Source organism: Vicugna pacos, chromosome 11, assembly GCF_048564905.1.
Source record: "Vicugna pacos chromosome 11, VicPac4, whole genome shotgun sequence".
NCBI lineage: Eukaryota > Metazoa > Chordata > Mammalia > Artiodactyla > Camelidae > Vicugna > Vicugna pacos.
Genome location: NC_132997.1, coordinates 7,787,981 through 7,859,821, shown reverse-complemented (window position 1 = coordinate 7,859,821; position 71,841 = coordinate 7,787,981). Strand labels below are relative to the sequence as shown.

Here is a 71,841-nt window from a genome sequence, read left to right as displayed (position 1 = left end):
GCTTATCCTCCACCAGCCCCGAGGAATCACCTAAGACAGGGGTCAGCTGGCCCCGCCCTTAGCCACCTCTGGCCTACCCGCTGTTTTCAGTGGAGAATGATGTCTTCATTTTTAAATGTTTCAGGAAGAAAAGACAAACAATATTTTGTAATGTGTGAAAATTACATGAAATTCAAGTTTCAGTGTCCATAAATATGAGTTCTATCGGAGTGCTACCACACGTGTTCAATTATGTGTTGTCTGTGGCTGCCGTGATGGCAGGGTTGAGTAGCTGAGACAGACCATCTGGCCTGCAAAGCCTGAAATATTTTACTATCTGGCCCTTTATACAAAAAGCTGACCCCTGATCTAAGCTCACTCCCCATTTTACAGAGAAGATTCAGAGATGGAGGGGCTCACAGCTTTGCTGTGGGTTTGCATAAGCATATGGGAGAAAAGGAAGCAGGGCGGCTGGTGATGACCAGGGCCTGAGTCAGCAGAGCTGGGTCTGAATGCTGACTCTGCCACCAACTGGCTGTGTGGCTTTAGGCCAGCTGCTTGGCATCTGTGAGCTTTGGTTTCCTCTTCTGTAAAGTGGGGGCAATAATGCCTATGCCATAGCTGTCCGAAGGGTATCAATGGAATCAGGCACTCAGTACAGTGGAAACTGTTCTCGTTTTCAGCAAGCGTTGGTAGCAGAGTGGTGGGCAGGGTGTGTACACCCTTGTGCTCTTGGACAGTGAGGCTTGGGGCATGGGGTGGGGGAGCCGACCTCTGTCTAGGGGCCAGGTTTCCATGGGTGGTCTTTGGGCTCCTCCTCTGAAGCTGGGGAGGTAAAGAGCCAGCTTCCTCCCAGGGCCCAGGACACTTGTCCCTGTCTCTGAGACTACTTCCAGACTCCCTCAGTCTGGCCCCACGGGAAGCCACCTGCACTCCTGGTCACACAGACCCAGGCTTTGGGCTGCTCCGGCTCCTATCAGCTGACCGAGTGGGTGACGTTGGTCAAGCGACAACCTTTCTGAGCCTCAGTTTCTTCATCTGCAAAATGGGCGTGGCATCACCCTCCCGATAGGAAGCACCAAATGAAATGCACAATGCGAAAGTGACCAGAAAACACAAATGCAGAAGAAACAAAACCCATCCTCCTTCCACCCTAGGGAAGGGAAAGAGTGAGTCTAGCCGCAACATTTTTGGCACTACTGTGGGCCAGACCCCGTGCTGGTGACTCTACTGCTACATCTCCCTTTATCCAGGCGTGGCTTTGTGAGGAGGGGAAACTGAGGCTTGGGTGAGGGGCAGGGCTGGGATTTGAACCTCCCCTTCTTTGCATGCTGCCCCCCACCCCCACCCCCCATGCTGAGTCAGTCCCGCTGCCCTCTGGGCCTCAGTGTCCCCATCCAACACTGAGCTGGGTGGTTCCCAGCTGGTGGTTCTCAAATGGTATAAGCGGGCTGGGGGTGGGGCTGGGGCTGAGCACGGAGGAGCAACTCTTTGATGAGAGCCCGTGTGTTCACGCAAAAGGCTGAAATTACTCACTCTTGGGGAAATTCACCTGGGGGGCCCCCACTGTCTTTTTCTGACAAAACAAGGAATAGTCAGCCTTGGATTTTCCCCCGGGATGATTTCTGCCTGTTGGTGACATCCAGGGGTCGAGGGAGCCCTGTGGCAGACCTGGCCTTCCCCATGGGTCTGGGCTCTGGGACCCCCACCCCGGCCCTCTGCATTGACAGCCCTTCCTGTGGAAAAGTCAGTGCCCCCCCAGGTGCAGCTGGGCCCGCAGGTCCTGAAAGTGCTGGAGGGAGATGCTCTAGACCTGAACTGTGTGGCTGACTTGGACCAAGGATGGGGTGGACCTGTGGGACGGGGGGCCCTAGGGCTCCATCCACTTCCCAGCCATCCAAACCTCTGATGCCAGGACATACCACTGTGAGGCCTCCGGCAGTGCTGGGGTGGACGCCTGGGAGCTGGAGCTCAGGGTGCTGGGTGAGTCTCCTATACCCCTCTCCACCTCCCCTCAATAGCAGACTGGGTTTCTGAGCTGCTGGACACCTTCCCTCCTCCCAGCCCCCAGCCCTCAACCCCTGGGGGGCCGTCTGGTGTCAGGCAGCTTTCGCCAGCCCCTGGCGGACTCCGTCCTTGGTATGGGCTGCAGGCGCCTGGGCCCATGTCCAGCTTCTCCCACTTTCCAGCTGGACAACCACAGGCCAGTCGTTTACACTCTCTGACCCTACAAAATGTGTCCAGTGGTATGTGCGGGGTCAGTGAGAGCATGTGTGTAAAGTGCCTGGTGCACAGGAAGTTCTGGATCTGTGGTGCTAGCGTTTTCACCTTTAGGACTTTGAAACTCATGAGGGGAGTGCATGGAAGGACGATGCCCAAGCTCAGCCCCCCTAGCCCGTGGGGGTCGTGCGTGGCCCTGGTGGCTGCTCCATGGGCCACTATGCAGGAGGTGAGCTGGCGCAGCTGGGGTTCTAGAGGAGAATGCCCTGTCCACTGGCCCTGGGCTTCTGGGGGGAGCTTCAAGCTTGGGGCTCGGGGATGTGAGAGTGGCCATATCACCTCCTGCCAGAGCCGCCACACTGGGAGGCTGATGAGACCAGCAGGCTGCTGGAGATGGTAGCAGCAGAGAATGGCAGCCTCCGTGTCCTGCCAGAGGTGAGGTTGGGCCCCGGGGAGGCTGGGTGGGGCAGGAGATCCACCCACATTCCAGCACCTTGGGTCACACACTAGGGGCAGTGTGTATGGGTGTGAGGGTTCCTCACTCTCATCCAGGGCCACACCAGGTACTTCCCATCAATAACCCTATAGGATGGGTATTAGCATTAACATTGGTGTTTTTTTCATTAGGGGCAATTTAAGCCCAGAGGGGTTAAGCAGCTTGCCCGAGGTCACACAGCCAGAAGGTGACTCACAAAGGATGGTGTGCTTTGACCTCAGCCCTGAGTGCCCATTAAGCCCTGGGCCCCTCTGCGCCTGGAGAGGGGGCAGAGGAAGGCCCAAGTGTCCTAGGATCAATGCCTGGTGGCCCCGGCCTGTCCTCAAGCCCCAGACTTTCTCACAGAGGATGATTCACATGGTCCTGGGCAAACCAGCCTTTTGAGGCTTCAGCACAGTGTGGGGCTGAGAGAGCCACCCCTCGGTCTACTGCCCAGCACTGAAACCTGCTTCGATCCTCCCAGGCTGTGTACCTCGGGGCGGTTCCCATCTGTTTTCTGAGCCTCAGTTTTCCCAGCTGTACAGTGGGTCACACCCATCTCTCCACACAGGACTGCTGTGAGGGCCCAGTGGACAACAGGAGTTTTAGGTCCCGACATCATGCCTGGCACGTAGTAGGGGCTCAGGAAAGTGGGTTAACCGGATGATTCTACCTTTCTGTAAAACCTCCCGGCAGATCCCACTGCCTACCCGAGTTGGGCTCTTCTATGACTGGTGAGAGGATGCGCTGTGCCCCCCTCCCACCACCACCACCACCGCACGGGTGGCGCTTTCTAGCAGGGCAGGTGTCTGGGTGTCTAAGGGGCAAGTGGCCACTTACAGAAAAGACTGGCAGGAGTCAGGAGAGCTGGTTCTAGTCTCAGCTGCACTTCCTCATGCCACGGGGCCCAGGGAAGTCCCTAGAGCAGACTGAGGGAGAGGCAGGTGGGAGTAAGACACTGAGGTAGGAGCCAGGTGGGCTCCCTTATGCAGAGCTGCCCACCTGGAGGGGCAGTTGTCCCGCCTTTGACCAGTGCGCCACCTTGTGCCAGTCTCTGGTAACAGCAAGCAAGGCACTTGGGAGATGGGAGGTGGGAGGTGAGACCACCGGCCTGGGCCTCCTGCCCTGCTTGCCCCATGGCTGCCTACAACTCTGACGTCATGTCTGGTCAGCCAGGGGCCTGTCCTCTGGGCCAGACTTCAGCCAGGTCAGCATAACCCAAGTCCTCTGATAACACTGCCTCATCCCAGCCAGCGCCTACACCCCAGGCTGCCCCTGGCCTTTTCCCTTTCAAGTTGCTGGCTGCCTGGGGGGCAGTGTTGGGCGCTGGCAACCACCAACTGTGTGACCTTGGGCTCGGAGGGCTGTGAGTGCAAAAGGAGAAAGACCAGAGCCCAGGGCCTGGATGTGGGAGCCCTGGTACCTGCAGGGCATGGCACCACACTTGTGGTGGTGGGGCGGGACAGAGGTCAGGAGCCTGGCCACCAACTTGCTGGTTATTGGGGGCAATCATTGCTCCTCTCTTGGCCCCTGTAAAATGGGAGTGGGGTGGTGAGGTGAGTGATTTCCAGGGATAGCCCTCAGTCCCCTGGAGTCTTCCCATCTCAGAGCTTCGGGGCAGTTCTGTGTTACAGCTCCTTTAGGGGATAGATGTTTTAAATTGATTTAAAAATAAAAGTCCCAGCATTCAAAACTCAGTGCCCCTGTAGGCCAGCAGTCCTGATCCTTGGTGATGGGAGGATGGGCTGGGCCCTCTAGAGAAGCTGAGGAGCTGGGAGGGGCATGAGTGTGTTTGTGGGGTGTGTGTGTGTGTGTTCACCACCTGCGTGTCCCCGTGGTGGGGAGCAGGTCCCTGGCAGTGGAACACTTGGGCGGGCATCCTGGGCAGGCACAGAGGAAATGGCAGAGGAGTCTATGGGAAAACAGATACGGAGGACTAAGAAGCCTAGAGATCCCAGAGCTCTGGTGGCCACAGGCCTCCCTTCCCCTCACAGCCACCATGCAGCTTCCCCAGCACTTAGGGCGGAGCAGTCCACATGGTGGGTGGGGCAGGGGCCCTCCTGAACGAGACCATGCCCAGGATGCCTTGGATGTGCTGCATTGTAATCTTGCCCCACCCACAATGGGGTGGCCCACCCCTTCCCCCCACCGCCTTTCCCCCTCTGTGGCTGAACAGATAAAAGAGCAAGTGAGGCAAAGAGAGAGTGTGTGTTTACAAAGAGCACTTTGCTGCCAGGGGAGACGGCAGATAAAGGGGGGTGTTGTTAATGGTCATTGGTACTGGCAGTGATTGAGGGTCCCGCTGACTCATGGTGGCAGTGGACGTCGATGGGGTGATGGAGGAGCTGCAGGCTCCCCTCCCGCTTGGTGCCAGTGGGGGTAGGAAGGCAGGTATGGGCCTAGAAGGTGAAGCTGTGGGTAAGGGCGGCCCTTGTCCTGAGGTCACTCAGCAAGTCTGCAGAGCTGGGGCTTCCGGGACCCCGAGCCCTACTGTGGCCACTAGGCACCAGGCCTCATGGGCATGTGTGCCGCTTGGAAGCCTGGGTCATTTCTTCAGCACCGATCTGAGAACCTACTGTGTGCTCAGGCCCAGTGGGGCAGCTGTTCGTTGTGTACCCACTGTGCGCTAGGCCAGATGAGCTGACGGTCTGGTGGCAGAGCCAGATGCTGGACAGTCCAACATGAGGAGTGTCGGAGAAGGGGCTCCAGGAGGACTGTGGTGCTCACGGTGGGGCCGGGCATCTGTCGTCAGCGGTGCCAGACGTCGTGTCTATGCGTTGATTAGATGGGACAGTATGGGTGCTGAGCATGGCAGGTTTGTACATTCATGTGGCACCTACTGTATGCCAGGCGCTGGGCTTGCAGCTGGGCGTGCAGCAGGGAGCAAAGCAAAAGCCCTGCCCTTGTTGGGGAGCTAGACAATAGACCAAAAAAAAAAATGAAGAAGTACATCTTATGTATGTTAGAAAGTTGGTGGTGACGGATAAAAAAAAGAAGGCCCAGGGCTGGTGAGGGGATTGGGAGTGCTGGTGGGGGCAATTCCAGATGAGATGGGGCCCCTGAGAAGGGAACCAGGAAAGTCCCTGGCCCCATGCCTGTGACCCCCCAGGGCTCTGGGAGGCTGTGTGGACATGCAGTGCTGGGTGGGAAGGTGGCTGGTGTGTGGGCACCTGAAGCTCTGAGAGCCGCTCCTCCAGCCTGGGGGGCAAGAAGGTGCCTGGGACCCCCCTCCCCACCGTAGGGTCAGTGACATTTGTACAAGGAAGGGGGCAGTGTGCGAGTGGAGAGGGAAGCAGACAAGGTGTTTGTGCTGATGACTCTGTGCCCCGCCAGGGACACCCAAGCCGCAGGTCATGTGGCGGAAGGGCCCGTCCTCAGAGCCCCTGCGTGGCCGGCCGGGTCTGGCGGTGCTGGATGAAGGCTCTCTGTTCCTGGCCTCTGTCTCTCCCACCGACGGCAGAGACTATGAGTGCCAGGCCACCAGTGAGGCAGGCTCTGCATCCAGGGGAGCCAAGCTGGTGGTCCATGGTGAGCAGGGACCCTAGAGCCAGGGGACAGCCTGTACACACCTCCCAGTGGTACCCTGGAATGTCTAGGTGTGGCATTCCCGGCTCCTCGGCCTGAAGGCTCACTGCAGGGAGAGCTGCGGGTCCCTGCCCCCAGTGCCTGTCTGGGAGAGCCTGATGGTGTGGGGAGAGTGGCAGGTTGCATGGGCATCCCCTTCCCCAGAGAGACCCCCACGGAGACAGTGAAGGAGAACCTGGAACTCCTTAAATGGACTTTTGATGGTCTAGTAATGAATTCATTTTAGAATGAGCACTGATGGGGTGGGGAAGGGTAGAGCTTAGTGGTAGAGCATGTGCTTAGCACTTATGGGTTCAATCCCCAGTACCTCCATTAAAATAAAGAAAGAAACCTAATTACCTCCCCCCACCAAATAAAAAGAATGAGTGCTGATGACAGTGGAGGGTCCCGAAACCCATCTCCCATTAAAGCCTCTGAAGCCACCTGAGGCTCATATTCTGCCCATCCCCTGTGCTGTGTCCCAAAGGAGCGGACCACTTCCCCTTAACGTGGGCTCATGGAAGGGGTGAGAAGCAGTTTTAATGGTTCCTAATTGGGTGGCTTGCCATGTAATGACTTGCCTGAGAAGTTTGTTTCAAAGATCTACCTAGACCCCACTTTCTGAGATTCCAATCTGGGGAACCCTCCCAGTTGACCATGACAACAGTTTGGGTGTAGAACCAGCTGGATCTGGGGACTTCCACATCTTACAAAATGGAATGTCAGAGACAGAGAGGGGCACAGTTCCTGGTCACAACCAGGTCAAGTTCCCCTGTCTAGGCTGCTGAGGCCATTCCCGGGGCCACAGGCTCCTGATGGGCAGATCAGGGGCTGGGGCAGGCATCCTGGGACTCAGAATCTGGGGAAGGGCGGCAGTTGGGGTTGCCTCATCCCAACAGGGTCCTGGTGGCTGCAGCTGTCCTGAGGAAGGTGCAGTTTCTCTGCTTCTCCTGCTCCCAAGTGCCCCCCAACATCCTGGAGGACAGGCGCCAGGCTAACATATGAATTCACCACTGGGCAGTCCCTGATGCTGGAGTGTGATGCAAACGGGTTTCTGGTCCCTGAGATTGTGTAGCTCGAGGATGGGCAGCTGGTGGTTGTTCCCTGGGGTGGATGGGCTGTGGGTGGGACTTGGACAGGGTTCAGGCCTTCTGGATCGGTTCTTGTTTGTGCTGTGTGTGGCAGGAAGACTGACAGGTGATAGGTGTCTTTGGGGATGCACTGGGGCTCAGGGCCATGGGGGACTGTGGTCCCATGATGAAGCCCGGGGGGCTGCATGGTGGAGAGGACACAACATTATTTTGGGAATCAGAAGGCCTGGGTTCCAGAAACCAATCAGATCCCTGGGCCTCAGTTTCCTCATTGCTGGTGCTGGGGGATGGCCAGACCCCGCTCATCAGCTCCCTATGACCTCTTCTGCCCAGATCCCCGAGGTGGGCAGCCACCGCCTTCTGGATGGGGCCCAGGCACTCCACTTTCCCAGGATCCAGGAAGGCGATGCGGGCATCTACTCCTGATGGGCCAAGAACCAGGCCGGGACCGCCCAGAAGGACGTCGATCTCCTTGTGCTCAGTGAATGAGGTCTAAGCCCCTGCAGCTCCCAAGGCACTACCCTTCTAGGTGGGTCAGGGGAGAGGGGAGACTGCCTACTGGGAGCCGGAGGCACAGAGGGGCCCATGGCAGACCCGGGCCTGTGGTCACAGAGGCATGGGGACAGACATGAGACAGTAACACCATTAGCTAAGTAATTACTGTTGTGTTCTGTGCTATGGAAGAGTAGCGCAGGCCTCTGAGGATGCACAGAGCAGGGGCCCCTCCAGCCAGGAGCTTGGGGGAGCTTCCCAGGAGGGCTGAGTGGGTGGAGGAAAGGCTCACCAGGCAGGGGACCTGTACATGCAAAAGCCCTGCAGCAGGCAGGGCCTGTAGGGTTTGAGCATTTTCACTCCCTACCCCTTCTCTCCCACCGTCCCACCTTCCGTGCTTGGAGCTGGGGCCACCCAGGAGGTGCTGGGCCTGGCTGGTGCAGGGGCGGAGCTGGAGTGCTGGACCACGGGGTCCCCACGCCCCAGGTGGTTTGGGCCAAGGACGGGCAGTGAGTTGTTTCCCCCACCAGCAGTGGGTAGCGTCGGGGTGGAGCCCACGCTGGGACTGGATGGAGGGGTCTCTGGAGAGGTGGAACTCTGCAGGGTGGGGGCTTGTGCACGAGCCACCCAGGGCCCAGGCAGAGGGCAGCGTGAGGCACTCCCATCTGAGATCACCCAGGTGAGACCCTGCTTTCGCCAGGCAGCGTTTTCTCATCACTCAGCCCATCTTCCTCTTATTTTTATAACTTTTTAAAGGTATTTTTTATTTTAAGGTATTTAAGGTATTAATATGATATACACCATCCCAAAGGGCACAGTTCAGTGTATTTACCACATCCATAGTACTACACAACCATCACTTCTGTCTGGTTCCAGAACATTTCATCACCTCAAATAGAGACCCTGTACCCATTAGCCATCACTCCTCTGTTCTTCCCCTCCCCAAGCCCCTGGCAACCACAAATCTGCTTTCTGTCTCTATAGATTTCCCTATTTCACATACATTTCAAGCGGTCATACAGTATGTGGCCTTTTGTGTCTGGCTTAGCACAGTTTCCAGAGTTCATCCACATTGTAGCAGGTTTTGGTATTTCATCCCTTTTAATGACTGTATAATATTCCATTGTAGGGATTGACCCCATTTTGTTTATCGGTTTATCCATTGATGGGCGCATGGGCTGTTGGCATCTTTCAGTGGCTATGAATCTTTCAGTCTTCCTTTTCCCAAGCTGCAGGCTCCCCTCCGTGCAGCCTGCCCCTGCCAGCATCTTGGCTTTTATGGCAGTCTTCTCCACCATCTTTGCAGACCTGTTCTCCCAGGGTACCCTCACGTCCAGCTCCAGGAGGATGGCCAGATTCTCAGAATCACCAGCAGTCATCTGGGGGATGAAAGGCGGTACCAGTGTGTGACCTTCAGCCCAGCAAGCCAATAGGTGAAGGATTTGCAGCTCAGAATCCACTGTGAGCCTGGCCTCCTCCCAGCCCCTGCCATGGGCTGACCACTGCATGGAGGGTGGTGAGGGGAGAAATGGGAACTATGAGGAGTGAGACCCCAGTCCAGTAAAGCAGGGGTTTGTAGGGGAGAGGTGGGTGGAGGGGGTGAAAGGCAGAGAGAATCTGGCCCGTTTCCCAAATCCCATCCGAGCTTCACAAGTTTTGCTATTCCTGATTCCACTCAGGTTGATTGTTTCTTTAAATCAAGTCACTTTTCGTTACACTGAAACACATTCATTTAAAAGGATGTTTAATATCTCACAGGGAAGTAGGAACCAGGGCCATTTGGCCTTCAGGGGAGGAAGCTGGGGAAACAAATGCGACCAAAGAGGGATGTTGGAAATGCTCAGACGTGAGCTGCCTGCATGTGGTAGAAAGGGCAGAGTAGAAGGTGCTAGAACATTTAGGAACACAGTGGCACCAAACACACTAAATACCTTTCCTTTGTTGTAATCGGGCAGGAAGGAGATTTGGGGAGGGTGTAGCTGCTCTGTTACAAGATGCAGGCCTGTGTGCCCCGAGGATTGTCTTGGGTACCACTCGTGGGAACCCCGATCCAGTTCAGTCCCTCATTTGACAGATGGGGAAACTGAACTCAGGAGAGGGGAAGTGACCTATGCTGGTCAGACAGCAAGTTAGAGGCAAAGTGGGGTCCAGAGCCTGACCTGAGGCCCCTCCCCTAGCTTATGCGCCTCTTGCAATGGCTGAGCTTGCTTCCCTTGTCACCCAAGCTGGCCTCTCCCATCTGTCCCCAGACCCCACCCCCTGCGCCATCCCCCACACCTTCCCCACCCCTGCAGTAGAAGCCTGTGATGTGTATGGTGCTTGTGGCCCAGGGGCATGTGCATGTAGCCTTGAGGAATGGGACACCAGCAGCCTCAGTGTGGGCCAGGCTCCTTGTGACCACATCCCTCACCATTGTCCTCAGCACCTCCCACCATCTGGGGTTCCAACGAGACAAGTGAGATGGCCATCATGGAGGGCCACCCATGCAGTTCCTCTGTGAGGCCCGAGGCATACTTACTCCCAACATCACCTGGTTCAAGGACGAGGAACCCCTGCCTTCCGGTGCTGGGGTCATTTCCACCAGGGGTGGCCGGCAGCTGCAGCTGGAGAGGGCCCAGGGCTCAGACACGGGCATCTACACCTGCAAGGTCAGCAACCCTTTGGGGGACATGGAGAAGGCCACCAGGCTGGAGGTTTACAGTGAGCTGCCAGGGGCAGTGGTCAGTCAGCTGGGGTGGTAGGAAGGACTCGGGACCATAGCGGCCTCCAACTGTCTCCAAAGATGGGTGAGGGGAGCGGCCAGGGGCCCAGGATAAGGCGATTGAGGAGTTACCCAGGGAAAAGGGTCATCTCAGCTCGTCTCACATCAGACAGGCGAGGAGCAGGCCAGGAACTGGGGGGCCTGTTTCGGGGCCTGGGCAGAGCAAGTCAGGAATCCAGGTCTCCCCTCAGGGCTCTTCATGAAACAGCCCCCATGATCATTAATAACCAACTGCTCTTAATCACTTCCTGTGGTCAGACCTCCTAAAGCTCTTCACACAGAATCACGGGTTACAGGGACCAGGGCCCGTGTCTCCCCACTTGTGGGTGAGCCTGGTGGGCTCTGGGGCAGGTCACCCTGCTAGGAGGTGAGGGGACCTAGTTCATACCTAGAGGGTCTGACTGTGAATCGTGTGCTGCTACCCTCGGGGCTGGCCTGCCTTGAGGGGCTTGGCTCTCAGGACAGGCGAAGAACTCAGAGGAAGGGCTGTGTGTGGGCAGGGATGGGTCCAAGCAGGTGAAGCCTGAGAGGGCAGAATGCAGGCTGGTGGGGTCATCGTGGGCTCTTGTGAAGAGTCATCTCTGGAGGTCTGGTCCCCAAGATACAAGATGTAAAGGGCTTGGGTGCTGGAGCCCTGGAGACCCCAAAGGGCAGTTGGGATGTGGGGAGTCAAGGGCAACCTCTGAGGATGAGCCCAGCTGCCTGCTCAGGGATTCTTCTTCGGGGATCTGAAGTCCTCCAGGAAACGGAGTGAAAAATGCATATGTGTGTTTTCATTACGTTTTCAGCAGGGCTTGTGACCCAAACAGTTGAGAAGCCCACCCTGTTCCCTCATCTCCCCATGATGGCTCTGTGGGCTCAGCAACTTGGGGGCCCTCCCCAAGGGGGAGAGAGAAGCCTCCCTCTGGCTACCCCCTGGACCATTGCTGGCTGAGTTAGGAGCCCACATGGGCTGGGTCACCTGGGCCAGGGTCCGCCCGCTTCCTCAGGTCAGAAAGGGGCCTTTAGGAGCAGAGGCTCTGGTCTGGGGCTCAGGAGAACCCACCACTTTCAGTTCAGCGGATATCGAGACCTACTGTGTGCACATGCTGGAGACACACAGAGACAAGCGTTGTTATGCTCACAAAGAGCTCGCTGGGGTAGGAAGTCATGGAGAAAAGATGCAACAGTGAGTTGGGGGTGGGGGGTGGATACCACCAAGGGGCAGAGGAGGGAGAGATGGCTTCCAGCCAGGGGTCTGGGAGAGGCTCCCCGGAGGGGATGTTATCTGAACAGGGGTTTCAGCTAGCGGAGGGAGGAAGGAGGCATTTCACATGGGAGGAGGTCAAAGAGGGGCTTCATCAGGCTTCTGGTCCCTGAGCAGCCCCTGTGCCTCTTTCCTAGTCCCACCCACCATCGAGGGTGCTGGCGGAGGGCCTCATGTGGTGAAGGCTGTGGCCGGGAGGTCCTTGGCGCTGGAGTGTGTGACCAGAGGCCGCCCACCCCCACCTTCTCCTGGCACCATGAGGGGCTTCCCGTGGCAGAAAGCAACGGGACGTGGGTGAAGTAGGACGGCGATGTGCTGAGCCTAGAGAGCCGAGGGGGAGGCACACCCAGATGTCTGTACAGCTGCATGGCCAGCAGCCCCGCCGGGTTGGGGGGACTGTGCTGCAGGACTCGGTGGTGGTGCAAGGTGAGCACAGGCCTGTCCCACCCGAGTTACCTGGGCTGTGTGTGGAGGGGATGGAAGGTGGGGGAGAAGTGACCAGTGCTCCCTGAGTTGCATGAGACAGATGAGGACACTGAGACCTGGGCTGGGGGCCCCTTGGGGCTTGGAGGGGGCAGGGTTGGCTCTCGGGTTCAAGGGTCCCTGCTCCTGCCCAGGATGTTAGGTCAGGTCACCCAGGATAAAGGACATGGCTCTGCCTTCCACACGATGCTCTGGATCAGCGGGATGGACCTTTATGGAGAACTCCCTGAGGCCCAAAGCTGGGTGGTGGGCATGGGTTCCGGGGGCAGGTGGGCGGGTCCTTCTCCTGCTTCTTCCACTCCACAGACACTTCCCAGCCACTGGCTCTGAGCTAAGGCAGGGGAGAAGCAGGTGGGACTCCTGAGCCTTGGTCTGGTGGGAAGACAGAAGCTGAATAAACAGACCAAGCCTGTGGGGAGGTTGGGGACCACTCACCCGACCTTGGTAGTCGTGGAAGGCCTCCTGGAGGAGGGCCCATTTATGGGGGACTTGGAGGGTGATGTGGGGCTTGGCCTTGCTCTGGTGGCACTGGGACTGGAATTTTCCCAGCTCCAAACACCCAGTGGTGGCACCTGCCTGCAGCTCCTGGTGGCTGAAGGCTTGGGCCAAGTGACCACCCTCATGGGACAGCCCCTGGAACTTCCCTGCCAGACCTCAGGTTCCCAGTGCCTGCTATCCAGTGTGTGTTGGGCGATGGAGGCTAGAACTGGGGGCCTTAGGTGTGAGTAGAGAGGGCATACTTGTGGGGTGGATGGGGATGGGAAATGCTCCTTTTCCCAGGAGCAAAGAAAGAGGTCACGGAGCCAGAGACATGAGAGCAGGAGAGATGCTGCCAGGCCCCCTGGCTTGTCTTGTTGCCCCTGCCTTCCCTGGTCTCAAGCTGACCTGTCTCCCTCCCCACACACTTTAGGTGGCTTCAGAATGGCTGCCCAGCCGAGGAGCTGGCTGGTGTGCAGGTGGCCTCGCAAGGGACCACACTGCACATCGACCATGTGGAGCTGGACCACGCAGGCTTCTTTGCCTGCCAGGCTACCAACGAGGTGGGCACTGCTGCGGCCGAGGTGGAGTTGTCTGTGCACGGTGAGAGGGGCCTGGGGTTCTGGGGCAGTGGTAGCTGGAGATGCTGGAGGGGTGAAGGCAGAGGGCATGGTCTTCTGTGCCTTTGTCAGGCCTGGGGGATGTGGGAAGTTCATGGAGCCAGTCTTCTCTGGGCTGGGCTTCCAGCTTCCCAAAGAGACATAGGAGTGAGAGGGTGGTCTTAGCTGCTCACCACACTTGTCATCCACCCGGTCCAAAGACCCTCAATCCCCTCCTCAGCTTCCCCCACCTCCACCCTCTGTTCGCCGGCACTTGCTCTATGCTGAGCACACTGAACTTCATTCAACTCTTCACATACACTAGCTTCTTACCTTTATTTAAGCCTGCAAATGCTGTTCCCTCTGCCTCTTCCTCTTTGCCTGCTTAGCCCCTCCCTATCTTTCAGGTCTGTCCTAAAACATCCCTTCCTCCAGGAAGCCCTCCTTAATTCTACCATGGTTATAATCTGCACTGCCCAGCCTCTCATGGCCATAGGCCCCCACCCACTGTATTGGGATTGCTTATTTGGTTGTTCATATCTGTGGCCCAGTTTGGGAGCTCTGAGGGTGGTTCAGAGCTTTCTCTGATGTGTTCCTGTGCCTAGTACAGTGTGGGGCACAGAGTAGAAACTTAATTCCCATACGGATGTCTGGATGGATGATGGATGGGTGGATGATGGATGGATGATAATTGGATGATAGATGATGGATAGATGATGGTTGGATGATGGATGATGGATGATGGATGGATGATGGATAGGAGAATTTTAAAGGGAAAGACTTGCTCTACTGGCTCCCAGTCTGGTGCTCTTCCCCCAAGGCCAGGTGTCTGGAGAGCTGAGTGGAGAGAGGCTAGAGGACAGTCCTGGAAGGTCACTCCCTCACTCCCCAGGCATTGAGGAGGTTTCTGGGTGCCCACTGCACCCCTCCTGACCCTCACTAGGCCCTCCCTACATCTTCCTCTGCCCAGAGCTCCCATCAGTGGTCATCATGGGGGTGAGAACATCACAGCCCCTTTCCTGCAGCCTGTGACTCTCTGATGTGCAACGACTGGAGTGGCTACCCCAAGCCTCTGCTGGTGGGAGGATGGGGTGGCCCTGGTGGCCTCAGGGGGGAACCTGCAGGTACGTGCAAGGGCTCCAGAGCTGGCAGGCCAAACTGGCATAGGTGGAGGGGATGCTTTTTAGAGACCCTGTAGAGCCTGACCAGGGCCCTGGCAGCCTGGGGGCAGGATGAACAGAGTCCACTCCTCCCAGAAATGCTCACTGGGGTGCTGAGTCTGAGGAAAGAAGGGAACCCTTAGCCTAGTTGAGGTCCCTGGTGTTTCAGCTGTCAGAGGGAGAAAGTAGGGGGAGGGGAGTATCCCCAAGGTCAGAGGGATCCCCTGGAATCTGAATGCATGGCTCAGAGCTCCACCCCAGAGCCAAGCCTTTGCCCAAGACTCACTTCTCCTGCCCTGGGGTCAGCAGCAGCCTGGCCACTCGCCACGTCCCAGTGTAGCTCTGACAACCCTTGGGTTCCAGGCCCCTGGCCCGACCCACATTCTTGGCACACACTTGGCCCTCCTCCTCTGTGCCCTCCTCCCCGCCAGGATTGAGAAGGTGGACCTGAGGGACAAAGGCATCTACACTTGTGTCGCCACTAACCTGGCTGGGGAGACCAAGAGGGACGTGGTGCTCAAGGTGTTGGGTGAGGACACGGGCAAAGGCAGAGCCTGGGTCTGGGATGGTGGGTGACTGAGGGCTCGCAGGGCTGCCGTCAGGGGTTTGGGAGGGTTTGGGGTTCTAAAATCAATGTCATGTCCTTAACTTTAGAAGTAGAAAGTCATTTACTCTGTGGCCCTTTCTGGTTGTTTCCTGCAGGATGGGTTTTCAGTAGACAGCCTTGGTCTCATTCATACTTACCTTTGCTTGCTTTGTTCGTATGGGGTATTCATTTACGTCCTTGTGTGTCTGAGCAGATCCCCGTTCTTGTCACTCTTCATGGCTGCCTGGGATCCACCTCCCTGCTGTGCTGATGTCAGTTCCTGGGGGTCGGGCACCAGGGCCATCCCTGTAGTATGGCTGCCAAGCAGGTTGCCTCCCAGTGCCTTGCACTTGGGTCAGGAGCGAGGTTTCCTGGTCAGTGGACCTGAGCCATTTTGGAAACTTGTCCAGCCCCTTTGGGAAGGTGAGGGAGGGGCATCGGGGACGGCTGAGATGAGCCACCCAGAGCCTGCACCCACCAAGCCAGGGCTTTCCTTGTCTCCCCAGTGTTCCCCAACATCGAGCTGGACCCGGTCAACAAGGCAGTGCTGGGAATGCCTCCATAAACTTGGAGTGTCTGGATTCAGGCATGCCTTCTCCTGGTAAGACCCCTCCTCTGGGCTGCAAGCCGCCTCCAGCCAGCCCCAGTTCCCTGTCTAAAGAGGCCCACCAGTGCCCCAGGCACCGCTCTGGCTGTGCCCCAAACAGGATGGAACTAGTGGGCCCACCCCCTTGTTCCTCTCTTCCTTCTCACCAGCTGTTTATCCAGTGCCCATTAAGTGCCAGTCCCCACTTTGCACTGGTGCCTGGAACAAACCTGCAGGTTTCTACTGACTTTGCAGCTGCTTAGGGCTTCCCCGGGGCTGGTGAGAACCAGAAGCTCTGTCTGAGTTGCCATCTGTCTGGGCCTCTGCTCTGGACCAGCAGTTGAGGAAAGGGCTGGGAGATGGGGTGAGTGTTCAGCAGACAGAATGAGCCCAAGAAGAGGATCCATTTCCTGTCGCCCAAGTGAACCACGTCTACCCTGCTTTGTCTGGGGCATTGAGCCATGGAGGTACTTGCCCTCTCCCGTGGGGGAACCCTATTCTGGGACGAGTCCTGGCAGGATGTAAGGAGGTGAAGATACAATTGGTCCATACTTCTGAGGCTGCTGTCTTGGGTGCACTGTGTCCTCCTCTAAAGCTGGTGCTCAAGAGTGGTCTCCTGGCAGGGGGAGGAAATGAGGGGGTGGGGTTGGCTTTGACTCTCCTTGCTTCTGGCTACCCCAGGCTGCATCCCCCTCTGCCTTGGGTTCCATCTCATACAACACTGCCGATTTTGCCCCCGCCCCACTTCCTGGAGAACACTGGCTTCCTCCAGTGCTTGAAATAGTGGCACACCATGTGGCCACCCTGGAAGTCTCTCTCAGATGCCCATGACACCAGCACAGTCTGAAGGGCTGGCAGGGTCCCTAGCATCAATCCTCTCTTCTCCAGATATCTCCTGGTTCAAGGGCCGCCAGCCTGTCTCTGCCCAGAAGGAAGTGATGGTGTCAGCTGATGGAAGAGCTCTCCGTATTGAGCAAGCCCTATTTTCTGATGCTGGGAGCTACCGCTGTGTGGTATCCAATGTGGCAGGCAGCCCAGAACTGCAGTATGGCCTACGGGTCAATGGTGACCTGCCCTATAACTAAAAGGAGCCTTGTCTGAAAAGTTGTCTACCATCGATTTTTCCATTAGTCTATTCATCCATCTGTCATCCATCCTTTCTTTCTTCCACCCATCATCCGTCATCCATTCATCCATCCTTCTTTCATTTATCTTTCCTTCCTTCCATCCATCATATATCCACCCATCCTTCTATCCATTCTTCCATCTATGCATGGAAACACCTACCTGCCCATCCATTGATCCAACCATCCATCCAATCCCCTGCCTATCCATCCAGCCACCCATCTAACCATCCAGTTGTCCATCTACCCAACCATCCATCTATTCAAACATTCATTCCTCCCTCTATCCATCTTCCATCCAACCACATTTATTAAGCACAGGTGGACCCTGGAGACATTGCTTGTTCAGTTCCAGACCACCACAATAAAGCAAATAGTACAATTAAGAAAGTTACATGAATTTTTTTGGTTTCCCAGTGCATACGAAAGTTATACTTACATTGTACTGTAGTCTAGTAAGTGTGCTGTAGCATTATGTCTAAAAAAAAAAAAGTACATACCTTAATTTAAAATATTTTATTGCTAAAAAATGCTAACCATCATCTGAGCCTTTGGTGAGTTGTGGTAGTAAGAGCAGAGACCACTGATCACAGGTCACCATGACAAATATAACAATAATGAAAAAGTCTGAAATATTGTGAGAATTACCACAATGTGACACGGAGATCAGAAGTAAGCAAATGCTGTTAGAAAAATGGCACCAACAGACTTGCTCAGCGCAGGGTTGCCACAAACCTTCAGTTTGTAAAAAAAAAAAAAAAACAACTCAACATCTGCAAAGTGCAGTAGAGTGAAGCCCAGGAAGACGAGTTGTGCCCGTACGTGTCCTGGGCCGACCCTGGGGCTGCAGCCCTGAACCAGACAGACCTGGGAGCTGTCAGTCTAGTCAAGGATACAGTAACTGGACACTTACCCAAGTGCTGTTTCATGACTGCAGTGATAAGACCTAGGAAAGGTGAGTGCCTGGAACTGGGGCACTGACCTGGCCTGGGGAGTCCCGGGTGGCATCTGTGAGAGCTGGATAGCTAAATGGAGACCGCCTGCCAAGCCCTGAGGCTGTAGAGTATTTGAGAAACTGAAAGGAAGCCAGGCGCCTGGAGCTTACAGACCGTGAGAGGAGGGACCAGGTGTGCTGGTGTCCAGATGCAGCTGGAGAAATCGGGTCTGTATCCTAAGAGAAGAGGGTAGCTGGACACGAGGCTGGGCCCTGAGCATCATGGCTCAGGCCTCCCAGATGCAACTGAATCTTCTGGCCATTTTCTGCCCAAGACTGGGCACCTGTTGGCTGATACCTCTGAGGTGGGAAGCAAAACCTGCCCGGGGATCCCTAACCCTTGTTACCCTGCACCGTTCCCATGGTAATGACCTCATGCTGACCAGAGGCCCAAGATCAAGTGCTGCTTCTGCCAGCTCCTAGCTGGTCAACCTTGGGCAGGTGAATTGCACTCTCTGAGCCTTAGTTTTCCATCTGTGGAAGCCTTATGGAATTAGAAGGATGAAACGAGAACTGTGGAGTGGCGTGCCCTATGCTCTTGGGTGTGGCTGTGTGCTCCTGTGGTGGTGCCCAGCCAGGGGCCCTCCCTGCTTCACCCCTGGGGAGCTCAGCCTGTGCCCTGTTTCACCCTGGCTTTGCAGTGGCTCTGTGCATCACGCTACCGCCCAGCCTGCCATGCCCCCTGCTGCTCCACACCCCGGTTCGGCTGACCTGCAATGCCACCAGAGTCCGCAGCCCCATGCTGATGTGGCTGAAGGATGGAAACCCTGTGTCCACTGCAGGAATCTCCAGCCTCCAGGTCAGTAGGGCTGGGTGGTCCTGGCTCACCTCCCTGGTGCCCAAGCAGGTGCTGGGAGCAGAGGTCAGGTTCTAGGAGCGCCGAGATGTGAGGGAAGCAGTGATGGCCCAGGAGGGTTGGCTGGCTGGAGCTGCTAAACAGAGTCTAGAGTCAGATGGTCTCCAGAAACACAACGCTTGCCACAAACATGAGCCAAACGTGGAATTGTAAATTTCCTGGTAGTTGTGCTAAGATGCATAGAAAGAAACAGGCAAAACCAGTTTTAATCATACATTTTAGTTAACACAATATACCCAAAAAGCATGATTTCATCACATGATCATTAAAGAAAATTATCAACTAGACATGTCACATTCTTCTTTTTGTACAAAGTCTTTGAAATCTGTTGTGCCTCTTACACTCGGAGACAAGCCTGGTTTCAAAAGGTCCCCAGCCACAGCCCTGCTCCTGGGAACTCATTCTGAGATCCAATGCAATTGGCCATCAGTGGCAAAGGTCTTGAGGTCTGGGTACAGCTCCCAGCTCCCCTGCATTGTGGGGGACTCTGGGGGTCTGAGGCAGGCTGCCCAGTTGTGCTGTCCAGCAGGGCCAGCTTGTGAAGGTGCATGACCTCATGTGGGCTTCCTTCTGGGGCACAGGTCTTCCCTGGGGTCGGGTTCTCATGCTGGCCAGTGGCCAGGCCTCAGACTCAGGCAGCTACTCCTGCATGGCCATGAGTGCAGTGGGCGAGGATCACCGGGACATCATCCTAAATGTCCACAGTGAGTGTCAGGCCCTGGAGGATGCCAGGTCCAGGCCAGCAACTTAAGAACATGGATCTAGGGCATCCCCAGCCACATCCAAAGGGGGAGGGTGCAGCTGGATGTGGTATGTCTGGCCTGAGACTGTGGCTGCCTTCATGTGGGGGTCAGTTGGATCCCCGGAAGCCTGTCTTAGGGTGTGAACCCCCTCATCATGGACAGGTGGGCAGGTAGGCAGGTAGGCAGGTGCGTCACCCAGCTCTGCCAGAAGCTCTGTATCAGGGAGCAGGACGTAGCAGGAGGAGCACCAGGCCAAGAGTCAGGGGGCTGGGCGATCTCACTGTCCTGGGTCAAATGGGGGTAACCATCTGTTTGGGGAAAGGCAGTATGGGGTGGTGGTTAGGAACACTGGCTCTCTAGTGCCGCAGACCTGAATTCAAATCCTGCCTCGCAACTTTCTAGCTCCGTGACCTTGGGCGGGTTGCTTTGTTTCTCTGAGCCTCCATTTCCTCATCCATAACATGGGGATAAGATAGCACCCACCTCACAGGGTGTCATGGGATTCACTGAGCTCATGAAACACCCAGTTATAGTTGCTATTATTGAAAAATTTCCTTGTCGGGGATTTTCTGGGGAACTGTGGAGGAAAACGTGAGAATTCTGGCAAATGCAGAGCCTTGGGCAGGAGGGGTGAGGTAGTTTCTGGATCTAGTTCTTTCCCTTTGCTGGAGTCAAGATAATAGATATTCTGTGCTGGGCACTCACCTGCATCATTGTGTTTAATCTCATGTGGCCCCACAAGCTAGGCCCCATTTGACAGAAGAGGAAACTGAGGCCTAGAGAGGCTGAGTAAGGTCTCCAGGGCCTCACAGTGTGACCAAGGATAGCTTGCAGGGCTTCAACCCAGGAGCACTGACTCCAGACACTGCCTTCTTAACTCCGACACTGTACTGGTTGATTTTGCCACAGGGAAGAAGGTGATTTTGACATGTGATTTTTAAAAACTTAAAAAAATATATTAATTAAAAAAATTTAAGATATTGTAAATTCACATACAGTTGTTAAGAAATGAAATAGAGAGATCCTAGGTCCCCTTTCATCAGTGGTAACATCAGATACAACTAAAGTACACAGTCGTATTTGGGACACTGATGTTGTTATAATCCACCATCCTATTCAGGTTTGGGGGCCTCCTCTGAAGGTCGTTGAGGGGACGACAAGAGGGCTGCAGCTCAGGGGGTGGCCCCCATCCTAGTGATGACGTCCCATCCTCTGGCGTTGGCTCCTGGCTGCTGGAAGGGGCGGACCTGACCCAGGTCGTGGCCCTGTCCTGCCAGCCCCACTCACGTGCCTGACACAGCCCCTCTCCTGCCCCCTCCTGCAGTGCCCCCAAGCATCCTTGGAGAATAGCTGAACATGTCCATCATGGCCACGAGTCTGTGGCCATGGAATTCCAGAGGCACACTGTGCCCTCTCCTGTGCTGAGCTGACGGAAGGACGGCCACCCCCTGGAACCTCAGCCGGGAGTCCACTGGTCGGCAGACAAGGCCTTGCTGGAGGTGTGTGGCCTGTGATGTCCTCACCTACCCCAGAGAACAGCTCATCCATGTCAGCTGGGGAAGGGGAGGTACCTCTCCAAGCTGTTGGGAAGAACTCTCCACTCCACCCTGTTCCTACTTCTCCCACCCCTCTACACCTTGTGATATGACCATTGCCAACTCTGAGCACCACCGTATGGTTTCCTCTTCCTTTCATTCTTCAAAGCCACAGCCTAGCTCCATCTCCCCCAGGTCAGGATTTGACTCCTGATGACAGGGCTCCCTCTGTCTCCTCCTTGGAACAGGGCTTGGCTGTGGATGTGAAGTGGGGTGAGGCTGGCAGGGCCACCATTTGTGCCCAAGCTGTGTCAGGCCTCCAAGGCACTGGCTTCCAGAACCTTCCCAGTATAAGTGCCACAGCAGGTGCTGTCATTGCCCCCAGGTCCCAAGTGGGAGGATGGGACTCAGTGAGGTCAAGTGACATGTCCAGGGGTAACCCCATCTCTGGGCAGCCCCCGCTGATGGGTTGTTCTGCTATTGGCCAGGTGGACAGAGCAGAGGTGTGGGATGCAGGCTGCTACACCTGTAAGGCACTGAAATAGGCAGGCCACTCGGAGAAACACTACAACCTAAATGTCAGGGGTGAGGGTCTCCTGGGCTGGGAGGGGTCCCTCCCCTGCCCCCGTCAGGCTGGCTCTCAAGCCCTGGGTGGGGGTGCAATGCTGTCTTGGATGGGTCCCGGAATACATCCCTCCTCCACCTCACCTTATCCCGTGGGGTCCTGTTCTCATTCCAGCCGAAAGCTTCCTGCCCCCTCATCTCCTCTCTGCTTTTACTCAGTCCCTCCAGTGTTCCCCTCACGGGAGCCCTGCACCCTGACTGTGACTGAGGGGCACCCTGCCAGGCTGTCCTGAGAATGCCAGGGCATCCCCTTCCCCAAGATCTCCTGGAGGAAGGACGGTAGGATGGCTGCCCAGCTCCACCCTCGCTGCCCCACACAAGGAGGAAGCACCCTCGCCCCCTCTGGGTGCCGCCCCAGACCCTCGATGAGATAGAGGTGGGTGGCCTTACAGCCTTAGGGGGTGCAGGTGCTGGTAACAGAAATGAAGCTTCCTGAAGCCCCTCTTTGCTCAGTCCCTGAGTCTGCAGGCCCCCCCATGCCCTTCTCAGCCAGTGAGAGCTAAATTCATCCTCATGCCTCTTCTTCCAGGAAGCCCTCCCTGACCTCCACCTCAGTCTAGGGCAGGGCCTCCTTGATGCCACCCCTGTGTGTTAACTTGTCATGTCACCCACTCCAGTCCTTCAATGTTTGCTCCTCCGTGAGTCTATGAGCACCATAAGGCACTGTCTGGGAATTCAGCAATGGCCAAGACAGTGCCTGGTGCAAAATGGGTGCTCAATAAATATCTGGAATTCTTTCATCTAACCAGTATTTTGAGAACCTGTCTATGCGCGGCCCAATTCTAGGTTATGGAAATACAGTAGATTGAGGCAGTCAGATAATTAACAAAAAGTTAGTACAGGCATAGCCTCACTTTTACTGTGCTTTGCTTTATTGAGCCTCACAGGTGTTATGTTTTTCCAAACAGAAGGTTTGTGGCAACCCTGCCTCCAGCCAGTCTGTTGGCACCATTTTTCCAGCAGCAATTGCCCACTTTGGGTTTCTGTCACATTTTGGTAATTCTCACAATATTTATAACATTTTTGATACTATTATGTTTTATGGTAATCTGTGACTATTGAAAAAAGATTATGACTTGCTGAAGGCTCAGATGATGGTTAACATTTTTTTAGCAGTACAGCATTTTTTAATTTAGGTATGTACATTTTTTTAAATTTCATTCATTCAATGACTATTAAATTGAGGTGTTGCACATATGGTGAATAAATCTTCAGAATGTGGCTTGGTGAATTTGGGGTGTTTTGGTGGGGGTAGGTAATTAGGCTTATTTATTGATTTATTTTTTAGTGGAGGTACTGGGGATTGAACCCAGGGCCTTGTGTATGCTAAGCACATGCATGACCACTGAGCTATATACTGCCCCCCATTGTTTTTTAAACATAATTCTATTGAACACCTAATAGACTCCAGTATAGTGTAAACATAATTTTTATATGCACTGGGAAATCAAAAAATTCATGTGACTTACTTTATTTCAATATTTGCTTTATTGTGGTGGCCTGGAACAGAACCTGCAGTATCTCTGAGGTATGCCTGTAAATAACTTAATACCTGACATGATAAGTGCTCTGGAGAAAAATAAAGCCAGGAAAGGGGAGAAGATGTGCTGGGGGCTGGGGAGGGGGTAGGATTTGCTATTTGAAGTTGAGTGGCCAGGGACATTTGAACAAGAAGACTTGAAGAAGTTGAAGGATGAGCATGGGCCTATTGTAGGGAAAAGCATTCCAGGCAGAGGTGATGGCAGGTGCAAAGGCCCAGGGGCAGGAATGAGGCAAGCATGTTTGAAGAACAGCAGAGAGGCCAGTGGGGCTGCAGCAGATTCAGCAAGGAGCAGCAGCAGGACATGGTCACCTGAGTGATGGGGGCTGGATCAAAGGCTGTTGTGAGGATCTCAGCTTTTACCTTGAGTGAGATGCAGCTACTGTGGGGCTCTGGAAAAGGGAAGGACACAATCCGATTTGTACTCTAGCAGGTTCCTGCCAGCGTGATGAGTATAGACAATTGGGAGCCGGGTTGGGAGCAGGGTGGCCAGGGAGGAGGCTCTTGCAGGGACTCCAGGCAAGAGATACTGATGCCTGTAGGTGGGTAGCCATGAGGTGTTGGGAAGGGTCCATAATCTGGATGAGTTTCAAAGGCGTTGCTGGCAGGATTTCCTGGATGTGGGCTGAGAAGAAGGGGTTGGGAATGACTGGAGGTTCTAGCTTGAGTGTCAGGAGAATGCTGCTGTCATCACTGAGACAGAGAGGCTATGGGGGCAGGTTTTGAGGGCAGGTCCAGAGTTTGGGCCTTGTTAATTTTGAGATCTGCTAGACACCCAGTGTGTTGTTGGCTGGACAGACGTAGGTGTCGGGAGCTCAGAGGAGAGGTCTGGATGAAGAATAAATCTAGAAGCAAAAAGACCTGGAGATCACCAGGAGAGAGAGTGTGGACACATGGTAGACCGTAAGAGGGGGGAAGTATAATCCTGGGGCCACTGGGGCTCCTCCCCCTGCTGGAACATGTGTGGATGGATGGGCAGAGCCCAGAGGGCTGCTCCTCGGTAAACAGGTTCAGGATGACAGAAGTTAGTGTTTAATCCAATGCCTTGGGGTGTACAAAATCCTTCCCTGCATCGGAGTCTCCTTGCTGCCAGGTGTGCCAGCTGCTTGGTCTCCCTCCCTTGGTCAGTGTAGCTAGATGGATGGGTCATTTATTCAGTAGCCTTCACTGAGCCGTATGATGTGCCAGGTCCTGGGCAGCCTCTCACGATCCTGGAGAAATTGAATCAGGTCTGCCCTCCAGAACAGGCCAGACAAGGGCAGGATTCAGATAGCCACCTGCAGGGAGATCTGTGACTCCCTCACCATGACCTTGGCTGTTAGGGAGGGTGGGTATGATATACTGAGGATGAAGGAAATAACCTGGAAATCTCTCAAAAGAAATCCCTTAAGAACTCAAAAATCTCCATGCTACCATATTGCCCAAATTATTTCTCATGCTAACTATCTATTCATTAAGGGTCCATGATGGGATTGAGGTGGGGACCTGAAGAAGTGAATGCTGTGCCTCACAAAGTCACTCAGAGACTCAGGCTGAAAGAGGTTTCACCATCTTGTAAACTCCATCATTTGAAAAAAATATGTGGTCTTCTCAATCCCATGGATCACAGAAGAGAGAGGTGGGATCACGATACATGTTTTTTTCACTGCTTTGTATGCCATTTCTGCTCACGCTTTTATTGGCTAGCACTGGTCACATGACCCTGCCTAGCTGCAAAGGGTTTGGGAAATGTAGGGGAGTCAATGGAATTTGTGTAAGCATTCATTTCTTTGCCACATTCCCTAAGGTGGCTGTTGTTCCTGGTTCAGGAAGCAATCTCAGAAAGATTAAGAGCTCTCACCCAAAATCATAGAACACACACTGGAGAGAAACCATACGAATGCTGTGAATGTGGGAAATCATTCTCATTTAAATCAGTCCTTACTGTACATCAGAAAACACATACAAGGAAGAAGCCCTATGAATGCTGTGAATGTGGGAAAACCTTTCTCAGAAAATCAGACCTCATTAAACATCAGAGAGCTCACACAAGGGAAAAGCCTTATGAATATAACAAATGTGGGAAATCCTTCTCTGAAAAGTCAACTCTCACTAAATATTTGAGACCTCATACAGCTGATAAGCCCTATAAATGTATAATGTGGAAAATGTTTCTGCTACATCTCAGGTTTCACCGAACATCATAGGAGACACACAGGAGAGAAACCTTTTGGATGTAATGAATGTGGGCAAAACTTTCATCAGAATTCAGCCCTAATGGTTCATGGAGAACTCACGTAAGATAGAAATCCTATGAATGTAATGAATTTGGAAAATCATTCTGTGTGAAGTCAAAACTCATTGCACATCAGAGAACACATTTAAAGAGAAACTCTATAAACATAATAAATGAAGGAAATCACTCCATGTGAAGTCCAGTGTTTATAGAACCCAAAATGGACAGGAAAATCTATTTATATAATAATTTTGAGAACATCTTTGATCTAAAATCAGTTCTTACAATACAGAACAGAGAACTTATATAGGGGAGAAAATCACATCTGGACATAGGAACATTTTCTACTGAAATTTGGACCATACTGTATATGAGACAACTGAGTGGAGAAAACCTAGTGTTGAAGGAATACAGGGCACCTTTTGCCCAAAGCCACACCTTACTAAACATCAGAGAAATCACGTAGGGTAGAAACCTCTATAAGGATTTGCTGAGAAGACTACACACAGGCTAGAGGAAATGCACAAGCTATAGGAAATTATAGGAAAACATTTACTAAGAGGTGATATTTTATTGGACTTGTGTGAAATATTTTCAGTAGCATCTCAGTGGATATAAGATAGTAGTTACTAGAAAAATACTTTTAAGTGAGTGGAAGCTTTAAGTTAAACCTAAGTTTATCATACATCAGAGATGTTCAATTGCAGTGTCTAGCAATTTAGGAAATGTGGAGAATGTTTCCATTTTAGCACTTTGCTTTGTTATAATACAATCTGGACCATTGCCTGGTGTACTGTTCCATTCAACTTAAGGTATTAGATGTGACCTGGAGCTGGCGGTTGTAAACAATTCAAAGATTTATTGCTCAGGCATATGCGAAATAAGGAAAGGTTTTTGCAGGGGACCCACGAACAAGAAGACATTCTGATGTCCAGGTAGAGAGAGCGATCCTGGTCTTGGTGACATACATAGGACAGGAGCCTGCCAGCAGGATTTTTAAAATAATTCTGGGGCAGACTAATTTTGAGTGGCTTGTCTGGAAGTGGTGGATCGAAGGGGCAAGGTACATTGCCTTGAATGCAGCTTACTAGCTGTAGCGGAAGTGGGTGAGTATAGAACGTAGGTGGTTTCTGCCCTGCCAGTGTCTTACCAGTTTGGCCAGCTGTCATCCTGCTGTGAGTGACTTATTGCACCCAACATTATTTCTCCACATACTTAACACTTCTCACATGAGATACAATGAATTTTTAAAAGCAAAACATTCACGTACAAACATATACATTGTCAAGTACGGAGCTTTAAAAAGCACGAATAGATTCTACTACTCAATAGGCTATAGTAGCTTTCACAGACCACTGCTCTCACTAAGGACAACTAGAAAAGCAGTTCACAAAAAGTATATTTAAATGCAACCTGTTGTTACAAAAACAGAGAGGGCTAGTATGCTAAAATTCAGGAGGGGCGTGAAAGACAGAAAGTAAATGGGAAAATGTAGCTGTTTTACCTGGGTGCACTTGCCAGTTCTGGCTACAGGGAGGAGCCTGAATATTGAGTTTGGCTCAGGCAGAGGGTTATGAATTGGTGGCAGGGCAGGGGAGATGTAGGGTGCAGGGAGACTAGAAACCAGAGCCCAGAAGAACTCTGGCAGTCAAGGCTGGAGTGAAAATTTTTGAAACATGGGAGACTTCAAACCCATGGCCAGTTTCTCAGGATTTTCAGAAGACTGACACAGGGCAGGAATCTGAATACCTAAGCTGAAAAACACAATTATTTTTCCTTCCATTACTGAGGGAAAAATGAATAGAATTCAGGAACTGCCAGCAGGATGGGCCCTTGGTGAGCACAGCATGCTCTCAGTGACAGCGCAGGGTCATACCAGGGGTAGACTATACCTTATCAAAGTTGCAAACAATTCCTGATTCATATTTAAAATATCTCCCAGAAATAAAACTCATAGGAACAGATAATTTCACTCCAGTTATTCCAAATATTTAAAGAAACAGTACCAAGTTTTTATAAGCTCTTCCAGAGAAAGAATGAGGGAGGTTTTCCTGTTCCTTTTATGAGGCTAATACAACATTGATACCAAAACCTATAAGATATTTCAGGAAAGTAAATGCACATTCCACTATCTTATGAATTTAGATGCAAAATCCTGAAATGAAAAAAAAAATTCCAGCCTTATCAGTGGATAACATATCTTGAATAAATGATATTTATTAGAGGAATCAAAGGATGAATTTAATATTTAAAATCACTTGATTTGGCCTTCTATTCCCCTTCCTCTCAGATTCTGCCTTCTCCCTTGCAATTTGTACATTTCTCTCCTGCTTGCCTGTGCTAGAGTGGGAGTCATAATAGCCCTGACATGGGGGATGAGAAAGGTGTTGAGGTGATGTGTCCCCTTGTATCAAAAGTGCTGAGGGCAGGTGGAAGACATGATCAGCAGGGCTGAGATCCTGGTAACACTGGGCAGATAAATAAATGTACTGAAGGTGGTGAGAGCCAGCTTTCTCACTGTTGGAGACAGTATCTGTAAACACAGAAGGGCAAAGCTAGAAAACCACCTAAGGTGTTGGATTGAAATGTAATTCAGATTTTAAGTACATGAATCGAGTAGTGCTTGTGGGTGTATTTTGGATCTGGGTGCTGAGAGGGCCTAAACACAGTGACACCCCAGTAGTGTTGAGCACACCAGGTGCCAGGGGGTTAATTTTAAATACTATCCTCCCACCAATAAAAGACCAGGTCCCTGAAGTGATGGCTTATTGAAAGTCAGAGATGGGAAGAAATACAAGATGATCCTGAATCATCTTAGCTATTAGATAATAAAATGTCAAAGAATTATGGAGACATGTTAAAAGGACAAAAGAACCATCTTGTGCAGCTTCCAATGGCCAAGTCTGAGACGATTTGAACATCAAAACAAATGAACAGCGTCATAATGCAAGAGACAAAACCGAAATCCAATAATTTGTACTGATATAAATATGTGAATCCATAAACAAATGAAAGCTTTATACAATGCCAGCTAATAAATGTAGGAGGAACAATGGCAATAGAAAAACACTATCTGGTAACCATCATACTGGTTGTTGATTCAGTACGTAGTTGATGACACAGGCTAGAGTTTGTGGGTAGAGGTTTGATGGACAGGATGTTGGCATAATCTCCAAATATTTCCCCACAAAATACTACAGCACAAAGGTGAAAATGGTGACAACAACATAATCAGATGATCAAAGTCCACTTCACCAGTAGCAGAGCACATCAGTGTGTTGTACCCCTGATGAGATGCACTGAGAAGAGCCAGCATCACTCGTGCTGTATTCCTGCTAAGGACACATGGCCAGAGTGTGCTCACGAGGAAACATTAGATGAATTCACTTGAAAGGATCTTCCACAGAATGGAAAGTCTATGTTTAAATTGGCAAGAACATGCAAGGAAAAGACTTCCAGATTGAAGGACAATGAAGATACTTAACAAGAAAACAAAAAGGAAGAATAGAACATTTGGCCTAATTCAGAGTGTGTGGGTTCAACGATAGTGTCTCTTTCCTGACTTGGTTCAGTAAGCACGTGTTTTTGTTTGTGGAAAATACACACTCCAATATTTAGCAGAAATAGAGTCTCATGTCTGCAGGTTGTTTTCAAATGCTTTAGAGAAAGAGGAAGGTGTGTGACTGAGTGTAGCAGTAGGAGTGCAATCAAGTGTGTGAGGGACCTGGAGGAAATGCAGTGCACAGTTGGGGAAATGTGAGTTTTCTGTACACCGCCTGTGACTTAAAGTCTGAAGTCATTTCAAAGTAAATATGTAAACATTTAAGTTAATTGACGTAGCTAACACATTAGTAGAAAAAGACAAGTGAAGCCTTGTTAGTATCTCAGTAGATGCAGAAAACATTTGAAAAAACTTCGCACACCTTCATGATTGGAAAAAAAAAAACTAAAGTAGGAATGAAAGGAAACTTCATTAAAAACAAAACTAACAAAATAAAAATCATACTAAGATAAATACTGGACTGTTTCTTCCTGATATTAATAATGAGACAAGAAGGCTTGTTAGTGCCACTGCTATTCAACATTGGACTGAAAACTGTAGCTTGGTCAGATCAGTAAGGCCAAAAAATTTTTAGAAAAGGTGTAAAAACTTTTAAGATTGAAATAAAACTCATTTTCAAGTGATATCATTGTATTCATCAAAAAGTCAAAAAATTCTATGGAAGAGATATTAGAAATAAATGAATTTAGCAAACTGACTATATAAAAATCATATTTTTGTGTATAACCAACAGATAGAAATATTAAGTGATACCAGGACAATTGTACCCTTTCTGGATTGGGTAGCATTGGCCAGACTTACCCTCCCACCTGACAAAATTGGGTAAAAGAAAACAAAAATAATTATTTTCAAGTCACTGCATTGTGATGGTTACACAGGTATATTTGTTAAATTGTATCAAGTTGTACAATTCAAATATGTGCATTTTAAATACTGTTTTACATTGCTGTTAAATTTATAACAAGCCTAAAACAGTACCAGTAATCTAAGAACTAAGAAAAAAAAAAGAAAAAAGAAGAAATCTAAAAACTGCATCACAAAATTGAGAACTTAAAAGACAAAAAGGACTTTTGATGACTTTGAAGTCTGGTTTCTTCCCAGATTGGTTGATTCAGTGCTGCCCTAATCACCATCCAACAGCTGGTTTTGTTGTTGGAAATTAGCAAGTTTGAATGTAAATAGTATATGCAGATTCAGTGACCACCAACAGCTATGTCAATCTGAAAATGGCAAAGTCAGTCTACAGGACTTAGAGGGCTAAATAACAAGACTGTTACAGGCACACCTCAGAGTCACTGTGGGCTTGGTTTTGGACCACTGCAATAAAGTAAATATTGCAGTAAAGTGAGTCACAAATTTTTTGGTTTTCTAGTCATATAAGAAGTTATATTTACACCATAGTCTATAAAGTGTGCCACAGTTTTATGTCTAAAAAAAGTACTTGCCTTAATTAAAAAAAAACTCTATTTCTAAAAAAGGCTAACCATCATATGAGCATTCAGCAACTTGCAATCTTTTTATAATGGTAACATCAGGGATCACTGATAACAAATTATCATAACAAGTGAAAAAGTAAGAAATAGTATGAAATAATGTGAGAATTACCAGAGTGTGACACAGACACATGAAGGGAGCAAATGCTATTTTCTCCCAGACCCCATCCCCAACCTGAACTCCTAGACCCACAGCCCTCCCAGTCCCCATCAGTCTTGTCCTCAGGAAGTCCCACCCCTTTCTTTGAGGTAGTTTGGTGCAGTTTAACCATTTCTCTAATTCTGGGCCCTGTGACAACAGCTTCGTTCCTGACAGCCTACTTTATTTGCAAAATCCATGAGAGTCACACTTAATAGGCAAATTCCCAGGAACAAAAAGGTAACAGGAAAGATGGAGCTGAACTCCTTTTGGTGAGGACAGCCCTGGGGGAGGGCAAGACCTTGAGGCTGAGTGAGGAGACCACAGAAATGGGGGTAGGTCAGGGGGGTTCAAGGCTTCTCTCTGCCACTGCTTGGAGCTTATCTCACTGAGGTTTTCCAGCTAAAATCTGCAGGCATAAGATTCCCCATCTGGCCAGACAAGGGCAGATCACCCAGGCCCGCCTACATCCAGGAACTCTGTTCTGGGCACCAGGCTCATATCAGTCGGGTGGGGGATCCCCAGCTACACAGGGCCTGCCTGGTTGTGGCTTGCCCGTGGGTCAGGGCAATTATGGACATGGGTAAGGGGCTGCTGTCCATACAGTTTATTAAGATGCACACAAAGCCTGCCCTGGTCCCACTGTGGAATGTGGATGGTGGGGCTACCGGCCCATCTTGAGCAACACTACCTGCGGTCAGCCCCTCACCTCCCATCCCAACCCGTGTGTGGCCCCAAACTCATGCCCTGGACAGGGCTGTGGGGAAAAAACACTTCTCTGGAAAATACTTGGGTGTTAAAAGCACCAGAAGCCCCTCCTAATCCCCACCCTGGGCACATGGCAAGGGCTGTGCCACCCCCTCCAGCACAGTGCTCACAGGTCTAGCTGGGAGTCCTGGGGGCTCTCGCCACCTGCTCCTTCCATGCCAATGCGCAGGCTGGTGAGAAGTCCTGCAGTGATGTTAAAGCAGGCAGATAGCTGGATAAAAGCAGAGAAAGACACAGAACTAATGGCAGATTTGGGCAGAAAGGAGGGCCACAGGCCAAATGCAGGAAACCATACATCATATAAGCACCAGCGGTCCCTGGGCAGAGAAAGAAAAGCAGGAACCTCTGGGCTGATAAGTGGTCACAACTTTAGGGGTGATAAGCAACAAAGAAAGGTGGGAAAAGGCAGGAATTTCCAGTGTCCGAATGTAACCTTTTGCACATTATGCCCTCATTTCAATAAAATTAGACTTGCAGATTAGAAGAACTCACCACTGGCTAACACCATGACACTTCCCATCCAGACTAAATAAGGACAAAAATCTCTCCTCCATTTGGGGAGGTGGAGTTGGGATTAAAAAATCAAGGAATATAACCCCAGATCCTTCCCTTCCTAAATAATACACAAACCATTTATTTTTACACCCTATGTAACCAACTTGCCAAAGAAACTCTGGGCAGCCCCTCACCTTAGCCTGTCCACTCTCCCCCTGGGAGTGTACTCTCCATCCTTTAATAAATTCTCACTTGACTTTTTTAACCACAGTGTCTTGCCTCTGAATTCTTTCTGGGACAGGACAAGAAACTGGGACACCAGTTACATCCATAAGCAACAGAATCTTGCAATATTTTTCCTTTCCAAAGTCTGGCATATTTGCTTAGTGTAACTTCTTCAAGATTCATCCATGTTGTAGGAGGTATCAGAACTTAATTCCTATTTTTCCTTTTTACATTCCCATTAGGTTAATTTTTTCTTTTTTTTTAACACCTTTATTGTGGTAGATTCCTGAACAGTAAATGATGCTTATTTCATATGTACAATTTGATGAATTTTGACAGTTGTATACAGCAATGACACCATCACCACAATCAAAAAAGCTAACATTTCCATCACTCCCTAAGAGGAGCAAATTTAAATACCCAGCTTGTACCTTCCCACCAACATTACCTGATGCTAACCCTAAGTTTAGAACTGACTTCCTTTTCAAGGTAGAATAATATTCCACTATATAACTTCACCACACATGATTCCCCCATTCATTGGCAGATGGACACGTGCTGCTTGCCCCCTTTAGGCTGTTGAGAATAATGCTACTGTGAACATGGACCCTGGTTACAATTCTTTTGGAAATTTAGCTGTACAAGTGGAATTGCTGGACCAATTGGTAATTCTGTGTTTAATTTTGGAAGCCCTACCCCTCCTCACTGCAGCTGAGGCTGTCAGAGGTTACAGGCTGGCATCCAGAAGCAGCACATCAGGCCTCTCCCCTCTCCAGTCCCCCTTCCAAGTGTTCTGGTGTGTGAGCTTCCCCTTTGCCTAAGGGGCCCATTGGAAGGGAAGACAAGGAAAGAGGAATATGAAGACACCTTGAGCAACTGAGGGTTTTTGTTAAAACTGATGTCAAACTCTAAACTGGGCAGAGAACATTTAAACAGTTCTGAAAAATACCTACTAAGTTGGATCAAGTATCCTGAGCTGGGAGAACATTAGAATAGGGCCTTGAGAGCAAAGTTCAATGACATTAAATACAATTAAATTTTTTTTCATTTGTGGGAAATCAAGTTGGTTTTTCCTTTTGACATTGTAGTCGAAATGCACACATTTTAAACTCAGTCACAGAAACCACTAAGATCCTTGTAGCTTGTGGTTCATGCCATTCCTCACAAGGAACTGGAGGAGGCCCTGTGATGGAGAGAACTGAGGGGCCATGTTCTAACTCATGTCATGGCCCCAGAGGGCCCTTCGGAGGAGGTGACACTTGGGCAGAACTTTGTCAAAGTCAACCCAGAGGTGAGCTAGTGTAAGAAGTTCTCAGGCAGAAAAAAGTGCAAAGAGGCCTGGAGGTGACAAATAGCTTGATAGGTTTGAAGAGCAGAAGTTATGTCATAGCAAATAGAGCATGATGATTAAGGAGGATGCATGACCTTTCAGTTTTGATCATAGGCCCCCACTCCTTTCAATTCTTTACCAATTGCTCATAGGTTTGAAAATAAAGTTTAATTTCTGCATTCTTGAGACCAGTTCCATCCTGGACCTGATTTCCCTGGCCTCCCCCTCTGTCATGACAGTGCATAACCTTCCCATCAGCCGTGCTCACCCACATGCAGCCCCTGGACGTTGATGGTTCTTTCCTCCCCTCTGCCTTCCCTTCTGCCTGGGACACTGGCCTCCCTCTTCTCTAGCTGCCTAATTCCCTTCCTGTGTTTGAAAACCCATGTCCTGCCACCGCCTCCAGGAAACTTCCCAGGTTGAGGGGCTCACCCCCTCAGCACTTCTGCCATTCTCTCTGCAATGGTTAGTTCTTTGTCTTTCTGTCTGAGTGACTGCACACTCTTTCAAGGCAGGAAGCAAGGCTCACTCCTTATGTTTGTGTCCCTGTGTTGACCTGGTCAGAGTTAGTATCTCTGCTGATGTCTCCCAAACACTTTCTGCACCCCAGGTCCTCCCTCTTGGGCTTTACACCCACACATCTAACTGCCTAGTAGATATGTTCATGCAGTTGGCCCCCAGCAGTGGTCCTGGGGCCCCAGGTTCACAGCACAACCACCTGGAGCTAGATCATGCTGCCTGTGGGTGACAATTGCTGTATCTCTTCTCAACTCGGTGTGAAGTCAGATGAATGGCTAGAAGTCAACTGTGGTGGGATGGTTCCCACCACTGAATTGGCAGATACTAAAATCAGGGCTCCTCCCCTCTCCCCAGGTATTAGTTGTTAAACACTGACCAGCACACCCTTCCTGGGAGGGCTGGAGATTTTGTTAACACCCAGATTGCTCACCCTACCCACCCAGAGTGTTCCTGATCTAGGAGGTCTGGGGTAGGGCCTGAGAAATTGCATTTCTAAAAGTTAACAGTGACACGAGGCAGCTGGACTCAGAGTCAGAGCCCTACAGACATGTTAGCATCATGTCCAAAAGGAAAGCCATCATCCTTCCCTCAACCCACTTTTTCTGTGTGTTGTGTATGGGGAACGGCAGCACCATCCACCCAGTTTCCTCTGCCAGAAATCTGGGGATTGTCTCCCTTTTGTCTCCCTCCACTTCTGGGTAACTGATCACCAGGTCCTTAGTATCACCTCTCCTCGATCTGCCCCCTCTGATACTTCCCCTTCTCCCCCACCTCAGGGCCTGGGCCCAGCCTCATTCACACTCCCTCCCTCCTGTGTGTCCCTGCACCAGCCTCCCAAGGAGGCACCAGCTTCCCTCCTCACCTGTTCTGGTCCATTCTCCATGTCACTTGGCAGCATGGTCCTGACCAGCTGAGCCATCAATCCCATCATAGGATTCCCCATTCATTCCCTTCAGGAGTCTTTCTGCCTGGAGGCCTCCCATTATCATTCTTCAGCCCCCACCCCCATCAGGGCTGGGCAGCTGTGTGTGCTCTGGGATCCTTGCACCCTCTCCATCCCCATGGCTTATTGAAGTGTATCAGGTTTACAGTGTTGTGTTAGTGCCTGCTGTATAGCACAGTGATTCAGTTATACATGTATATATAATGTTTTTCATATTCTTGTCCTTATAGTTTGTTAATAGTTACTGGATATAGTTTCCTGTACTATAAAGTGGTCCTTGTTGTTTATCTGTTTTGTGTATAGTTGTGCATACCTGCTAATCCCACACTCCTAATTTAACCCTCAACAACACTTTCATCCTGGTAACCATAGTTTGTTTTCTATGCGTGTGAGTCTGTTTCTGTTTTATAAATAAATCCATGTGTATCATTTTTTTAGATTCCACATACCAGTGATGTATTTGTCTTTCTCTGTCTGACTTACTTTACTTAGTATGATAAACGCCATGTCCAACCATGTTCCTGGAAATGACATTACTTCGTTCTTTTTTATGGCTGAGTAGTATTTCATTGTGTGCATATACGATGTCTTCCTTCTCCATTCATCTGTCAGTGAATATTTAGGTTCATTCTCTGTCTTGGCTATTGTACATAGTGCTGCTGTGAACATTTGGGTGTATGTCTAGGAAACCTAGAGACAGCCATACTAACAGAAGTCAGTCAGACAGACAAGGATAAATACTACATGATATAAATAATACAAGGCATCTAAACAAACTGCAAAACTGAGACCACTTTATAATGAAGTCACTGTTACAGACTGCTTCTCAGGGGGTTACAAGCACGCTGAGATACTCCAGCTGAGTAAAGAGCCTCTTGTTCCTGGTGACCTCACCTTTGGTTCTACTAGGATTAGGCCTGGATAAAACCTTACAGCCAGCCTCAGTCTTGGGGAGAAGTATATAATGACAGGGACATAAAGGAAGTAGCAAATGAGATTATCAATTCTGTCTAGTGATGACAGCCACCATCTGCCAGTGTGTCCCTGGGTTAGTGCATGTTCAACCGAAGATAAGATGGCAGACTGTGTGACCAGAGAAGTGGACAGTTTCCCTGCCCACAGCACTGTGGCAATGAGTGTGGAGAGTGGAACCAGACTGTCTTTGCTCCAGTTTCAGCCCTGCTAACTGCATGGCCGTCAGTTGTGAGCTCTGAACTCATATCCAGAGCCTCAGACCACTCATTTGGTTTGATTTGGGAATTAGAAACCCTGAGTATTCAGGGTGCTCTTGCCCATCCCTCCCATTTTGGAGCAGTGTTCTGCGGGTCACACAAAGTATGAGTACTGGCTTAGACACACACACACACACAAAGACAAACACAGACAAACGTGCACCACAGTACATTAAATAAGGATTATGAGATGGGATCAGAAGAGGAACAGACATGGAGGAGGAAGTCAGAGGAAGATAACTTGGGTCTCAGGCAACACCTACAGGTGACATCACTCTCCAATTTTTTAGGCCTTATTCCACTTGCACCTGAGGACATCCCTAGAAGTACTTTCTAGAATCATTCCCACTGTGCAGCTGAGGAGACACACTGGCCTGGACACACACCAGGATTTCCCCAGGATGGAGAACAGGTAAGGATGAGGAGTGGATTCTGGAAGCCAGGGCGTCTCCTCAAAGCTGCCTGCAGAACCTCCCCCGGCAGCTATAGAGACGGCGGGGCTGCTCTAACTGTGCAAGGTGCGGGTTTGCGTGGAGAAGGGCGTGAGCAGGCAAGCAGCCCAGAGGGCTCATGTGGAGGTGTTGTCTGAGGAGGGGGTTCCAGGAAGTGGACCCCACGAAGTGACATCACATCCTTAACAGACCCCAACCGAAATGGAACCTGGTTACCAGGCACCCACATTCTAACAACGGCTCCAGAGCCAGCGCACTTGGCTGGAGACAGTTGAAGACGCAGGATGTTCTCCTCTTGTTTCCCGGTCTCCCGGGGCTTCTCCGCCAGGAAACCCAGGACTGCGAGGTTCTTCAGTGGCTGCAGGCGTCTGTGGAACCCTCCACCCAGGCGCCTGTGGCCTATTTTGAGGAGGTCACTGAAGGTAACGCTGGGTGGCCTGGAGAAGGCCAGTCTGGAACTGGCCTTCCATAGGGGCCCTCCCTGGGCAGGCCCACTTTCCCTAATCTCCATGTCGCTATAGGGGGACTTGAGAGGAGGTGCCCCCTCTGGGCAGGAATGGCTTGTTGAACACTTGGACACCTGGTGGTTCTGTCATGGCCGCACCCAAGGACAGGGCTGATAAGGGGAAAGAGGAATCCTGAGGGGCATCTTCTCTGTGTCATTGGGAATACAAGGCTCCCACTTTGTCAGCTTTTCTGCCCCTGAAGGAGGCCTGTGCAGACGGTGGTGGGTGTGTGTCAGGACTGGAGATGTCTAATGGGTCAGAGAAGCAGAAAGGGCTCTGAGGCTCCTGCCTGGCCTCTGGGCACTGTATTTACAGGACTCCACACATGGGACGGGTCAGGACCTGGTCCACGGAGATCCCCACTCCACCTCCCTCCAGGAGGCGCAGGTGCCCCACGAGAGCAGCAGAGCCCAGGACGCGCTCAGGGTGAGTGCGAGCGAGGAGACTCCACACCCAGGAAGCCCCGGGCCCTGCTGCTGCCCCTCTTCTCCCCTGGGCTGCCTCTTAAGAGAGCTGCTGGCAAAGGGATCTGATGCCCCATCTCCCCCATCTGCCGTCACAACCCAGGCCCTGACTTGGCCAGACGCAAAGTCAGTGCCCACATATGGGTCCGAATCTCAGAAAGAGACTCGGACAGAACTTCAGTATACGTAAAGTCAAGGGTATTTCTGCATTTTTCTACATGTTGTCCTGTTTCTTCTCCATCCCCATGTGTCCACATTCACCTGAAGACCCTGAGCCCTCCCACCCCAGGCTCAGCCGCTGTGTTCTCATCCCTTGAACGGGATGTTGTGACAGCAGTCACGGGGATGAAGTGGTGCAGGCAGGGAGGGGCCGGCACTGCGGTGCCGACACAGGGATTCGAGACACTGAAGCATTTCATCACCGCCCTTCATCCCTGGTACTGGTGATGCCGAGAACCATGGATCTGCTCAGGGCTCCCCTGTTCCACCTCAGTCACAAGAGCTTGAGGCTTGAGGATTCGGTCTAATCTCCAGCCCCAAGTGCCTGGGGGTCCCCGGTGCTGCCTCTCATTCATGTCTCTCCTCTTTCCACCCCAGGGGGGAGCTGGACCATCAGGGAGCAGGGATGAGGCCTGCAGGGCTTGGAGCCTACGGTGACACAGGCTGGAGAAGCTGGTGGCAAAGCTGGTGCCTGCCATCCTGGGCAGCCACCTCTCCTATGTGAACATATTTCTGGGCAATTATCGAACATTTGCCACCGCCCATTAGGTGCTGGACCATGTGTTCCGAAGGTGAGCACTGTGTCTTCATGGGACATTGGGGACCTGGCCACCTACCAGCAGTGCCATGAGGCATTGTTCCTCTTCCTCTCTGAGCCTCAGGGTCCCCCCTGCACACTGGGGTCAAGAGAGGATCAGGCCCTAGGAGGGTAGGAACAGAGGGAGACCTTCATGGAAGGTGCTCTCCGGTGACCTAGCTCATGGGAAGGGCAACTGGCGGGGCTGTGGTTGTGCGTATTTGTCATTGTCCTCCTGCCCAAGGGCTAGCGTCTGCCTCCTGTGTCACTGGGACTTCGGCTTTGGGCGCAACTGTTTTCCCATTTCAAAGGGGATCTGTGATACCATTAGCTGTCCCTGTCTTGGGAGAGTGAGAGCAGGGATCCCTGGGAGGGATAAGTGGGGTCCCAGGCCCACTCAGATGTGCGCTATGGGGCCAGGTGGGCTCACTCACTCATTCCTCAAATGTATAGGAAGGGCCCCCAGGGACAGGGGCTTTTCTAGGAACAACCATCATTTAATGCATCGAGCAGACATCAGCCCTGCCCTCCAGGGCTTCCATTCTCCCGGGACTCACGCTGTCACACTAGACAGCACATCCAGCTAGTGTGCTCGGGACAGTCCATGTGATGCCTTCCTGCTCTCCTCTAGATATGGATGCATCCTCCCTGTTACGGAAGAGGACGGGGGACCCCTGAACCAGCTGAAACAGTGAGTCTCTTGGATTGAAGCGGGAAGGACTCCTTCCCCAAATAGTGTGTGAAGCTCTGGGCTCTCTGGTTGGGCAGAGGTGGGCAGAATCCTGGATCCCGCATATCCTGCGAGTCTGGATTGAGAGCAGAAGTCCTAGGGCTTCCCCTGGCAAAGAAGAGACGAGACCCAGAGAGCTGTGGTGCTGTGAGGGGCATCTGGGAGGTCAGAGGACAGAGTCAAAAGTGGAGAAAAGCCACAAGCATCCCCTATCCATCCCATCCCTGCCCACACGCCCTTTGGGAGACACAGAACACAAGGGGTGGAGAGCATCCTGCCCACCATCTAGTGGAGCCTCAATGGTGGGGACTCAGCTGGTGCTCAGGGGACCCAGGGAGCCTCAGGGGACAGCTCAGCTCATCCTGATGATGCTGAGTGGCAGGGACAGAAGGAGACCCAGGCAGGGTCCCTGGAGGATTCTGCAGCCAGCAGGTGCAGGAGCTAAAGTCTGAGGAGTGAGGAGGCCCGTGGGCAGCCTGGATGGCCGACACAGCCTGTCTGTTCCCTCCGGGCTCAGGCACTCATAGAGCAGCTCCCGTGTCCCTTAGAGGGCAGTGGCCAGAGCACACAGCCTGCCTGTCCTCACAGACGTGCCATCCAGTGGGGAGGGGCAGGGAGAGGGTCATAGCAGTGTGACAGGTGTCCCTGAAGTGGTGGACAGGTGGTCACGCCAATGAGCCAGGGCTGTCCCTTCAGAAGGCTTGTAGCAGCCCCTCCTCTGTGTCCAAGCCCGCCTCTGCCCACACTGCCAGCTGAGATGGCACATGGAGCAGAGCCGACCTCTGGATGGGCAGGAGCCAAAGGCAAAAAGGCCCAGGTCCCTGCAGGGCTACCCTGGGAGCCCAACGTGGTAGGAAAGGCCAAGGCTCTGACTCTGGTGTCCCCCTGACTACCCCCAGGGCCATGGCCTCCATCCTGGGCACCTGGATGTTACAGTACCCAGACGATTTCCACAAGCCTCCAGAATTCCCATGCCTGAAGATGGTTGTCGCTTATGTAGAGCTCAGCATGCCTAGCTCAGACCTGGAGTGTCAGGCCCACCTTCTCCTGGCACAGCTGGAGCAATTGGAACTCCCAGAGGCAGACAGTGATGATGAGGAGGATGCAGGGTGGGTGATGGGGTGGGTGGTGAGGGGACAGCACTGGACCCCATAGAGCAGAGTCTGGGAAGACTCCCTGGGGGTGGAAATCTGGAGTGAGATTTGATTGAGTAGCAGTGAGGGCTCCCCTGGCTTTGGGAGACACGTGGGAAAGCAGTCCTATTGATGAGAGTTTCCCTTCTTGGAGGTACAGCACCAGCTCCAGAACCCACTGGGGAAACCCCTCTGGGTGGAGAGCCAGCTCCAGCTCTCCTGCCTGCGACAGCACCAGAGCCAGAGCCAGAGCCAGAGCCAGAGCAGAGGGACGCACTGTAAGTATCAGTCCGGCTCTGCTGCCTCCCGTCGCCTTCAGGGCTGGGACGCCCACTGTTCCTGAGGTGTCTGTGAATTTACAATTTCTGATTCTTCTCAGAGGTGATAACACATTTCTTGGGACCTATTGTGTCTTGTTCAGTAATGGATGATGATAATGATCATCATTGTTTATTCGTTTAAATTTTACACACCTAAAACTTAAAATCAAGGTAGTACATTGCATTAAGGACAAGGACGCTCTTAGATATGTTCCCTGCAGGGGAAATTTATTTGCCACAGCGGCACCCACTTGAGCTCAGATGAGCAGAAATATCCTTTGCAAAACATATCAGGTGCCAGGGAAACTGCAGGAAGTTCCGAGCCTCGGGCCAGGCATCCTGGGAGGTGCTTAGAGGCCTTTCCATCCCTCAGGGTCCCCCAGCAGTGACCCACTGCCCCAGCCTTCTCCAGTCCACAGGACTGGCCTCCATGCATTCACCTTCTGCAGGGGAGGGACCTTTGCTTTTCCCCCAAATCCAGAAATATGGGGTGGGGGCACCGATGATGTCCATCAGAATAAAGTCAGGGGATCCTGTGTTTTGAAGTGACTGAGTGAGGCCACTCTCAGCGACCTCTATCTTCTCCACCTGAAGATGGATGCCCCCATTCACACAACATAGGTCCTCACACGGAGGAGATTCTGAGGTCTTTCTGAAGGGGGAAAGATAAAAGTCCCTGATTCACCTGGGAGCAGACAAAGGTGAGATCAGAGGACCCAGGGGAATGCCTGCCTGGGCTGAGGCTCAACCTTGATGCTTAGGAGCACAGGCTCAGTGTCACTTTGTAGGACATGGCCAGAAATGATCACACCCAAGTCTGAAGGCAAAACCAAGTTCACCTTGAGAAAAAGCCTCAGTACACAATCCCCGGCACCCCTTGTCCACTTCAAGGTTTTGGAAGCTTGAGATACTCTGTAGTTCGTGATGGTTCGGGTTTCACTTACATACTTCCAAGTTCTTAGAAAACCACATACAACACCTGTCAGACTTCTGATTCTGCTAAGGGCCCCTCCTGGACAAACCTCTAAGGAGATGCTCCAGCATCAGCCAGTCATAGGAAACTTGCAGTTCAGCTGCAAGGATTTGTAGTCAGGCTGCACAGGCCATCCAAGCCACTTGCAAGTCGACCACCTATGCATTCTGTGGTTTGGCTTTTAGCAGTCCTTCAACCCATCAACCCCCCAGGTTCATACTGTGCATTACAGGTAAAAACTGTGTGTTCCTGGTTTGCAGATCTTGGAAAGAACAAACCAGCCCTTTTGCTTCAAGACATCCTGATTCTTTGCTGGGATTTAATTCTAATTTTAGGATGACATCAGAAACAGTGCATAACTTCTTTAGGTGAATAATGTCCAAATGCTGATTGAGAATTTACTGTATGTCAAGCCCTTAGCAGAGAGCAGACTAACAACTGTTTGAGGAGCTTCCTGGTCTGGGAGAAGTTCTGAATCCACAAAAGGAGAGAAGCCATGCTGGGAAGTGCCTGATATCCTTGGAATATGGTCAGGGCTTGTGCTCAGAAAGTACAGGAAGGGATCCTAGATTTAGAAACTGCCTGGGGAAGACAGGACTGGGCTCTGCTTTCAGAGATGAAGAAGACATGGTTGTGGAGGAAGCTGGCAGCAGGAGCAATAGAAGCAGGTCCCTTAAGGACAAGGGATCAGAAGGAACAGGACACAGCTCTGAAGTTCATGTTTTCTAACATTTTCAGTGGATACGATCATTGCACATGGTAAGTGAAAAAATGACTGGTAATAGAGGGTCATCTCATGTTTTTCAAATTCAACATCATTTTAGATTCAATCAGACAAAGATACTTGCGATACATTTCAAAACTGTGTTGACATTTTATTGTTAACGTGAACAGCAAAAGGCCATGTGTGTCTTTGTTTGGATAGACTCGCTTCTTTGCACCAGACACACAGGGTGGGGATGCGCACAAGTGACCCCAGCACGTTCCCACTCTCTCCTTGCAGGTCCTGTGAGGCATCGACCTCCTCTCTTTTGTCTTCTGTGGACCCAGGGCCCAGCTCAGGACCTCCATCGGCACTCCCTGTGACCCTGCCCTTGTGACATATATACAAGTATATCATTCTGTGCCCAGCCCCCATCTGTGTCTACCTCTGACCCTTTTTCTCTCCCTTCAACCATCTCTAAGTATCTATTTAATTAAAACACTTTAACAGTAAGTGTAATGCTGCAGGTATATTTAAATTATGTTGTCTTTAGTGTGTGTGTGATGTAGATCTTTGGGAGCAAGTGGTCTGCTCACAGGACAGTGGGGTTGTCCCTCAATCCTTAGGAGGCAATTCAAGGAGGGCAGTAGGCCTCAGTGGGAGTCACTTCAAAGGAAAAATCTGCTCAGCACAGCCAAGGTGGGTCCACACTGTCTTGTATCTTCCGAGCACTGATTCTGCTTTCCCCTGGGGAGCTCTGCTAAAATCCTGTGTATCCTTAAGGAGCATCAGGGTCAGAATAAAGAACAGTGATGATAGGATCCATGGGAGTGGGACAGGTTATGACTTTCATTACCTGATCCTTTGCCTACAACAGCCTTCCTTGTATTATTTTATAGCCTATGCTCAGTCATGTGGGAGCGGAGTCCTCACCGAGGTTTTGAGCATATTAAAGGTGTCAGGCCCAGCACATGGCCGAGGAGACATGCTCGCATTGCTGAATGAGGGAAAATAGGGTAGGTTTGCAAATATATTTGAAACAGGGACTCTCCTGGAGCTGTCCCCACAGCAGGTCATCATACATAGGCACCTTCCTGAGCTGCCAGGCCCTTTACACCTGATAACTTTCCCGAGGGTGTGTCTTTGGAGAATCATCTCCTAACCCTGGGTGATGGAAGAAGGATAATAATGAGCCATATTGTGTTTCCTTAGCATCCTGGGACATGGGGTTACTTTGTGGTAAGTGTAGCTCTTCAAAATCAGAGCCACCCTCTGACTTTGGGCCCCTGTGTTTCTAGAAGTGCCCAAGGGTCCAGGCCTATCAGTAAGTAGGTCAGATCAAAGTCAGAGCAAGTGTCGGATGAATGCTGTTTCCCTCTGGGGAGACGCGCCTCTACCTTTACAGGAGGAATGGCTGTGCAGGGCGGGTACAGTGCCATTTTTGGATCACCTGTGTCCCCAGGGGCCCTTTGCTAGTGGCCATATTTGTTTCGGCAACCTCCTTTCAATTAGCCATGTCCAGGGCAAATATAATATCTTGACAAAGAATGTTCCATTCAATGCAAATAAGCTTTCTCTACAAAGCCACAGGATGCAATGAAATTATTTAATCTAGAAAGAAGTCATCGACCTGGAAGAAAATTGGTGTGCATTACAGTGACCATCTCCCTTCCCGACAACTCGGTAAGCTCCTACTTATTGTGCAGGCAGCACTGTCCACCTGGGCTGCTGGCTGTGAAGCTGTTTGTTATTTCAGGAGCGCCTGTCCTGTCCCCCTGCCCTGCACTGACCCATGAGCATTGTGCTCAGGGATGAAGACGGCGACCCCAACAGCAGCTAGGCATTGGGATTCCTTGAGAGGCACTTTACAAAGACAGATTTCCAGGCTCTGGTTCCTCAGTAGATCTAAGGAGTAGCCCAGGCATCTGCATTTTCCTGTGCAGGCAGGCCTGTGGAACAGTGTTTGGGCACGATCAAGTAGTGGAGTGGACACTTTTGTCGTGCAGTCTCTTACAGGGATCCAGGCTCGGCCACTCATTCCTGTGGGCTCCCTGACCATGAATCTTGCAGCCTCGGTTTACTTTTCTTGAAAAGGAATACATCATATATGGCTTGCGTAAACCCTGGGCAGCTTGTGGGGATCAAGGGTGATAATATGAGTAACACAAGAACACAGCTAATATTTATTAACTATTGACCATGTTCTGGGCACCAGATGAAGCACTTTGCCTGCATAACTCAGTCTTTATAAAAAAAAAGTTGTATGTGGGAGTTACTTTCATCTCTGTGACTTCTGTTTTAAAGATGAGTGAACTGAGACCCAGGGGGTTAGGCAATTTGTCTAAAGTCACTGAGCTTAGGACATGAGCTCAGGCATGAGAGCAGGGCCCAGGCTCCTCTCCAGTTTCACCCGTGAAACCTGATAAGTGCTGGGCACAAGTGACAGTGGTGCAGGATCCACCTTTCCTGCCACATCCCCCTCTGAAAGCATCAGGATGTGAGATCTAAGCCCAAGGGACCTGACGGGGAGAGGCTGAACATGGCTGGCCAGTGCCCTTCTGCAGGAGAACAAGGAGCAGATGGTCCTCATCTGACCCTCCCCTCCCTGCCAGCTGTCAGGGATGTGGAAGTTTGCACTAGTTTCTTCTGATGGGCAGGAAGGAAAACACAATGACAGTAACAAGTCCAGCTGGGGCACAGGCTGCCATCTTGAATTGCCAAGGCCAGAAGCCAAAAGTATTGAGAAGAATTCTTAAAACAATAGCGCTTCACACTTGTATGTTTGACAAGGAGAAGTGGATGCATTTATTGAGCACAAATTCTATGCAAAACCCTTCTGAACTGTCATTTCTTTTAAGCCTCACAGAGACCCTGTGAAGCAGGGTTTCTTTCTGAGCCCATTCTGCAAGTGAGAATCCTGGGTCTCAGACGGGCTAATTAAGGTCTTCAGGGGCCAGCAAGCAATGGACAGGGGATCTTATTCAGAGGGGCCTAGCTCCAAAGTGTTGCCCTTCCTGTGCCACAGCACCCCACACAGGGAACTTCCCCTCCATCATCGTGGCCGGCTTTGACAAGGCTCTTACCTCACAACCAACACCTGGATATTCTTTCCATACAACTTTAGATCTTGAAGATGAAGCTCTCTGTCTCATGACAGGACCAGGACATCCTAGAGCAAGTAGGAAGGCTAAGAAGACTGATTTAAAGGAGTTTCAACCTCATGCTAAGGATGTGGCCATTTCAATTATCAGCCAGGGCAAGATGGAAAGTCATAATTAACCGACAACTACTTAGTACCAAGAACTTGCTCATAAATGACATGAGTAAAGTGTCATCACCACCTTGCCAGATTGGGTTGTATTATCCCATTACAGATGCAGAACCTTAAGGTCAATGAAGGGGAATGAAAGAGGGAGGTGGGAGTGCTATTCCCCCCTGTCCTCCCCCCCCCCGCAGCCTGGGCCTGCCCCTTCCTTGCCCAAATCCTCTCCCACCTGCTGACTGATAGGCTCGTTCCACCTGCTCAGGTTTATCCTTTCAGCATTAGGCCAGTAATTGCCATTAACTTGCAAATTCTGTAGGAAAGGCTGACACTTAAAGCCTTATCAGGTGTTTCCACTTTGGAGCTAGGATGGATCAATGAAAGTAAAGTATGGTTAGTTTTGATTCAAGAAGACAAGGGGGTTGGAGAAGGGAAGAGGGAGTGCCAGGCTAGAAGGTAAAAAGACCCAAAATGGGAACTTGGGAGTCAACATAGCTTTAGATATGACACTAAAACATAAGCAAGAACAGAAAAAAGAAATCAACTTTACCAAAATTAAATGATTTTTCTGCTTCAAATGATATTCTCAAGAAAGTAATGGACACCCCACAGAATGAGAGAATATTTTTTAGAAATCATATTTCTGAAGTCTTTCACCTAGAATACATAATTGCTAATACACATTGCTCCAAAGAAGATATACAAATGGCCAAAAAGCATATGAAAGAATCTCAGTATCAGGGAAGCAGAATCCAAAACCACAAGGAGATGCCACTTCAGAACTACGAGGATGACTGTCATCAAAAGACAGATGATAACAGGTGTAGGCTATAATTTAGAGATAAATTGGAACCCTCATAGTCTACTAGTGGAAATATGTAAATGGTGCAGGCACTTTGGATAAAGGCAGTTTCTAAAAAGGCTAACCATAGAGTTTCCTTATAACGCAGCCATGACAATCTCAGGCATACAGCTGTGAGAAATGAAAATATAGATCTCCCCAAAACTGGTATACAAATGTTCACAGCAAAATTATTCCTAATTGAAAAAAAATGAATACAAATTATGAGGACATCAGTTCACACACATGTCTATACTAAGTGCGCAGCCCCGCCCCCGGACCACAGGAACCAATCGGCGCGCTCGCTGCCAGGGCCCTCTCCGAGCCCTCGTAGGCCGGGCCCCTCCCTCCGCCACATTTCCGTCAGCTCCTCAGGCAGGCGAGCGGCTGCTGGCAGTTGGTCCGAGCGTCAGGCGGTTCCGCCGCTCCGCAGCTCTCCCGAGGCGGCGGCTGCAGCGGCTGCAGCGGCTGCGGCCGCGCGGTCCCTCCGGGAGGCGCAGCGTGGGCCGAGCGGCGGCCGCGAAGTATTGGGCGGCGGCGGCGGGCGCGGCCCTCGGGCGTGATGTGGTGAGTGTCCGCGCCCCGCGTGCTCCCCGCGCTCGCCCCGCTTCCCCCCGGTCTAGGCCGCCTCAGACGCAACGTCGGCCCCGACCCGCGATCCCGACCCCGAGCCAGGCCGGACCGCAGCCGGGCTGCCCCGCCTTCCGTGCGCCGGGGGTCTCGTGCGGGGCCGGGCCGCTCGGGCTGGGGCGTTACTCGCGGCGCTTCCCGGGCGGCTCTCGCTGGGCGCGCGGAGTGGGGGAGGGGCTCGGGGGGCGGAGGCCGGGACCGGGGACGCCGGCACCGGGGACCCCGGGACCTCGGACGGGAACGGCCTCCAGCCCCAGGGTGCTCGCCTCGCCGCTTTCCCTTGCCGTCCCCATAGTGAAGCCGCGAAATACTTCAAATGCTTGAGGAGGCGGCCGTGGTCTGGAAAGCGGTTCGCAGGTGCGGGTGTGCACAACCCAGAAATCATCGTCCGGTTTCCGCCCCCTCGCCTGCGTTTTCCGCGAATTGCATTGGTTCAGCACCTTCCGTGGTGCCCGTGGTGGTCCCCTGTGCAGGCTTCCTAAGTTATGTAGTGGCACCAGTGCTGGTGTGGAATGCTTCAATCCTGAAGTATTTTAAATGGTTTAGGCATGGTACTGTTCGCCTTTCAGGAAGGGTAAGTCAGCATCGCTGTCTTGATTTATTTAAGGAGTCTATTGGAGTTGGGCCTAATTTGACTTTTCCCTCCTTTTAACCTGCATGAGCTCTAACATAAAGGTATCCTGAGGTTTTAGCACAATGACTGTGTACTTTTCCTGTTAATGCTCTAGTGGTCAGTGTGTATGCAGCCCTGATGGAGTTCTTGCACAACCACATGCAGGCTCCCTTGTCTGGCTCCAGATCCCTCAGAAATGTTCGTGGGTTGGGGGTGACGGTGTTGTTGTTGTTGTTTTTTTTTTTTTTTTTTACAACTAACTGTTGTGATATTTTGTGCTGATGGAGACTTGTGGAGGTGTGGACTCCCTTATACCTAAACCTTCATGTGAGTGTGTCTTTTGTGTTGAAGGAAGGAAGCAGACTATTTATGAACACATCGTGTCAGGTACTGTGCTAGATACCTTGTCTCCTGTTGCCTGAACAGCTCCCTGCAGAGAGGGGAGGGCAGTGCTATCTCTCTTTCTCAAATGAGAAAGTATTTTGAGATGAAGCCAGTTCCTAAGATCACACAACTAAAGAGATTGGAGATTGTAGAGTGAGATCCTGTTTCAGTTGTCAGAGCTCTTTTCATTAGGCCCTGTTTTCCTTAATTAGTGTTATTAATAATTTTGGAATTTTAGCATATTTTACTCTTACAAGCAAATTTGTTTCAGAAACATTTAAATTTGGTCGTAATTTTAGAAATATAGGGAATGTTTTACTTCATATGCTAGCTAGGTACAAAGACTAGTGAAAATTCTTTTTAAAAAATACTTGAATATTTTCATTCTCTTCGTGAACAGAGTGCTTCACAGTACACAGTTGGGAAGATTCAAATGAACTCAGCAGGTTAAGAGCCATAAGAGGAATTAAATTAGGTCAGGCCTAAAAGAAATAAGGTCCTAGAAGATAATGGAAAGACAGTACTGCCCACAGCATCTCTTATCTGGCATAGGTCTGATTGCTGTGCACCTGCGTGGCGCTATGTGTGTCTGGCTTCACAAACCTTCGTCCTGGGTGTTGATGTATGACTGGGAGTTTGCCCTGAGAAGTGCACTCCAGGGAGAGGAGAATGCACATGCCGAGGCCCAGAAGTCTAAACATGGCATCTCTGGTCAGGAAAACCAGGAGTTGTCTGGGAAGGGAGGGTGGAGGTGAGTGTCTTTGGGGAGAAAGCTGGAGTGGAGGCAGCTGGGATAGGTGGGGTCGAGTTCTGAAGGGCTTTGTTTTCTAAGGAGTTGGGACTTGATTTGGCAGGGAAAGTCACTGAAGGATGCCCTTTTTCTGCTGGGCCCTCATAAAATTTTGTGTTTCCCTTTGTCTCTCTTTGACTTTCTACCTGCTGTTCTTGTCTCTTCTTTCTACTTATTTAGGGGTGCTCAGTGGATGTGATTTTCATCCAGGCTCCAGGGGCATTTTGAAATGTGTGTGGGTTTTGTTTTGCTTGTTGTTGTTACATTGACTGGAGATGTTATTGTCCTTCAGTGTGTATGTGGTGGAGGTGGACGTGCCAAATGACCTGCCTACAATGTGTGCTCAGCACATTCAGTCCCTGCACCGGAGGAGCATCCTGCTAAGATGCCAGTGGTGTCTCCCTCCAGCTCATCCCCAAGAAAGGCTGGGCCCTAGTCAGGTCCTGCCTCCCTCTGAGATACATCTCCTCCATGAACTTGTCCTTATTCCTCTCAGCTCTAGCACTTCCCCCATCCCTCCCTGGGGCTTTACTGGGTGTTGGTACCACCTGTTTGAAAGGCAGGACCAGCAGTGCTATAAGTCTTCTACAGAGGCTCCAGGCCAGATTCCTAGTTGTGCTGGTTTAACTATTAATTTGACTTTTTATAAAGAATTCTTTTGTTTGGTTTTTGGAGCTCAAAGATGTGAGGAGACTATCTTACATGAGCAACAGAAAATCTAGAGTTTCTGAACAGTTTTGAGGGCAAGTAAAATGCAAACAAAATTCATTTTGATATTAGTAACATCTCTAATAATGTGCTCCTGGTGGTTAGCTATAATTTATATGCCTTTCTGGTGAATTTAATTTGTATGTTCTCAATTCTCAAGTATTAATAAAATATTCTTATGAAAAGCATCCCAATTGAGTTCTCCAGGAACTATGTATAGTTTATTCCTCACCTTGCTCACAGTAATGCACCTACTAAGTAAAAAACAAGTGATTCCCCAAAAAACATCTTGAGCTACCCCATCACGCCTCCAGCCTGCTCTGCCCACCCACCTACCTGATCCTAAGATGCTCTTTCTTCCTTTTTGCTTCTTTTTTTCTCTTTCACTTCTCAGGGCTCCCATACACTGGATATTCTCCAACACGTCTCTCAGATGGGTAGGCTCTGGGCTCTGAACCCATCCGTGGCTGGTAGGAGCTGGGGGTGGGGTGTAGGTGTGAGGTCTGCGTGGACTTCACCATGACCAGCTGGCTAACATTAGTTGCATGCTTGCCTTAGGTGCTGTGGTTTCAAAGTCATTTTCATCCTCATCTTTGAGGTATTATTTTTTTCACTTTACAGATAAGGAAACCAGGTCTCAGGTAACTTGTCCAGGGTTCACAGCCAGTAAATGTAGAGCAGAAATGAGATTTGTCTATACCTCAAAACCTGTCATTATTCTTTTTTCCTAAACTAGTATAGACTTTCCTCTGTTACAGCGAGTTACCTGGAAACATGCTTCCTCCAGCCTGGGTTCCTGAATGTGTTGGCCCCAAAGTATAACATGATGATTTTCATGGCCAGCTTGGGCCTGTTGTGGAGATGGAAGAAGGAGGAACCAGAAACTTGGAAGAGGTCAGAAAGGTAGGGTCAAAGCAGCTTCATTTTTATCAGAGCGGTGTTTATCAGTGTTGATCCTTCTCACTCCTCCTACATACCTTCACCAGTTTCTTGGTTTTCATTCATTTAGTAATGTTACTAAGCATGTACCTGACCTGTGTGCTAAGCAGTAGGATCAAAGTGATTTTTACGCTTTGGTGTTTACAGTCTAACAGGAAAGTAATCACATTTCCTAACTATGATGAGGTGCGGAGTGCTACCTTTTAAACCCATAAAAAGTGGAGCCAAGGTTTGAGGAGTAGTCCCGGAGGGTTTCCTGCAGGAAGTGCTGTTAAGCTGGGACCTGGAGAATGGCTTGGAGATAGCTGAGTGAAAGATGGGGAAGGGTGCTAAAACATTTCAGGCACTACTTGTAGCAAATGGGTTGTAGAAATTGGGGAGTTTGTGATTAATATCCAGGGATATTTCTCATGGTGTTGCACAGACAGGAAGAGCAGTTAAAGCTTCAGATATGGATGTAACCAGGAACTAAAACTAGACCAAGGTAGCTTCTCCCCTTCCTCTTTACATTAACAAAATCTTGCACCCTGCGTCTCTGCACAGCTGGTTTTTTGATTCTTGTCTTTTGACTTTTACCACATCCCCATGCACTTGGCAGACCCTAGCTTCCCAGAGGTATGTGCCTTCAGAGCACTCTGACTCCTGGGGAAGATAATCTGCTCCAGCTTGAGCTAGTGTCCACCACTGGTCATGGCACCTGAGGCCCAGGTGGAGTCATTTGATGAGGCTGAACCTCTGTAAGGTGTTACATTGAGATAAGGGTGTGCCTCTCAATAAGTCTGACACACGCTCCCCCTCTATGCCTGCACTAGCCCTTTCCATCCCTGCCTTGTGGTTAGCCTGACCCCCCAAGTAAGGGAGATGCAGATAGCTACTTCCACCCAAAGTTGAGCAGTCCAGTCATATTAAGAGGTTGGAAAAAATCCAGTGTATCTCCTCTGGTTCCTGATAATTCTTTGCAAGTATTTGCTTCTAAGCAGTGACGAGTGCTGAATAAGAGGACTGTTATGGGTAGCATCACCCCCACAACTGTACAAACAGCTCTGATCTCTCTGAGATCCCTAGAGTTACATGTGTGGAAAGAAGATGAATGTGGTTTCTTGAATCTTAGGACTCTTACAAACTGACTTCATGACATTGACAAGTACAGTGCTAATGGGTGAAGTGATGTCTCAAGTCCAGACAAAAGGATCATGTTTCCTAAAAGGGGATTATATAAATTACATTTCTCTCTCCATTGCACATCTTTCATCTTCTCATAGTAGATTCCCCTCCCACAACTGTAAAATTGTATGTCATGTAGTAAGCTGTGAGGGTGTTATCAGGAGATATGTGAACTTTTAAATGTGATCTTTGTCCCCATTTCAAAGGAATTTGATTTGGAGTGTTCTTCTATACTATATGTAAAACCTTTGTCTTGCAAAGCAACATTTACCATTCCATGCTGGGACGGTCCTGAGATAAAGATGCTTAGGAATCTTGGTGTTAGAAACACCACTTAGAACCACTGATACTCTAACAGCTGGAATGTTCACACATCAGAGATAAGCATGAGAACCCTATGAATAGAAACTGAAGGATCCAGAATCTTACAAAATTGCTTTATTTGTGAGATTTACAGATAGCTTTTTCCACTTCTTCTTGTCTCACCCACATTATTCAGCTTTACTTATTCTAAAGTGAAAATTTGTTTAAAAAGATTTTTTCCATGCATGAATGAAAAAGAAAATAAATCTAGATATGATAATTGCCCTATACTGTCAGCTTCCCCTCCTAGCCCCAAGTTGGAAAATACCTACATTAATATGGTTATTCTTATATGGATGGATGTTACTAGTTTTGATATTAATGAGCCCTCTGGATCAGAACTGGTGTGTTTTTGGTCCCCATTGGGATTGTTGGCTTATTTTAATGGATATTCTGTGAAGAGACAGTTTGGTATTACAACAAGATCACACTCAGACTGGGGTTCAGTCTATTGACAGTGCTTTTGCCCACCCCATTTCCTGTTCAACACATCATCCCCTAGTTCCTCTCTGACAATATCATAGACAGTAGGATTTATCTGTCCTTAGTCCTTACATAGCCTTCTTACTCAGGGATATAATGCTAGAAATTAAAACTGTTCTATGATCAGATCATATTAACCAGGTACATTTTAAACAACAAAAAAATTCTTATCTAGATTCTGAATATTAGTGCAGTCTAATTTTTTTTGAAAACTGGCTCAGACAGAATGGTAAATATAATATTTTGCAGAGAATAAATCCACACAATGATGTTTGATTTATTCTTCCATGTTTAGATAATCACAAATACAGTTTTACAAACTATCCCTTTATTTGCTCTAATTGCCAATTAAATCCTCAAACCACAAGGAATACTGAAAAATTTAAAGATAAGTTGAAACTCCAAGTATCATTAAAAGTGTAAAACTAGTGATTGTTGGAGGACTGTGAAGACACCATCCAGAAAAGAAAAACATAGACCAAGGAAAATTTAAAACATTTCTATACTTTGTAGAGTCTCAAGTTGTTCCAGCTTCTATAATTCATCTCCTATTATTCTTTATATCCCCCACCTTCTAACTGAAAATATGACAATGAGGACAAGGTTTGGTTTGACCTGGATTGAAAACAATGTTTAGATAGACAAATGTTACAAAAATAATTTTGTTCATTTCTGGGAAGATGGGATTCAGTGAACATGCATGAAAATTTCTATGACATTTGCTTTGACTTGATTTGATCAAGATAGGTAAGGGACAATTTAGGCAGAACAGATTTCCAGATAGCTACCATATACCCCAGTGTTTCCTGCAAATGCACTTTGGGAGTTTAGTCTTCTTTCTTGGCTTTTGATGGGAAACCAGAGGCCACCAAAAATAAGTCAGTCCTGCTGCAGCAGCCCAGCTGGGGTACCCAGGGAGAGAAGCAGCCTTCCAAGCCAGTGGTTGCCATGGCAACAGCTTTTCCACCATGGAGCTCTTATCTCTCCCTTCTTGTTCTGCTCTAGAAGTAATCAAGGGATCCACTTTACAGATTCTTTTATAGAGAGGCAGGCCAGGTTAGAGATATCACGCAAACTACCTAGTGTTCCTTTTTTCCCCTGAAGAGGAAGAAGCGTATGTTTCCCTTTTCCAAAGAGCTTGGAGGCAGGAACAACCAAAATATTCTTCAGACAAATATATCCTATGAAAAAAATTAAAATGTTGGTAGAGGCTTGAAGAATAGTTAAGAGGAAGGTGGCTTTCCCCCTCCCCATCTCCTTCCTTGGAAACCATCATTTCCAAAAGCCTGATGAAAGTCTAAATATAATCCAGCTTTTTTTCTTGACAGAAATGTTCTCTTACCCTTTATGCTCTGGCTTCAATGTACATGTCACATATAGAAAGTTGTAGTCTGGACTTCTACTCGGAATCATTAGCAACATGCAAATTGGAATTTTAGGAACCCATGGGAAATTGTCATATAATTTCTTTAAAAAACCCTGGCTGACTTTCAAATCTTGAAATTTTCTTCTATCCTGGAAACACTGGAAATCTGGGCCCATATTACCAGAAACAATGGAAATATAAACATAAGGATTATGCCAATAACCCTTATTCTCAACAGTGAGCAATAGCTGTCCTTTGAGCACCAGCCCTGCCTTTACTTCCTAACTCTGGTCCTTTCAGCTCCTAATGAGGTTTGAGAGCCTGTGCTCTCTGCTCACTGGGTACATCCTGCGCAGTGACCACAGTCTTGTAGGAAAACTATCACAGGGGCCTCAGGACTATATGTTTGGAGTTTTTCATCATTGATGCAGTGAAACAAGGATACTTAGAAACAGAAAGGTGAGGATATAATGGCAGATGGAATGCAATTGAAGGTGTCTTGGAGCAGATGTGACCAAGAAAATGATGTACATCCACAGAAGACTTGTCTCAGCATCTCCCAGGGCTGGACTCAGAAGAAGCTGCCTGCTCCCATTAGCTGGTGTTGTTGGAGGACAACACTGTTGTATATTAGGTGAGCTGTTACCAACTGAGGGAGGCAGAGGCAGAACTTCCATCAGAATCTTAATTAGTCCTAGAACCTTGATTAGTCCCAGAATCAAGCTTTCACCCAGAATTTGGGTGAAAGTGTGGCCATTATATTCCATTTGCTCCTCTTCTAGGTTTCAGGGTTCAAAGCTGCCATGTGACCTTTGCCTATGAAAAATTCTGGGTTATTAAAACAGGGCTTTGCCAGCCAGGAACACTGAGAACATAGGAGGCATCTTCACCTCATTCTGGAACAATAGGCTGTGACAACTATGTTTCCTTTTCCTCTCCTTTCCCCTCAGTGCAGAGAAAGCTGTTGATTTCTTGGAAGAGAATGACTACAAGAGGAGGAAACCCTGTTCCCCCCTGAGGTGACTCTGGTGTGCCTGGACCAGGACAGTGGTAACTTGGAGGATCTCCTGCTGTCACTGATGCATTAGCAGCAGCTCCTCCAGGCTACCCTGGGGACAATGCCACTCTAGGGGGAGCAGCTTGGTTGCATGAGCATCACTTCTGAGAACTTAGTCCATGGCAAGTTAGAAAGGAAGACACTCCACACTGTAGATTTTCACCTTAGTATTGAGATGCTAGAGCCAAACAGCATCATAAGAGAAGTAATTTACTGAGGGGACTGAGGAGAGAAAGAGAATGTTCACTGAGCATTGATGTAAAAGTAAATGCATGAATGCTATGTCCTGAGGTTACTTTCTTAAGTTGGCTAATCCTATGAACTACTGTCACTCCCCATCTCTCTTTCCTGCCAACATGGGGCCTCAGAAGACTGGAGTAAATCCTAGGCTTACAACTTATACTGTATCCTGGAGAAACTCCCAACATCCCTGGTCTCCAGACTCTTCTCTAGACTGATTATAGTAAACTAGAACAACTCTAAGACCTGTGTCATTCTGTGGGTCAGTAATTCATCAAATAGGTTAACTGAATAATAGAAAAATAAAGATAAATAAAGCTAAACTTTCACTTAACGGTAAGAGATCATCACCAAGAGATTTGTTTCTATTTTAAATATTGTGTTGCAGCATTTGGAAACAGCATGGGCTTTGGATTCGGACATAATTAGTTAAAGTCCCAGCTGTGTGACATAACCTCTCTGGAACTTTTCTAAGCCTCTAATTGTCCTTAAGCAGAAGGGGTAGGGGCAAACTAACACTCATGATTATTGTAAAGAGTAATAGAAACACTGAATTTCAGTGACCAGTATAATACCAAGCACTAGTAGAGTTCTCAGCAAATGGTGAGGATGAGGAAGAAGATGATGATAATTTGAACCTAGGATTTTTGCATATTGTACAAGGGATTTTCAAAGTGAATATTAGTATATTACTATTGTCTTTATTTATAAATTGATAGTATTGTAAAACACAGTTAAGTGTTTGATAAGGATACAAATGTGAACAGTACTGCCTACTCATTATGCTATGTTTAAGAATAGACTATGATTTAAATATTAAAATTATACTTTGAGGAGCACATAGAAATCATTGATATCATATGACAAGTGAATTACATGCTTTATTTTACCTAATTTTCACAAGTACATGAACAGGTAGATCCTGTCATCTTCACTTTACATTGGGTGAAAATGAAGTTCGCAAAGGTTAAATAATTTTCCAAAGATAACCTCTCTCTCAGGGATTAGAACTCAGAATTGAACTAGTATTGAAAGCAGGTCCTTCTGATTCAATAACCAACTGACTGGACTATTTTACAATCCATGAAGCCACCTTCTCAGGTAGTCAGATAGCTTGGTCTTATGCTCAGATCCTTTGTGCTCACTGTGATGTCTTTATTGTAGCTTAAGATCCACAGGTGTTGCTGCTGTGGAAAGAGATGTCCATGGAAATGGGGAATGGGACAGCTGTCCAAGCATTCACTTTGGAGGGGTTTCCTGCTGTCCAGCATCTGGAAAAAGTCTTCTTCCTGGTGCACCTGCTGGCATACCTGGCATCCACTGCAGGCAGTACACTCATAGGAACCATCACCTGTGCTGACTCCAGACTCCAGACACCCATGTACTTTTTCCTCAGCACTTTCTCTTTCATTGAGTGTTGTTTCACAAGTACTGATATTCCTAAATTGTTGATCATCTTTCTTTTAGGCAAACAATTTCCTTTGATGCTTGTTTCATACAAGACTTTGTCTTTTTATTTCTGGGAGTAGCAGATTTCCTCCTCATAGTTGTGATATCTCTGGATCAGTACTTGGCCATTTGCAAGCTCTGCATTACCCAACCATCATGAACCTGAGGACTTGCTTCCTCTGGTCACCAGCTGCTTTGCTTTGGGCTTCAGTCTCATCACTGGTCTAGTGGTGAAGCTTTCCCAGTTATCCTTCTGTGGCCCCCACGTCATCCCTCACTTCTGTGACCTTAGCTTCATGGTCCATCTCTCCTGTCCTGACATCAAATCTATTGAAATGTTGCACTTTGTCCTTGATTTGTGTGTCCTTTTGAAATCCCTCCTTATAAACATCATTTCATATAGCAACATAGTAATCACAGTCGTGCAACTCCCATCAGCCAAGGAGCGACAAAAGGCTGTCTCCACCTGCTCCTCTTACCTCATTGTCCTCTCTCTGATGTACAGCAGCTGTGTTTTTATATACATGAAACCAAAGGAAACAAACAGGCTGGGCTCCAACAGGAATGGCTGCCCTTGTGAACACAGTGGTGACCCCGCTGCTGAACCCTGTCACCTATACTCTATGAAACAAGCAGGTCCACCAGGCTCTAAAGGAGATGATATTCAGGATGCAAATATCAAGATAAATCACATGACCTTGGAGTGTAAAGCTTTAAAAAACCATTTGTCTTCATTCCAGGCAATGTAGCAGTCCACAGGGTCATAGTGGAAAGTCTGTGGCAGACCTCACTTGGTCTCTGTTTGCACCTCCCCAGCAAAGGAAGATCTGTTTTCTCAAGGCCATTTTTCACCTTGTTATGCTTGAGTATCTTCTTAAATATTCCACATACTGATGACAATTGATTTTAATAGCAAAATCCTTTACTACATTTTTATTCTTCCCTGTGACATATACCGTGTGCTTGAAGTTTCTGATATTTTATAATTTATACTCTCTATTTCACTACACACTGGTCATAAACATGATTCAACAGAATTAGCAACTATTTACCAGAAGACATTTATATAATTAAATGGTGGAAAATCGTATATTGGGTTGTGATTATGAAGGAAATGATGGGCATAGTAACCAATGCTCAGGGTTACATTCCCTCCATATGTACTCCAAGGAAATAATGGTTATAGTACCTTTCATATTGGGACATACATGGTTTATATCAGATGTGCTCTTAGTTGCTATTTTTGAATAGCTCAGCTACACATGTATAAATCATTTCCACACTGAAAGAAATCAAACTGTATTAGCTCTCATACCATCCTCCAAGGAGCGGAAATATCCATAGCATCCCAGAGCAGATCAGTGCTTCTGGTTTCTAAATAATTTATTCTAGCTCTGGCCCCCTCAGTTGCATAATGCATCCTTAATTTGGTTCTTATCCTAAAGCTGTTACTATAAAACATATATGTATATCAGTGGAAACGACCTCAGAGTCTCCCATGGTGCTTTCCCCAGGTTGTCTCTCACTGAACTGATTTGAGTGAACAAATGTGAAAGGACTCTGTAAACAGTATGTGAACAAAATGACAGCTTCAAATTACAGAATGGACAGAGAGCAGATTCCTCAGATTGTGTGATGTTGATTCTAAAAGAGTATGAATGACAAATATGCTGCCTGGGTCGCCATGCCCCCACCAATGTCCTGGGCAGCATGAGGAGTCAGACATGTTGGACCACTGTATGGCTTCTCAGCTGGAGTGGAGCAGAAGTGAAGGCAGAAACCTCCTCCTTTCCTCTCCTCCCCTACCTCCATCCCCCTCCAAACCACAAATGGAACACATGAAGTTCAATGTCGTTTTGAGTTTAATGTAATTCTTACTGTCCTTCGCATTCCCAGCCCCTTCCTTTATCTTTGATTTCAGTCCTGAGAATAAACCTCTTGTTCATGCTATTCAATTAGGTTCTCCCAGAGAAAGGATCTGGCTACAGGGATGACAGGAATGAGATGTCAGATAGTTTTCCAGGAGCTGAGGGAAAGAAAGGCTTTTCCTGCACATTCTTCAGCCAAGGAATTAAGGAAAGGATGTGGGTCATAGAGCTACAGCAATGCAAGGAGGAATTCCAAGACTTTCTCCAGGACTGGAGGAAAGGCCTGTTTTCCTTCAGTAGAAGTTGCTCTTTGCTTTCCACGGGGTGCCTGGATCACCTCATCAGAGGTTCTGTGCTGGGAAACCAATGCCAGTGACTGGCTTGCTTATTCTAAGATATACTGGGAAAAAAACCCTAATTTATTATTTCTTTATTTCTATTATTTTTAATTTTTATTTATTTGTACTTTATTTTTTACTTTATTATAAAACAAAAATATAATTATAATAAAGTATTATATATAAATATATTATATAATATAAATTATAACAGTATAAACAAATAACTTTATGTATTACTATTAATAACATTATTATCTTTATTTATATTTTCATTTCTTTATTTCTTACTTCTATTATTCCTCATTGGGCAATGGCAAGAAATTTTGCCCTTAGAGCCTTTATTTCATCCATGAGAATCACCTTTTCCCTTTGGGAGAGATTCCCACCTCTCCCAGCAACTCTTGCTCTAAGTAACCATTTAGTTCCCAGTGACCTCAGCCTGAAGGTGTCCTGTGGCATCAGCATCCTGTTTGCCTGGTCATCATCAAAGCAGCAATGAAGAGCTGGAATGTAGGAACACACTTCCAGTGTAACACAGTCTGCTTCTGTGTTAGGAAGTTTGAGCACAGCCTCCTGCTGCCCACTGGGGACAGTAGCATCATTCTCCAGAATGAGGTACAACATGGATAGTACCCTGGGTCTGCCCCATAAAGTTTGAAAAACAAATCCTGTGTCCTGCAACAGTGCAAATTTGTATTCAAGATAAAAATTGAAAACAGAGGCAAACCACCGATGACCCACCACTCTGCGGGCAGATGGTACCCTCCCCACAAACTTCAGCCTCTGCCAGATGCTTCCCAGAGACGTGCTTCTGCAGAGCATCTCTGTCCAGACCACGGTGAACTTGGAGAAAGCCGGAGGAGACACAGCTTCTCTCAGGCTTTCTCTACAAATGACATTACCAGTCACGAGCTGAGGGCAGCCCTCCCTCCCTCCCATTTCCCCAGTGTCTGCCAGTGTCCCTATCTTACCACATCATATTCTCTTCTCTGTGTTCTACTACTTTAAGTGGATTCCATTTTTTGTTTGTTTTTTAGTTCTTTTACCTACTAGAAACTTAAATGTATATTATTAAGATCCTTCTGAGATTTTTTTTATATAAACCTTGACTATGTTTAGACAAAGCTTAGCTCATGGGAGACACAAATACAGATACATAAATAAATGGGAGGCTTCATACACCAATTCCTTGTCCAACTCCATCTCTGACCATTCCAGACCACCAAAGAGATCACCTAGATTCCTTTTTGTGAGGAGAAATGACACCTATGCATGTATATATTCAGGCTCTTCTGGGGGTCCTCATTGGATTGAGCAAAGCCAGAGTCTTGGTTTAAAAAATCAAAACTTTAAAGATTTCCAAAGGAAGTGGACTATAAAACAATTCAGTTTTCTACAAAATTACTCTATTGAGTTTATGCTGATCAGCTGAGTACAAATTCAGGAGAAAGAAACTAAGTTTCACTCTAAAGTTAAACAAACTTTTGTTCAGTTGGCTTGTTTTGCACTACTATTAACCAATCTAATAGGTACGTTTATTTAAATTTAAAATGCCTTTATTCATATATGATAAATCATACTGAGTAACAAAGATATTTGACTCTCAGGCTCAGCTAAGAAATTCTCATCTTTTTTTTAATAACATGTATTAAGAGACAGGAAAAGCCAATTTAGTGGACAATATTAACTAATTTCAGATATATGCTGAAGCTTGGATAAATTGTTGAGTTATAGATGAGCAGTAAGTGTAGGTATGTGGTGGCCAGGTGACGCTTGGGGCTCCCTTGGGTTTTTCACATAGGATGTGTTTCCACTGATTTACACTAACAACTTGCCTTCTGTGAATCTTCAACGTAACCAATTCCAAATCTTTCAGCTCCTGCAGAAGGGGTGATTTTTGTTTTTTTCAAGTTTTCTCCAAGTCATTGTTTTTCTAGACTTGTTTCAGTGGCTGCTTGTTCTTTCAAGGTTCAGTTGCTTTCCACTCTTCTTTAGGACCTTGAATATTTCATCGGTCTCACAGTCTCCAGATGTTGACTGAGACACAGTGTTCTGTCTGTGGTGTGCTCCGTGGGGCAGGGGTGGATGCCAGATCTTGGTTCTTGTCACTTCCTGCTTCCTGCTCTGCAGTTTTCTTACCCTCATATTTCTTTTGATTTTTTAAGGGCCATTCTTGATAATGGCTTATCATTTCCTGGTTGTGATTTTCTTATTCTGGCATGGTTTGTTCTCAGGCCACTTGGAACTGGTGATTAGTTTATTTCTTAAAGCTGGGAATCTATCAACCATTGCAAATGTACGTTCCTAACTGGGTAATTTGCTTGAAACTGTTTTTATTGGAAATAGTCCATCCAAAAGTGGTTGCCAGTATAGGGCTAGCATAATACCAAAATTTGTACCCATTATGAACACACAACTGGGGAGTATGTGTGGCTGTTAAAACGTGCTTTCCATCTGGGCACCAAGTAAAAGATGTAGGATCAGAGGCTTAGAAAGACGGTTGCATTTTTTAACATCCCATGATTGCCTTTGTCCCTCAAATTTTAAAATCTAGCTAGCATTTATATAAGGCCATGAAGACTAATGCACCAGGTCCAGAACACAAGATCCCATTTCACGTTGAAAATTGTCTCTTTGGCAGGCACACATCCATACATAACATAAGGTTCAGTAGATCCAGAATTCCAAATTGCATCACAAGTGAGACTGTGCTTTGTGTTTGAGCAGATTATAGCACTTTCTCTGTTTGTTGCAAGGTAACAAACACAGCATTTGCTCCCTGTAGTGGGAAGTTCCTCTGTCATCAAATTTGTTCAAGCTATTACAACACAGCAGTGGCTTTTTAATTCCATAGCATCATAACTTTATCATGAAAGAATGACTGTTGGCTAAATCTGCATGAGGTCCCCCAAAGTTGGGGGTCCAGATATAACCTCACAAATGCAGGTGCACCTTTACTACCTGGAGCATTAGACAGTCCCTAGGTGTGACTGGAGTCCAAATGAAGACACATAATAATAATTAATTTTTTTGGAAATGCAAATTACTTGTAATTTTATTAAAATTAGTTCTAAAGAAGTGAACTTCATGGTTAACATTTCATGCACAGAGTCTCATCATCTGACCAGGATGGATACCAACTTTGCATTTTTTCTGAATGAAAGACTCCAAACATCCCAATTTTCACATGATAGAGTTGCAGGTTGTGTCTCCTGGGGGCACAAATATGGGAGATGGGGGAGTGTAAGTCTTTTATGTTGCCAGAACATTTTTTTGTGATAACTCAAAATTGCTTTTGGAGGTCAAAGAGGTGTAGTAATCCTGTGTTAGTGACATTGGTAATATTGTTTTTTTCCCCTTGTCTCAGCAAACAAGATCCTACCCATATTAAAAGTGTATGCTTTACAATTTATTCTGAGATTCCCTTGTAAACACTGTGCTTTGTGTAAAATATGGTGGTCTATTCACCACAGAGAGACCTTCAGAACCTTGGATGGGTTCATATACTAACTGCAGGGCTCTGGAGACATCACCACCTCTGAAGCCATACCTTATTCTGCAGGGTGAGGCATGGGCAGCCCCATCTCCTGGAAAACAGTTAATATTCATTTTCAATGCCCCTTAATGTCATAAATCATCCTATTGCTGCTGGGTCTGTGATCTAACTTGGAAGAAGTCAGTGTGTGGGTCCTTTTCTTACTGTGGAGAACTAAGGGAAAATACATGGGAAAATACAAAGTCTGTACAAGGAGTACAGACTTTGCTCTTCCAGTTTCCCTTTGGCTGTACTCATAAGTCCAGGGTGAAGCTCTGAGAAGCAGAATCTTAGAGCCCCATTCCATATTCTCTGTCACTGCTTTTGACAGATGGCTATGGAAAGTACCACTAGTCTTTAGTGGGAGTCTGAATGAACCAGACTGGGAGTAAGGATGTAAGCTGTGTGGACCAATGAACAACAGCTCCTCCAATATCTACTCACATCACATTCACACCCACCTACAGAGGATGTCTTGCACCATAACTTAACATTTCAGCTCCTTCAAGGCAGGGACTGACAACTCTCCTTCCCCACCTTCCAGCCTGAGCCTTCCCCTGGCATCCTTATCTCAGGAAGGGTCACTGCTATCGATTATTTGATCAATAGAAGCATCTAAGAGTTTGGCTCCGTAGTCTTCTTTCACCTCTCTTTCCACAAAGAATCCATGGTCAGATCCAAATACCCACCATGCTCCTCCATGTCTCTGCCTTCATCGCCAGCCTCCATGGAAAAGCACCGCCTTGTCTCCCCTTCTCCCTTGAGTTGCCTGTCTCTGTTTTCCTCCTCTAACCACTTACCATACAACAGCAGAGCAACCTTGCCACCGTGCCTCCAGGCCCATTTCTCCACTGTTTAAAGCTCAGTCACACTGCCCATCGCCCCTACAGTAGACCTACACACCTGCCACTCCCTTGCTTTCCAGCCTCATGCAAGCATCATTCTTCCTTGCTTGGTACCCAGCCAGCTCCCTTCATTACTGTGAACACACTGTGACCTTTCCCACATCTGTTTGTACTGTTCCCTAGGCTTGAAATGCTCATCTTGGCTCTTTATGTGACTACTTCCCTCTCAGCCATCAGATTTTAGAGGCAATGTCATCCTTTCCAAAGTGGCCTCTCCCAGTTAATATCCTCTCACTGCCCTGTTACTTCCCCATTGGTCATTATCTTGCTTAGTTGTGTGTTCACTTCTCCATTGCCTGTCTTCCCCAACAGAATGCAGGCTGCGTGAAGGAAGGAAGCTTGTTAGCCTTACTCACCTCTGATCCCCAGCCCATAACACAGAGCCTGGCACATAGTAAGTGCTCAATGTGTATTTGTCAAATGAATTAATTGTCTGTTCCCTTGCCCTCAGTGTCCAACATGCTTGGAAAATAGCTATTGATTGAACAATAAATATGTAAGTGAATTGATAAATATGTATGTATTTTGATTGTTCATCCTACTGCAAATTCCCTCCAAGCATGGTGAAGCAGCACCTGGGCACAAGAACACCTGTTCCCACACTTCCTCCTGGTTCTGCTCCCATGGCAGCACTGTTTATAAGTGGGTTCCCTTTGATTATCTCCAGAACAAGAATGAATCATGTGTAGATAAAAGACATCATGACTGTGGAATCCTGAACTCTCTCCTAGCTTGACGTTTTATTTTTTTCTGAAATGAGCCTGTGGATGGGGACCCTGAATGAGAGAAAGTTCTGATTTTCCTTGTATATGGTATAGATGAAAATGAAAATGAATCCCTGACCTGGTCATACCTCTGACTAGGTTTTCTACTCCTGTGCATTTTCTCCAGTTGGGGGATTCTGTGAATTAGTGGGTCTCAGGGAGAGCCAAGCATGAGGCCAGAGCTGCCTGGAAGCTTGTCAAGTGATACACCAGGGGAGGTAAGTGGCGATAGGAATGATCCCAGATGAAGTAAGGGGACGTGCTACTTAGCCACCAAGATCTGCCTCCAGATTTGCCTCTTGTCTTCCCTTCCAGGGACTTGGTCTCTAGCCCTGACCATCCTCGCCTTCCTTTGGAGAAGGCTCCTCCTAAGACTCATGGTAAAGTAAGACATGCTCCTCCAGATCTGACTCCCACTGCACAGGCCCCAGAGACCAGCCTGGATGAGAAACAAGAATGCCCTCCTGACTTTCCAGAGCTCCCCCTCCTCACAGCTGGGTACTGGGGCCTGTCCATGGAAGGAGCCATCTGGGCACACCAGGAAGGGTGGCTGTTCATAATCCTGCATCTGAGTATTCTGTCCAGTTAGTGAAGCTGGGCTCCTCCATGGGAACCCTCACGTGTCTGTCCTCCCAGGCACCTGACTCTGAGGGAGACCTGCTGTCTCCACCAAGGGGCAGACTCCTGGTTTGTGTCCTGAAGCTGCTTTACATGTTCATACTTCTGGCTCCTTTGGTGTAACTCATTGCTGGTGAAAACTTGGCACATTCCACATTTCTATCCAAGTAACTGCTTTGTTTTAAATTTTGGGACATCTTGAAAATCAAGTGTTAAAATGAGTGTGAGTGTGTGTGTGTGTGTGTGTGTGTGTGTGTGTGTGTGTTTGTGCTTGAAAGAGCATATGGGAAAATCCCTTCCCCTTGGCTATTGATAATTCTTCTGAGGCACTAAAAACACAATGGCCATAACTCTCATCCATACAAAACAGTGCCCACTGCAGCATTTTCTTATTTCAACTTTCTTGCTCTTAAGTGCTCGCTGTTTGGAACTGATCTGATAATTTTATTTAAAAATTGAGTTTTACTGATGAGTCACAATGGCAAAATATATGGTGTGGGGAATACAGGCAATAATAGTGTGATATCTTTGTTTGATGATGAAGGTGGTCAAAAGGTACAAAGTTCCAGTTATAAAGTAAATATAGTAATGTGATGTACAACATGATTAATGTAATTAAGACTGCTATATGTTATATATGAAGGTTGTTAGGAGAGCAAATCCTGAGTTTTCATTACAAGGAAAAATTTTTTTCTTTTTCCTCTATTTTGTATCTACATGAGATGATAGATGTTCACTAAATGTATTGTGGTAATCATTTCATGATGTATGTAAGTCAAATCATTATGCTGTACACCTTAAATCTATAAATCTATATGCTGCTGTATGTCAATTATATCAATAAAACTGAAATGAAAGTTTTTTTAAATTAAAAAAAATTAATAGTTGAGATTTACTCAGATTTCTCACTTATTTGAGCTCTTTCTCTGGCCAAGGACTGTGACCTCTGTGGTTGCTTTTCCCACTTTGTAAAGCTGGACCAGAATAGCACCTGGTCCCCATGGTGCTGCAGGGTCTGGTCAGAGACATCTATCATCATGTCACAAGGGCCACTCCAGAAGACCCTAACACCGCAGAAGATATGTCACTTGGTTCATGCAAAGTCCTACACCGTCTGACACCTGGCTGTCCTTTGTACTTCATCCTCTGCTACGCAGCAGAAGCCTGGCACCCACAAGGTGCTTTGTAAATGCTTATTGAATGAACATTCCCAGTCTCCTCTGCTCTTTCTGTCACCCACTTTTTTTTTTAATTGAAGTGTATTCAGTTTACAATGTTATGCCAATTTCTGGTGTATAGGATAATGTTTAAGTCATACATATGTATATATGTTTGTTTTCACATTTTCATTATATGTTACTGCAAGATATTGACTATGGTTCCCTGTGCTATACAGTATAAACTTGTTGATTATCTATTTTATAGATAGTAGTTAGTATCTGCAAATCCCACATTCTTAAGATTCTCTGGCTACATCATGTTCTTTCATGAGTTTGAATCTTTGAACTAGCTCTTCTGTCTTCCCATGTTGCTTTAAGAATCCACATTTTCCAGTTTCACAATCGTAATGTAACAGGGAAGAACAAGTCTGACTCCATATTGGATGTTTCTTTTACTTTCACCTTTGTATTCTATTGCTTTTTCTGCAAGTTAATCACTAAAGGGATGTTGCCTGTACGCTTAAGTTATACATAATGGCCCATCCCTGGGAACCCTACCTCCCAGGTAATGGATGTTAAGCTAAAATACCTTTGTTTAGCTCACAGGAAACATCCTGACCAGGCCCACCTGTGAATGCCTGCAGGAAGGAAGAAATTAACACATCCCCTCTGGAGGCTGCCTGGAAACAGGAAATGTTTGACTTTACTCCCTCCTCTTTTAATATAGAAGAATCCTGAATTCTAACTCAGGCAAGATGGTTCTTTGGGACACTAGTCCACCATCTTCTTGGACTGCTGACTTTCTGAATAAAGTCGCTATTCCTTGTCCTAACAACTTGTCTCTCAACTTATCAGCCTGACATGCAGAAAGCAGTAGGAGCTTGGATTCGGTAACAGTAAATTAGGTCCATGTGTTTATCTTTGAGATGAAGAAATTGGAAAAAGTCTGCAAAGCAGTTTGAAGACTGAAAATGATGCCGTAGATAGTCCCAAGACATCAAGGAAATTTTGGATGATAGGAGACTGATGGCATTGGAGCCAGTGATTTCCAGATTTTCAGGATTAAGCTGAGAGGGAAGGGATGGGTTTCCCCAGAGAGCCCATAAACCACCCAGCTTAGAGCAACAAGGCTGGGAGTGCTGGGGACCATGCAGAAAACAGGGTCAGAGGGAAGGACTTTGGGGACTCTGCTAATGGTTTGCTGAGCTTCCCTTTTGTTCAGCTTGTGTGTGGAGGAGGAGGAGGATGTGCCTGCAGGCTTTGAGCCCTAGTGAACAGGGACACAGGGAATCTTGGCTGACTCTGGTGTGCACCATAAACCAGGAAACACCAACCCAATGACTCAGCCCTGCAGGGAACCCCTAATTCTCCCAGGAGCTGAGGAAGATAGGGTTAATCTATACCTATGCAGAAGGGAAGATACTTAAGATCTACTAAGTGAAAAAAATGAGTCACAAAAATTATTCACATATAGTACATGTGCACACATAATCATGCACACCCCTTGAAGAATAGTCACCTCCACACGAACACAGGAGTCAGTAAGTGGACATTCTCTTACAGGTGCTGTTTTATTTCTTGTCCTGTGTGATGGTCCTCTGATTACTGAGGAGCTGGCTGATTGTGACTCACCTGGTGGGTTTATGCTCCAGGAAACTAATCCCCAGTCCTCTGCCAGCACATTCCACATCTCTGTTCCCCATCCAGGGTGGTTCCATTCCTGCCCTGCAGCCTGTCTGCTTCCTAGGATGTCTGTGGTTTCTCAAAAGAGTCAATAGATTGTTTGTAGGATATTTCCATTTCATTGAACTTGGTTTGTTGGAAAAACATTTGACTGACAATTGAATTTTAACTGAAGTATTACTTGTGTCAGTGAAGGCTTCTTAGGGTTTTTTTCTACTTCTTCAAGGGCCTGCAGAAAGACACTTGGATTTTCTTTTAAGGTTAAAAAGGACCCAATCTCAGCCACCACATCCTGGCCTCTTTCTTCCAGCCTCTGCATGACCTCTGGCCTGTACTGGTACCAGGGTTCAGACGACAGTCTTTCCTGCCTGGTTCTGGGTCACAGGGGATACCAGGTTCTGAGGACTCAGCCAGAGTTTCCAAGAATACCCCTAGGGAGACTGGCACCAAAACAACCATTTGCCTGGCTTGACTGAGTCCCAGGCTGCCTTCGAGGTATTTAGAGTACAGCATGGGTGCCTCTGACATGACCCCAGATGTGGGGAAAAAAATATGCCATTTCTCAGGGACAATTCTCAGGGGCAAGTTCAGCGACGCTTGAGTGGTGCCAACAGAAAAGTGTGCTCGCCTCTCCCTAGAGCATCCTCCACTCGCAAGAGCCCATAGGACAACTGCAGGCATCACTTTCCGGGAACTACTGCTCAGAGGACACAGGGACAACCAGAAAGTTATCCTGCTCCTGTTTTCTATAAAGGGGTAAGCAACACCTGAATTCACACCATCCCAAGATGATCACCACTAATAGTCTCAAGCCAACCCTTCATGTATATCTTGAAGCACTTATATATATACACACACGTAAACACATGTTTGTGTGTGTAAATATATACCTTATGGTTTCATATAAGTGGCCAAAATTCATCCTCACAGCCATTCTGTGAAGTATTATTTTTATCTTAATTTAAAAAAAAAGCAAATTGAAATGAAGAGTGTTTAATGACTTGTCCAGGCCACAAAACTGCTAAGTGTTGGAGCTGGGATTTAAACCTAGGTAGAGTTATCCCATTTTTTTAAATCAAAGTATAATCAGTTACAATGTGTTAATTTCTGATGTATGGTATAATGTTTTATTCATACATATCCACATATATATTTGTTTTCATATTCCTTGTCATTATAGTTTATTATAAGATATTGAATATAGTTACCTGTGCTATATAGGAGAAATTTGCTTTTTTAAACTATTTTATATATAGTAGTTAGTATTTGCATATCTTAAACTCCCAATTTATCCCTTCCCCCTGGTAACCTTAAGTTTATTTACTATGTGAGTCTGTTCTTTTTTGTCGGTAAGTTCATTAGTCTCTTCTTTTTTCTTTTCTTTTTTTTAGATTCCACATATGAGTGATATCATATGGTATTTTTCTTTCTCTTTCTAGCTTGCTTCACTTAAAATGATGATCTCCGGGTTAATCCATGTTGCCTGGAAATGACATTTTATTCCTTTTTATGGCTGAGTACTCTCCCATTATATAAATATATCACGTCTTTATCCATTCCTCTGTCGACGGACACTTAGTTTGTTTCCTTATCTTAGCTATTATACATAGTGCTGCCATGAACTGGGGTGTGTGTACCTTTCCAAATTTGAGTTCCCTCCAGATATATGCCCAGGAGTTATCCAAATTTATCTGTCTTTCCTATGGCACTGCAGCTCCATTGTTTGACTACAAGGGTCCTCAGGTTACTGGAATTAAGAAAAACCTTGGCAAACATGGACAAAGGACTAGGGAGACACACCAGGCTCTACTGCCACCACACTCTACTTGACTATGATTGATTTCACCTATATTTGATATTCTTTTATATTATTTTAATATCACCTATGGCTTTATGTATTCCTTCTAATTTTTTTAATCTTTTATTTTCCATTTCCCTTAAGTGTGCAATGTATTAATCAACTTTTATCTTATTTAAAAAATCTATGGATTGGTTGAATAAATCATGGGGGTACACAGGGTTGAACTTCAAACATTGTAGATTAGCTAAAGTCTTCTTCAACTATCAATTTCAATCCCAACTTCCTCCAGGGAGGTAACTGTTAGAGTTTTGTGTATTCCCTTCTAGACCTTTTCATATAGATACAGAATGATATTTTGTGGTTGAATTGTTTTTAGTCAGCCTATTAAAACTATAAAAATATTTAAAGCCAAGCATTGTACTTGAATATGGTGTTAGTTGTGAGACGTAGACATTGGTATGAAACAGTCTCCTTTTCACTGAATTATAGGTAATCATCTATATGTAATTTCCCTCTTTGATTCAGGGGATAGCTTAAGGGCCTCTTTTTGAATTTTCAGATGGTATTTTAGTCATCTTTTGGTTGTATTTGATTTTGTTGAATAATGACTATGAACACTACTGTGCAACCCCTACTTCTGGAAATTCATTGAGATTTTCTTTGTGATCAATTGCCTGGTTTGCTTTTGTAAATATTTCATGAAAATAGATAAGTAAACATTCTCTGTAGGACTCTGACAGACACCATTCTATATATTCATAATCAAATTTCCTTGATTATTATTAAAATCTTCTTTACCTGAACAGAAAGAAATATATCAAAATCTCGTATGATTGAACTACTTTTAAATGTTTTAAAATTGTTTACATAAAGTGTTATTTAATTTATTTATTTAACTCCTGGTTTGTTTGGTATAAAAAGGTTAATGACCAGTATACATTTTTAGGGATTATATATTTTATGATTGGTGCTGTTATTAATTTTATCAATTTAAAGGTTTTGCCTTTAACTTCTACTTTATCTGATTTTAACATTGAGTAACCTGTTTCTTTTGTGTTGTAGTCTACTTGTTATGGTTTTGCTTATCCCCTCATTTTCAATCCACCTTTGTTTTTGGGTTATTTTTTTTTTGCTATTTTTAACATTTTGTTTTGAGAGAATCATAAATTCATTGGAATTTGCAGATAATACAGTGAGGTTCTTTGTACCCTTCATCCAGTTTCTCACAATGTTTACATCAGGAAATTGACATTGATACAATGTGTGTGTATGGTTTTATGTCACTTTATGGCAGGTACAGTTCATTACCATAAAAATCACCCCTATGTTGAACCTCTGTACTCATCACTGCTGCCCTCTGCCCCACCAGCCCTAACCCCTGGCAGCCACTAGTGTGTTTTCCATTTCTATAATTTTGTTATTTCAAGGTTGTTAAATAAATGAAATCTTACAGTATATGACCTTTTCAGATTGACTTTTTTTTTCCAGAATTCCCTTGAGATACAAGTTATGCATGTATAAATAGTTTTTTTTTCCCTGCATAGAATTCCATGGTATGGGTGTTCCACAATTTGTTTAATCATTCACTGACTGCAGGACATTGGGGCTATTACAAATAAAGCCACTATAAACAATCATGTATAAATACTTGTGTGAACATAAGTATGTATTTCATTGAGATAAGTGCTCGGAAGTGCAATTGCTAGATTATGTGAAATGGGTATGTTTAGTTTTTTTCTTTAAACTGCTGAACAGTTTTCCAGAGTGGCTGCACATTCCTACATTTCCATTAGCAATGTGTGAGAGAGTTTCTCTGCAACCTTGCCACCATTTGGTATTGCTATTATTTTTTGTTTTAACTGTTCTCAGAGGTGTGCTGTATGTTTTGAAATGGTATTAATTTGCATTCTGCTAGGACTAGAGATGTTGAATATCTTATCATGTGCTTGTTTGCTTGCCATGTATCTTTGATAAATGTCTTGTCTTTTGCCTGTGTTTGAATTGTAAAAAAAAATTTTTAATTACTGTTGAGTTTTGAGAGTTCTTTATAAATTCCAGATATGATACCTTTGTCAGATATGCAGTTTCAAAATATTTTCTCCAAGTCTATATCTTGTCCTTTCATTCTTTTACAGAGCTAAACTGTTTAATTCTGGTAATGGGACCTAATGAAACTTAAAAGCTTCTGCACAGCAAAGGAAATCGTAAGTAAAGCAAAAAGACAACCTACGGAATGGGAGAAAATTTTTGCAAATGAAACCGACAAAGGCTTGATCTCCAGAATATATAAGCAGCTCATATGACTTAATAAAAAAAAAAAACAATTTATTGATTCTTTTCTTCTATGGATTATGCTTTTGTTGTCATATCTAAGAACTCTTCACCATGATCAGGAACTGATTTTTTTTTTCTATTCCACCTTCTTTAAGTTTTATAGTTTTACATTTCACATTTAAATCTATGATGAATTTTGAGTTAATTTTGTATAAGGTGTGAGATTTAAGTTGAAGTTAACTTTATGCCTAGGATGCCTAATTGTTCCAGCAGCGTTTATTTCAAAGATGATTTTTCCTCCATTGAATTCCTTTTTAGTTTTGTCAAAAATGTGTTGGCTGCACTGTTAGCCTATTTTTGGTCTTCTTATCTTGTTCCATTTACTGATGTGTCAGTCCTTCTGAAAATACAACATGTTCTTGTGTAATAAGGCTATATCATATGTAGAGAAATTTCTCCCATTGATTCTC

General features: G+C 47.7%; 2 long non-coding RNA genes and 1 pseudogene across 2 annotated transcripts; all 3 read left to right on the top strand.

Annotated features, from left to right (window-relative positions):
* The first annotated feature begins 38,215 nt into the window (after positions 1–38,215).
* On the top strand, positions 38,216–40,406 carry LOC140699660 (uncharacterized). Its single transcript, XR_012077907.1, has 4 exons — positions 38,216–38,269; positions 38,906–38,965; positions 39,904–40,113; positions 40,298–40,406. It is a non-coding gene; the product is annotated as an uncharacterized lncRNA (long non-coding RNA).
* Positions 40,407–41,691: 1,285 nt separating this feature from the next.
* LOC140699659 (uncharacterized) lies at positions 41,692–42,646 on the top strand. The gene is made up of 2 exons (XR_012077906.1): positions 41,692–42,189; positions 42,434–42,646. It is a non-coding gene; the product is annotated as an uncharacterized lncRNA (long non-coding RNA).
* A 3,958-nt stretch (positions 42,647–46,604) lies between these two features.
* On the top strand, positions 46,605–57,444 carry LOC140699135 (olfactory receptor 6C75-like; annotated as a pseudogene).
* Positions 57,445–71,841: the final 14,397 nt, after the last annotated feature.